The sequence below is a fragment of the Chiloscyllium plagiosum genome, unplaced genomic scaffold (genome assembly GCF_037043375.1).
Source record: "Chiloscyllium plagiosum isolate Xiang-an unplaced genomic scaffold, Cpla_swu_hap1 HiC_scaffold_11, whole genome shotgun sequence".
NCBI classification, from domain to species: Eukaryota; Metazoa; Chordata; class Chondrichthyes; order Orectolobiformes; family Hemiscylliidae; genus Chiloscyllium; species Chiloscyllium plagiosum.
Window position 1 is genome coordinate 66,435,014 of NW_028270149.1, and position 72,089 is coordinate 66,507,102.

At 42.7% G+C, this 72,089-nt stretch overlaps 1 pseudogene; it reads right to left on the reverse strand.

The window, feature by feature from the left end:
- Positions 1-5,216: 5,216 nt before the first annotated feature.
- Positions 5,217-43,210, reverse strand: LOC148148816 (uncharacterized; annotated as a pseudogene).
- Positions 43,211-72,089: the final 28,879 nt, after the last annotated feature.

Below are 72,089 nucleotides of genomic sequence, written 5' to 3' on the forward strand. Positions count from 1 at the left end.
TGGCTGCAGCTTGCTGAATGTTTAGCCTGAGCATCATCCAACTGCTTCTTTACAATAAAGTCCTTATGAGCTCCATGGCCAAAATTCTCCTTGCCTCTTCGTCCACGCAAGTTGGCATCAGCTAATCATCAGCCTCACCACATTATCACGGTGGCTCTCGAAATGGTCAGACACCACTTCAGTGTTTCAAAAACCTCCCTGTGGAGCTCTGGGATATCTATGATTTGTATGCTTCTGTCAGGTCACTTTGCAGGTCTTGAAAGGACTATCCCAACAATCATAGCCCAGCCCTCTGATGTCCCCACAACATGCTGACTTATTCCAGTAATCCCTGCACTGGTGGACTGACCCTGACTCATTCTCTGGGCTGCAAAGAAACAGAGTCCTGGACTCTGGTAGGATTGACTCCCTGGGCTGGAAGCAGCCCAGCTAGTGACTGACTGTGGCATTACCCCCTTATTAGCCATATTCCTCTTACTGGCCAGAATCCCCCTTGTTGAGCAGAGATCCCCTTGACCATGCTAAAGACTGTTCCTCTTAGACATTTGACATGGCTGTTTGGTTGAAGCTCATGAAGTGTGATTGCTATGTAAGCTGCTGGGACATGCCGCAGTTGTGACATGGGGTCAGTTTAGCTTAGATAGTTGCTTTGTGACACAGTGTGATATTAACACCATGGGTTCAATTCCTACGCTAGCTGAGCTTACCATGAACGGTTCTGCTTCTCAACCTTTCCCCTCACCCGAGGTATGGTGACCCTCAGATTAAACCATTTCTAGTCGCCTCTGCCTAATAGAGAGCAGCCCTGTTATCTGGTAAGATTATGGCAACTTAATGATTTTAAAGTTGTGATATTGACGAAGTACTGTGTCACAGAGGGGCCTGTCCACAACCTTCACTGTTCAGTAACCCCCATCCATAACATTCTGCCTGCCTCTCCCTCTGAGCAAAAAAAGCAATGCAAGCCACAGAAGTTGGCAGCCTCCAAGTAATTGCAAAGCAAGTGAACACGACAACGGAAAGCTAAAAGCCGCAAGATGCATCCTGTGCAGATGCATGAGATATGTGTGTGTCCCTCTGTGCAAAGTGACCAGCAGAGGCACAAAGCCTTTTAGGTGTCCTGAGCTACAAAGTGAAGTTCTCAGGGGTTGAAGTGGTGTGTGTGTTGGTGGTGAGGCTGGTGGATTGCCAGTGTTGACTGGGGCATGGATAAAGGGTTGAGGAGGACGATGTTCATGCCACCTGTAGGGACATTGTGATGCAGTCAGAGCAATCAGGTGCCCATAGATGCAAATGGTAAGCTGATGTCACCAAGTAAATACTTAGAATTTCATGTCAGGAATTAGCACTACCTAATCTCTCTGGGAAAGACAGAAGTCAGGGTGAATCACACAACTAATGTGATGCAAATGCACAGAAATAAGGTAGTTGTCTCTCATTAGCAACATTCTGAACTCACAAGCTCAGTCTTAAGTGGAAACTTTGGAATATAATTTCTCAGTATTGCGATCCTGATTTTTTCATTTTCACAGTATATTCCCATCTTTCTCGCCATTGCCAATGCTGATGAAAAGAGTGGAACATTCCACCCTACATTTCTCTATGCCCTTTATAAAACTGTTTCACAACTTAACAGATAGGCAATCATATGACTTATTTTCTGTGATTATAGCAGGTTTCCCGACTTATTAAACTGGCAACGATGAACAAAATTAGTTTCCTCTTCAAACGTAAAGTGGATGGGAAATTCTAAGTTCCTGTCAGTGTACTAGAAGCTTCTTAATTTTGTTTAGATTTCCCTTACAACTTTGTCTTGTATCATTTCTCTAAGTTATTGATCTCCTTCCTTTCCTCTACACTTTCTCTCCCAGTCTATTCTTTCAGTTGAAGGATAGTTTGCCTTCCACAAGCATTTTCTTAAATTAATTCCGAAAGCATGGACATCACTGGCAATTCCAGCATTTAGTGATTGCACACATTGAACCTTGGTCCTCATTAACTCTAGTTAGAAAACTAGAGTGTAACTCTAGTTACACTCAAAGACCTATTCACTGGTCAACTCTTCACTCCTACCTCCAAGCTCAATACTGCCAATCCTTTTAAAAGTTTCAGCTTTATTTCATCATAGGAAGTAGGCGAAGGAACTTCAAGGTTGTTATGTAACAATAGCGAATTTATCAATAACTAATAAACAAGGTGATTTCCTTAAATTCCAGGAGCAGCAATTACTGTTTTATATGCTGTTGCATTGCTTTGGAACTTTGAAAAAAAAAGTCAAGACAACAGCAATTTTAAAAGGGAGAAGAGCAGACAAAGGAAGCACATGGTAAGGTCAGTGCAGGGGAGAGAGAGAGAGAGAAAGAAACCCACATTGCTAACTGACAGAGTTAGCAATTACTGCCTTTGCTGTAGAATTCATGTATCGCTGAACATCCGAGTGTGTCTGGGAAAATTAACGAACAGTGAAGTTCAGAAGAGTTGCCAGAGGAAGTGGTGGAGGCTGGTACAATTTCAACATTTAACAGGCATCTGGATGGGTATATGAATAGGAAGGGTTTGGAGGGATATGTGCCAAGTGCCGGCAGGTGGGATTAGATCGGGTTGGGATATCTGATCGGCATGGACGAGTTGGACCGAAGGGTCTGTTTCCATGCTGTACATTTCCATGACTCTATAACAATTAGTATTTTACCAATTCAAAATTTGAAAATGCAACAAAATAGAACAGAAACAATAGAAAGAGCACAAAAAGCCAAACAACACACGACTAAAATATATTACAAGTGCATCACTGCATAAAATTGTGCTGTGATGCAAACAAGGAAGTTAGTTTGGTATTGCGTTTCTTCAGCTGTTGCTCTGAGATTGCCGGTTGCCACTTTTACAAAGACTTAACGAGTGCTACAACGGTGAAAGTATTTCTGCTCCACACGAATCTCCTCACTCCATATCATCCTCTCGTATTATCCTATTCTCACTCATATCCAGCACTTCCATAAAGTCATCCATGCATTTCACTGTAAAAACTGAAATATCACTTTAAGACCAAACGAAATAAAAACCATTAACTGATAGAGTAGTCAATCATATATTTTTACATTTATCAAAGGTTATACCTACTTATTTAATCAAGAAAATATGCTCATAACTCAACATGTTGAAAATTCCAACAGTTCTGCCATTAGCACTATTTTTCACTCACAGTTAGAAATCAGCAGCAGCCAACACTGAATCTAAAGCAGTGCAGGCCCTGAGCTATGTAGCTAATTAGGATTTCAATGCTCCTCATAAATGATTTTTCCAGAGAGAAGAAACATGTTTGAGACTGACAAGTTCTCCCAAAGCTATATTCTATATCAATTGACACCACAGCGCTAGTTCTTGCACCTAGGCACTGAGCTGATTATTTTAATCAGAGTCATCCTGCTTACTATCCATCAGCACCAAAGCAACCTTTTGGGCATATCAGACAATACCAATGATTACTCAGTGAGCTTGGCATTCCAAGTTCGACAGTTGGAGAGTTCATTTAAAAAAAGCTTGTTGCAGCAACGGTGGCTACTTCTCTCACTTTGCTCAGAGGGTTTTGCTGCAATGCTAATGAACAAAGCCAAATTTCAGAATGCAAACTTATTCCTCCTCAGAGCAAACAGCAACTTACAGCTGTCATCCTGAATTTGTCAGTGCTGAATTGTCTACTGACAGCATAAACACATTATTTTTCAATGCATTTGTGTTGCCACAAAATGTGGCAGACATAACTATCTTTTTTATATTAGTTACTGGGAAGAAAAATCAGAGCATGTTTGCAGCATGGAAAAGGGGTTGTTGAGTCCATTGTGTTGTGCAAGGTCTTAGCAAGAACAATACAGAAGTTCACATCACAGTCCCCTAACTTTGCCTTGCGAATGAGCCTATAATCATGGCAGGAAGCTTGACCCCTCAGTAACTGAGGCACATGTTGTACATTGTTTTTTTGAAAATAACAATAATTTACATTTACGTAGTATCTTTAACATTCTCAAATATTCCAAGATGTTCCGCAGAGGTATTAGGAAAGGTGACCAATCGCTTGTTTAATCGGTAGCTTTTAAAAAGGACAATGGGGTAGAGAGATGGCAATGCTCACAGGCAGAATTCCAGAGCTTCCGACTTAGGCAGCTGAGGGCATGGCTGTTTTGGGGAAACAATTTAAAATGGTCATGTACCAAGATTCGAGAATTGGAGTGGCTTAGCAATCTTGGAAGACTGTAGGGGCTGGAAAAGAGTGCAGGGTTAACATGGGAGTTTGAGTGAATGGAGAAATTTGAAAGCAAGAGTGAACATTTTAAAATGCCAATGTTCATAGACCTGGAGTCAATGTAAGTCATAGAGATATATAGCACTGAAACAGACCCTTTGATCCATCTCACGCCGTTCAGGTATCCTAAATTAATTTAGTTCCATTTGCCAACATTTGGCCCATATCCCTCTAAATCTTTCCTATTCATATACTCATCCAGAATTTTTTGTAATTGTACCAGCCTCTCTCACTTCCTCTGGCAGCTCATTCCGTACACGCATCACCCTCAGCATCAAAATGTTGCCCCTTAGGTCCCTCTTAAATTTTTCACCTCTCATCTTAAACCTGTGCCCTCTAGACTTGGATTTCCCTCCTCTCTGTGTTGGAAGGTACAGACAGCACAGAGACTAACTGCATGAAATATGTGAGGGTTGGAGGATTTTCTATTTTCCCTTTTTTGATTGCCAATGTCCCAAGAACTGCCAAGAATGAAGAAGTGGAAAAATTAAGAGCTCATGCTGATGTGATTTTTTTTTTCTGGAACAGATTAGCAATTAGCCACATTGCAATTAAATCACTGTGATAAAAAGTCATATTTTGTCGTCAAAACTGCTGGGGTTTTCGAGATGTTTTAATTATTCAGCACATTTCAAGAGCTGTGAACATATGTGTCTGAATTAAGTTACTTGTGAAACTGTAACAGTTGAACTGTTAAAGGCACCAAACATGAATATGTACACATTGTGAAACAAAATCACTGAAAATTCAAACTGACTGTTCTTACAACTGGTGAAATGAGTATTGTCACTTATTATACTTCTCAAAGTGCTTTATTGTCATCCTTGCAATTGTCAAAAGTAGGATGGCTAAGAAAGTAATGCATTCCAACAATTAGAGCATCTATTGTCAGAGTTCCATAGTGGATTTTCCAAGTTCAAGCATCTAGCATGTTTGAGAAGTTTAATATTGTTAATAAATTGTGTGAAAGAGCTGGTGGAATAGCAGGCCTGAGCCTGGGGCTCGTCTGCTCCTGTCTGCATTCTTTCTCTCCTTTTGCTTTTCTTCTGTTGCTTTGGCTCTTTTTCTTTTCTTCTTTAAAGCCCGGAGAATGGCGGGAGAATGAGGAGGCTGCCGGTGGCATGCTGTACGTGAGTGGGATGGCAGAGGACCCCGATGACCGGTGGCTGTGTTTGGAGGAGCGTCGGATGGGGACCAGGCGGGATGGAACCCATGCATCCACAGGCCCAAGCTTGAGCTCGGACATGGTGGTCATGATTGTGGTGGCAGCAGAGGCCTGTAACTGAGGCCCCAGAGGCCATTCCAGAGATCCCAGCCGATGCCAAGCAGTGACTTGAGGAGCAGCAGAAGAGGAACAAGAAGAACAAAAGATGAGTTATTTTGCAGTAAAATCTTACATTATATTTAGCATTTCAAGATGGTTTCGGAGCATGGCGATATATTGCATTTAACATGAGAAAAGACACCTACCACTGAACTTTTATACACATATGACAATAAATCTAAGCCTAATCAAGCAAAATATCTTCTGGAGAATGGCATCAACCTTCGAGAGTGTCAGTAGAGTTGAACGCAAAAGAGAGTCAAGGGAACTATTTTCTTAACTTGGTGTTTATTTCAAAATAACAGTTGTGTTTATCAATGAGATAAATATGATGCAAAGGTCTGAAGTAATGTGGCAGCTTTGTACCAATTTTCAGAATTTATTTTCACTAATATGCTCATGAACCTGAGGCAGTCGCAAGAGAATTTCTTTTTTAAAAACTGTGTATATTTGTCATATCTTTTCCAGAAAATTTGAAAAGGACTTTGAAGCATTTGAACAAACAGCACAGAGATGAAACACTACTCTCTTGGACAATGGGAATTACTGTTCCATTTGACATGACGACCCTTGACCTTAAGGCAATACTAACAAGAAGGAAGTTGACATTATAGATACCACGTGTAATGATCGCAACGAGGTCAACCAGGTAGATCTCCATTGAATATGAGTTCCCTGATTGGGGCTGTTAATCTGGTTCAGTTAGGGAGCACTGGTTGACAGATATCAACAGGAATGTCAGATATCTTATTTACTCTGAAAGCTGGCTCTGAGGGAGCTGGATCAGTGTTGAGTACTGTCCATCTGTCAATAAATGGTGACTTGGTGACTGGATACTGACCCTTGTTGAGTTATTTCACATGTGCCAAGATATAAGGAGATGATCACACAGAGGAGAACTGTCAGTATAGAGCTAGAAAGTAAATGTCCACATGAAAATCAAAAGCGGATACATTTAGAGTCGAAAGCTGGACTCAGAGTTGAAAAGCAGGACACTTCATTAGGACACTTATGCATGAAACATTGACTTGTTTCCTGCTCCTCGGATGCTGTCAGACCTGCTGTGATTTTCAATCTAACTCTCCAGCGTCCGTTGTCCTCACTTTCTCCTGGATACAGGTAGACAAAGGCACATGTTGAACTCCAAAAGGAAAGGAAGCAAATCATTCTTTGGAAAAGATCAGTTTTTCTTTTTTTTTCAGAAAAGGAGACAAGAACTCTATGTGAGCTGGCTCAGAAAGATAACTTTTAGATTCTAATAAAAATGAGGTGCTCGCCCAGAAGTAATCAAATTCTAAAACTGTGATGTTATTAATTGTGATGTTATTAACTTTGGAAATCTAGATCATCAGGAATATTATGACCGAATAGAGAAAGAATACATAGAAGTGTAGTTTACTGAAGATAATCGCACTAATTAAACTTGGGGGGGAAGCTTGTATCAATCAGGTCCTATATCTATTCTTGTATCTTTAAAGAACAGCACATTGTAGAAGTGTGCAACTATCTAGCACGTGTTTTTGTGGAGTTTGATGCACATGCTTGTGCTGGCATTAGCTATATCTTTGTTGCGTCAATTGTTTAAAGTGAGACTTAACTTTTTATCTGAAGTTTCATATGCCTGTTAACTCATGTGCGATTCACATCGATTTCAATTTTTTTAGAAGCAAAGTTGTCAAGGAATTGAACCTTGTTTGCAATTTCTTCATTTGGGATGAGGGACTTGTTAGGCCATTCAATAAGTTCGGCTATCTTAGTTCACAGGTTCCTCACGGGAATCACAACAAAATTTGGGGCTCAAATTTAGGATATGAAACCGGACACAGAAACAGGCTGACTAGAAGTTTCCAACATGAAAACAAACAAAGTTTTACATTTGCTTTGTCTATATTGCATGAGGAAATTATCATAAGTGCCTTTGAAGGTCAAGCCTTTATTGAATGAGAAGATCTCATTCTCAGGGATTTGAAACAATTGAAAAAGTGACAAATTGCATGCTGTAGCAGAATATGTGGAGATTAATATAAAATCAGGAGATAAGGGGGAAATGGGATCCTTGAAAAATTGCCTATGCACCTGGGGCTCAAGGAAGAAAGGGCCAGTTCTAGTAGTGATTGAGTGCAACTAGCCAAAATTGAACAAAAATTCACTGTCCAGAGCAAAATTGTGAAAAGAATGCTATTTGCTTTGAACATAATTTGTATACGAGATTTGCCAATTTTTTGTGCTGATAAGAATGCATTTGGCCAAAATACACTGAGATATTCAGCATTACCTGCTAAAAGCTCCAGGGCCAGGATTTAGTCATCATTATAAATCTGACAAAGAAACTGGTTTCGATTTTTATTTGCCAAAGCAAACTGCGCAGAAGCTATGATTCTGATGCATACATTAGGCTGCTAAGATGCTCAATATCTTTGGGTATCTCACTGATGGGAATTTGATTTTTACCCAGAATAGCACGCTGTCAGATCTTAGGAAGGAGACAGGAAGTGATTGGGAAAAGGGGTTGATGGGAGAGGGCAGGAATGCTTGAGATGGGAGTGAGCAGGGATAGGAACAATATTTTGCCTCACAATGATGCACACACCTTTACTTGTCAGGTCTGCATTTAAGCAGATACATTTTTAAAATTAAAAGCCTACCATTTTGGGAGCAGACTCAGGAATCCCATTCACAACTGCTGGTTGGTCACTTGTAGCCTGTGTTTTCCTGAACACGGCTGGCTTGGCACTAACAGTGCAACCTGAATTTGCGAGGCTGACCTCAACTCAGCATCATAGGCCTTGATATTCTGTGGGCTGGCAATCACACTTGGATTACCACATCATTCTTATTTTTTTTCTGTTCGTACTGACTTTTGGGTTTGCAGTTGGGAATTCTGATCCCGGCTCTGTCAAAAATGCAGAGCATGTCTGAAATCCAACAGCAATCCCCTTGCACAACCCCCCACCCCTACCCACACACCCCCACCACACCCCCATGTGCAGGATAGCCCAGGAGAAACAAACAAAACAAACCCAACTTCCCTTCTGCAGCAGTGGTCCTGTTTTCTGAAATGTTCAGTAGCACAGCCAGACGCTTTAGCAGCTGTTGTGAAAGGATAACTATGTAAGACAAGTGTGGGGATAGAGTAAAAGTTGGGTTAAGGGGTTAGGGTGCCAAGGAGGTTAGATGCCAGGATGCCACATGGGTCGTGAACCAGGTGCATGGGGTGCCAGGTAGCTAGAAGCTAGGCAAATAGTTTACCAGCTATGAAAAGTGCTAGGCTGCAAATTAGTAAGAGTGGTGGATAGATAAGGGGCCAGGTAAATGATAGCATCGAATATCATCACAGCTTTTTCCCAGGGTTGAAGTTTCAATTTCAAGGGGCCACAGGTTCAAGGTGAGGGGGGCAATGTTTAAGGCAGATGTGCGAGGGAGGTTTTTCAGAGTGGTAGGAGTCTGGAACACACTGCCAGAAGAGGTGGTGGAAGCAAGCACATTGGCGACACATAAGAGGCATCTGGATGGGGACATGACTAGGGATGGAACACAGGGATATGGACTGAATAAGGGCAGTGGGTTTTTTTTAGATTAGTTAGGGCGTGATGATCAGCACAGACTTGGCAGGCTGAAGGGCCTGTTCCTGTGCTGTATTTCTCTTTTGTTCTTCTTTATCTTGCTACGTCAGTCTCAGTGGGGGGAGGTGGGAATTGGTGACAGATCCTGTGGGGGGAGGGGGATGTCAGGTCTAGCAGCTGGAGGAAGGGATGGTTAGATCTGCCAGGGACAGACAGAGGGTAGGGAGCTGCATCAGTGCATGTTTGAGCTGGTGGGGGGGGGGCAGTTTTCTGGACAGATGAGAAACGTTGGTATCAGATCCAACAGGATTGCAGGCCAGTAGTGAGGGGGTGAGGAACGAGTGTTAAGTGCCAGGAGGGGTTTCAGCCTGGCAGGGGTATGGGGAGGTGCCATGTTTCATGGCTGGGATAGGGAAAGTCTTGATGGGTTCGGCAGGGTGAGGGGTCTCTGGTCAGGCAGATGTATGACTGTCAGAGCTCCACTGCTTGTCAGGCAGTTTGTGGGAGATGAGGTTGGGAGGGACACATGGTGAGTCAGTAGGTTAGCATAATAGCTATCCAGGACTTAGGCTTGGTTTTTAATTGTCTAACGTTTTCTGTGTAACTATTAACTTTAAGGAAGCAGCACGCTCCAAATTCTCCACTTTTAATGGGGTCCTTTAAAATGCTTCCAGATTTAGGGAAATGGTGCATCAGAATCATGAAGTTCTTGGGATTTGTCTGTATCTGGGGTTCCATGTGACCTTGACACACAACTCTAGTCTCTGCTGCTTGAGTGACTATGTGCCCTCGGAATATCCTTGTTTCAGGTGTGATTGCTGCATGCCTTTCACTGTCGTAGAGTCACAGTCCTAGAGTCCTACAGCATGGAAACAGACCCTTCAGTCCAACCAGTCCGTGCCGAATATAATCCCAAACTAAACTAGTCCCATTGCCTGATTCTGGCCTATATCCCTCCAAACCTTTCCTATTCATGTAGTTATCCAAATGTCTTTTAAACATTGTAACTGTGCCCACCTCTGCCACTTCCTTTATCGATATGGTGGACAGGATATGTCTTGTGCTTGTCCCTGACCTCCAAATTAGATGCTTGTGTCCCTACTCTTTTCCTGAAAAATAGCGCAGTTACAATAGAAAAATGTAAAATTATTTTTAAAATTATATCAAACTCTGGATTTTCACTAATGCTTTAAGATAAAATTACCCAACATTGAGCATTTCACTGAAAACTGAAGAGTTTTCTACGCTAAGAGTCTAAAAGGGTCCCTACCATTGAAACAAATCAATGTGTGTTCCTTTATGTTAAGTTGCTAGTCAAGATTTTTCTTCAGACTAGCATTCAACAAAGGACATTGAGCTGAGTACGCCAGTTCGAAGTTAATACCGCTCAGCTGTGTGTTACTGCACCAATGTGTCAGTAAATCAGTGCCCATCAATTCAGCTGCAGTGTTAACTTGAAATGCAATGGGTGGGGTTTCATATATAGAAAACCAATGAAGAGAAACACCCTGGGGCACTGTCCAGGGCAGAAAATAATGACTGTGAACATTATTTTAGTCCAGAGCTATAAATCAACCTCATTCTTCACACGCTAATCTGTTAGGTGAGTTCAAAGAGATAAATGCTTTGATTGATCAACAACTATGTAACAAAAATTCAAATGATCATCTACAATGGTAACGGCAGTGTTTGCCAATCCTTATACTGTAATGTCAATGGTTGTTTTATAGAAAATGAGGTACACTACACAGATGCAACCACTTAGTTAAGGGCCTTTTGGCACTGAAGATTTGAGTGTAGAAAATGCCATTTGAGTAAAATGAGAGGATTAACTCAGTATTACTTAAGCGTTTCAAGTATTATTAAGTGCAGTCATTAACCAGTGATTCCACTGGCTTTGGGGATTGCAATGCAACATATGCTATTGTGCTTACAGAATCAATCAGCATAGCTTGTTAACGGTTTTGTATATCCATTTAAACTGCTGAAACAGTGAAGTGGAGCTCAAGGCATTATTTATTGTGTAACTCTGATATGTGATGGAGGATCCAAGGAAAACAAAAGGCAGGCTGAATGATTAGGTGCTGGAAATGGTTTCTTCTTTCCAGGAAGGTACCGAGACATTGTTTGAGGCAAGAATAGCTCTGTGTTTTACTACCCATGCAGCAGCATGGAAATAGCACAAAAGGACAACACTGCCCCTGAACCCATAGAACCAGGAAGGTTATGAGGAAAACTAAGAAAGCTCCTTATGTGAGACAGCACTGAAGCTATGCGTGAAAACTAGTTGCTTCAAACAGGATTGTCTTATTCTGAGAAACATAACCCTTTTCAACTAAGCTATGCGAGTTGGTCAGATATAGTTTACTGTTTCAGTTCAGTGGCCTTCAGTTCACAGCAATAAACGTTTCAGGGACGTGCTCATGATGTCATCACTATATCATAGCATATGAGCTAATGGTACTTAGCTCTCATTCTCTGTCTTACTGAGCTCTGTTCTCTTGCAGCCTGACGTGCCAAAGGAACCATACTACAGTCCGAATTGAGCCCAGACATGCCAATGCCTGCATGTATAATGTACATACGTAAATACCAAGAGATATCTTAAAAGTTCATTGAATCCTTCAGTCCTCATTTAAGTTATGGGAGCTAGCTAAGTATCATAGCATGATCATCAGCTGTCATGCTACCTCAGATTGCTGTATTGCTGAAAACATGGGAAAGCATAATGAGATAGAGATGCATTAGAAGTCAGACTAGAATAAATTGATTTGGAGATGCCGGTGTTGTGAAACTATCATGGTATTCAAACAGATGAAAGACTCAACAGACAATCAAGGTATTTTTCAATGTATAATTTCAGTTACATCACACTGTACATTTTTGCTATAAATTCTGCGTCTTAGGATTGAGTCCTCCACTACCACCTGATGAATGAGGGACACTCCGAAAGCTAGTGTGCTTCCAATTAAACCTGTTGGACTATAACCTGGTGTTGTGTGATTTTTAACTTAGAATAAATTGATTAGCCCAAGAAAATGGATACATGAATCAAAATGCATTATTCATTTATGCCCCTTGATTGAATGCTGCGAATCAGCCAACATAGTGCTGTCTGCCCGTTATAAAAACTTCTCTGTAACAACATTGCTCCCTGTACTGGCCATTTCCTGCAAGGATTGGCAAAGAGCTCACTGCATTTGGACATTGTCCTACTGAGCACTAGCCTGCTGTTCTAGAGAGAAATGTATTTTGCCTGCAGTGCATTTGAGAGATGTCTGATGATTAAATCTGACAGAAGAAAGTTTGAAGCATGGTTAGATCACTGTATAGAGCAGCCACTTTTTAACGGCTGAAATAGTTTCAGTTAACAATGGTGTTCCCAGTTGTCAATAGCTGATACTGCTTGTTGCCAGCTGACCTTCACTCCAGTCATGAACAGTTCACACTGATTGTCACTAGTCAGCTGTTCCTTCTCTGAGACAGTAGATAACAGTTGGCCTCAGTTGACCCCAAATAATGAATGAAAAACGTAGTGAATCCACCCCACTTCTTCAGTAGGTGCCATGCACATAAAAGTTCATTGCTACTGCCTCCTTCATGCTGACTGGCAATGCAGTCCACACCCTGATGTGAAATTTAAGCTGTGATTGAAGCAGTTGGAATATTTCAGTGAAGACAACCTCACTGAAGCACAGATGTGCCAAACGTTGCTGAAGTACTCTCTGAATCGTAGCCTATGGTTGAGAATCCTCCTTGCCCTTCTTCCTCTTCTAGCAAAATATGCTGCTCGATGTGGCCTCTACTCACTCTCCGAGATTAATTCCAAAAAGGAAGCCTGAATTGTCATCAATAGCTGGAAGAAGCTGACTTGTACAACAGCCTTTAAGTTAGTAAACATAGTCCCAGTAGGCTAGTGAAACTTAAAACAATTACACAAAAGCTCCACAAAATATACAGAACTGCAGTAATGTCTAGCCAAAATAATCCAGCAACTAATCAATAAGCAGTTACTGATCCCCTTAAATAATGCAGTTGAGGGATCTTCCAGGCTGATGAAAGTACCTTCAGCTGTGGGAGGAGTAGTGGGCACAGGGCCAGATGGACGAGCCCAATTTCAATATTAGAGTGTTTTGGGTGATGGAGATTGGCAGGTAAGCTTCTGATAATACAAAGTCTTCTTTAGACTATAAAATGTCAGGTAGCACCGTGTTCTGAAGCCAGACCACGATATGATCTTATATGAGCTCATCGTTTAAAGACTTGTATTAACAACTCTGAATGAGTCAGAACAAACCATTTATAAAAGAATCAATTGGCGCCGGGTTGTTTTAATTAAACTCTTTCAGGTCTGTAATGGAGTTTCACTTTAAACTAAAAGAGGAATCAAAATCCTTTTTTACATTGTCTTGTTTTCCTTTTTGTTTATCTCTGCTTTGTCTAATGCTAATCATGTACCACCATGCACTAACCCAGTCTATACAGAGGAACCTCGGTTATCCGGCAAGATCGATTATCCGAATATCAGATTATCCGGCAAGACTACAAGGTCCCGATGCTCGGCTAAACTCTGTTATCTGGCATTCAATTATCTGGAATTTAATTAACCAAACAAAATACTCCACTCTTGTGTCCTTCGGATAATCGTGGTTCCTCTGTATCTTGTTATTTATTGAGCCCAGAAGCAGTGTAGTATCTGCTAAACCCTCGGTGCCTGTTACTTCAATGCACAGACGAGTTAGGACCCACCATGTGCTCTAGAGAACTTATGCAGGGTAAGGATATTTAGGTAACTACATGTGCAGGACTCCAGAACTTGCATCAGATCCATTGGTTGTGGGATTGCCTAGTTCTCTCCATTGCACACTGTTTCCATTGGTTAATATGGATCTGTTCCTGTGCTATAACTTCACCAATTTGACATCTCACTTTTAAATACCATGGGCACTCCTTTCAGCAGGATCTCTCATACTCCTAATTGAATCAAGCAAAGGTAAGGTAACGGTATTGGGTGTATTTGTTATTGGGAACAGGCATTGCACAGGATTCCTGTCACACAGGTATCCCTCTAGGTAATGACCTCCGATCTACAGTAAATGTTTTAGTCACTGGGATTAACTGCTGTGGTGGCGCCCCTGCTCATTGTCCAGTTCCTAGGTGGGACTTTAAGTCCTTTGCCAGCTTCTCCCTGTCACCAGCATGCTTTTCACAGGCCACTTCTCCATTCTGTAGTTGAATGGCTAGGCTAGTCTCATCCTTCACTCACAGTGCTGAACTGTCACTGGGTTTCAGAACTCCTTGCAATTGCCTTTGGTCTGTGGGTCTGGTTATCATTGCCACCCTGTAGCATGATCACATCTACATTTAGGTGAGTAAGTATTAACAATCTTTGTTGAGCGTAACTATGGACAAGAAATGGTCAGGGAGGGCATATCCTAGAACTCCACAGACTCAGGCCCCAATTCCTGTGATCTGTCACCATGACCATTATGTACATGATCAGCAGATATTCTTAAATATATATTTAACATCTTACTATACAAAGTTTGTGCGAAGATTTGTAGCTCGGGTGCTCGCTGTTGTGGTTCTGTTCGCCGAGCTGGAAGTTTTTGTTGCAAACGTTTCGTCCCCTGGCTAGGCGACATCATCAGTGCTTGGGAGCCTCCTGCGAAGCGCTTCTTTGATGTTTCTTCCGGTGTTTATAGTGGTCTGTCCCTGCCGCTTCCGATTGTCAGTTTCAGCTGTCCGCTGTAGTGGTTGGTATATTGGGTCCAGGTCGATGTGTTTGTTGATGGAGTTTGTGGATGAATGCCATGCCTCTAGGAATTCCCTGGCTGTTCTCTGTCTGGCTTGCCCTATGATAGTAGTGTTGTCCCAGTCAAATTCATGTTGCTTGTTGTCTGCGTGTGTGGCTACTAAGGATAGCTGGTCGTGTCGTTTCGTGGCTAGTTGATGTTCATGTATGCGGATTGTTAGCTGTCTTCCTGTTTGTCCTATATAGTGTTTTGTGCAGTCCTTGCATGGTATTTTGTACACTACATTAGTTTTGCTCATGTTGGGTATCGGGTCCTTCGTTCTGGTGAGTTGTTGTCTGAGCGTGGCTGTTGGTTTGTGTGCTGTTATGAGTCCTAGGGGTCGCAGTAGTCTGGCTGTCAGTTCTGAGATGCTTCGTTTGTGTGTGTTGGGGTGGTTACTTTCATAGTTTAGGACTTGGTCTGTGTGTGTGGCTTTCCTGTATACCCTTGTAGTGAATTCTCCGTTCGGTGTTCTCTGTACCATCACATCACGGGACTCATAGCAGAAGCAGTTATGCAAAGGTTAGAACAAACAGTCCTACCACAAATTCAACCCAAACTCTGGGTCAGATATGTCAATGACACGTTTGTAATCATTAAAAACACGGAAATAGAAAAAACACACCGGATCATCAACGCCACACTCACAGGAATCCGATTCACGAGAGAAGAAGAAAAGGATAGCCAACTCCCATTCCTAGACGTGATGGTACAGAGAACACCGAACGGAGAATTCACTGCAAGGGTATACAGGAAAGCCACACACACAGACCAAGTCCTAAACTATGAAAGTAACCACCCCAACACACACAAACGAAGCTGCATCAGGACACTATTCAAAAGGGCCACAACACACTGCAGTACACCAGAACTGCAAAAAGAAGAAGAGGAACACCTATACAAGGTATTCGCCAAAGACGGATACCCGTGCAATTTCATCAACAGATGGCTAAGAGAAAGACCACGGAATGAGGACATACCACAACCAAAAGGACTAGCCACACTACCATACATCAGGAGCATCTCAGAACTGACTGCCAGACTACTGCGACCCCTAGGACTCATAACGGCACACAAACCAACAGCCACGCTCAGACAACAACTCACCAGAACGAAGGACCCGATACCCAACATGAGCAAAACTAATGTAGTGTACAAAATACCATGCAAGGACTGCACAAAACACTATATAGGACAAACAGGAAGACAGCTAACAATCCGCATACATGAACATCAACTAGCCACGAAACGACACGACCAGCTATCCTTAGTAGCCACACACGCAGACAACAAGCAACATGAATTTGACTGGGACAACACTACTATCATAGGGCAAGCCAGACAGAGAACAGCCAGGGAATTCCTAGAGGCATGGCATTCATCCACAAACTCCATCAACAAACACATCGACCTGGACCCAATATACCAACCACTACAGCGGACAGCTGAAACTGACAATCGGAAGCGGCAGGGACAGACCACTATAAACACCGGAGGAAACATCAAAGAAGTGCTTCGCAGGAGGCTCCCAAGCACTGATGATGTCGCCTAGCCAGGGGACGAAACGTTTGCAACAAAAACTTCCAGCTCGGCGAACAGAACCACAACATCTTACTATACAATTTGCTAAATGAGATTGGTTAAGAATGGATTAAACAATTCAAAACCAAGCAGTCATGAGGTGCTGTGAGAATGACTGTATTTTGCCATGATTTGGACAATAACATCAGAATCAGGCAGCCAACTCAGATTCAGTGAGGACTGTGGGACAGCTTGTTAAGAAGAGGACTAAAAAAATGGTGTCAGTTTGGTGAAGCTACAACACAGGACCACGTGCCTGCAAAACAATGGAAAACAGCATGCAATAGGCAGAGCTAAGCGATCCCATAATTATGCAGATACAGCAGGTATAAGGAAGATAAATGGAATTTTGGCATTTTTTGTTGAAGGACTAGAATATAAAAGTAGGGAGGTGTTGCTGCAATTGTGCAAGGCATTTGTAAACTGCCCCTGAAGTATTGCATCCGATTTTGCTCTTCTTACTTGAGGGGGGATGTAGTGGCATTGGAGGCAGTTCAGAGGAGATTCATTAGATTGATTCAAAAGATGAGGGGTTTACCTTATGAAGAGAGATTGAAAAGTTTGGAATTATACTCACTGGAGGAATGAGACGAGATCTAATGGAGCTTTAAAAGATGCTAAAGTAGAAGTAGAAACAATGTTTCCTCATGTGGAGTAATGTAGAACAAGAGTCATAGTTTTTGGATGGGGGAGCAGACCTAAAACAGAAACAAGGGCAAATTACTTCTTTCAAAGGGCTATGAATCTGTTGGGTTCACTACCTCAGAGTGTGGTGGATGCTGGGACATTGAATAAACTTAATGACGAGACAGATCGTATTTTAATTAGTAATAAGTTGAAAGGTTGTGGGAATGGGCAGGAAAGTGGAGTTGAGGTTAGGATGAGATCATTCATAGAGTCATAGAGTCATAGAGATGTACAGAAGGAAACTCGTCCATGCCGACCAGATATCCCAACTCAATCTAGTCCCACCTGCCAGCACCCAGCCCATATCCCTCCAAACCCTTCCTATTCATATACCCATCCAAATGCCTCTTAAATGTTGCAATTGTACCAGTCTCCACCACATCCTCTGGCAGCTCATTCCATATATGTACCACGCTCTGCGTGAAAACGTTGCCCCTTAGGTCTCTTTTATATCTTTTATATCTTTCCCCTCTCACCCTAAAGCTATGCCCTCTAGTTATGGATTCCCCAACCCCAGGGAAAAGACTTTGCCTATTTATCCTCTCCATAATTTTGTAAACAGCCCCAGCCTGTTCAGCCTCTCCCTGTAGCTCAGATCCTCCAACCCTGGCAACATCCTTGTAAATCTTTTCTGAACCCTTTCAAGTTTCACAACATCTTTCCAATAGGAAGGAGACCAGAATTGCATGTAATATTTCAACAGTGGCCTAACCAATGTCCTGTACAGCCATAACATGACCTCACAACTCCTGTACTCAATACTCTGACCAATAAAGGAAAGCATACCAAACACCTTCTTCACTATCCTATCTACCTGTGACTCCACGTTCAAGGAGCTATGAACCTGCACTCCAAGGTCTCTTTGTTCAGCAACACTCCCTAGGACCTTACCATTAAGTATATAAGTCCTGCTAAGATTTGCTTTCCCAAAATACAGCACCTCACATTTATCTGAATTAAACTCCATCTGCCACTTTTCAGCCCATTGGCCCGTCTGGTCAAGATCCTGTTGTAATCTGAGGTAACCCTCTTCGCTTTCCACTACACCTCCAATTTTGGTGTTATCTGCAAACTTACTAACTGTACCTCTTATGCTCGCATCCAAATCATTTATGTAAATGACAAAACGTAGAGGGCCCAGCACCGATCCTTGTGGCACTCCACTGGTCACAGGCCTCCAGTCTGAAAAACAACCCTCCACCATCACCCTCTGTCTTCTACCTTTGAGCCAGTTGTGTATCCAAATGGCTAGTTCTCCCTGTATTCCATGAGATCTAACCTTGCTAATCAGTTTCCCATGGGGAACCTTGTCGAATGCCTTACTGAAGTCCATATAGATCACATCTACTGCTCTGCCCTCATCAATCTTCTTTGTTACTTCTTCAAAAAACTCAATCAATTTTGTGAGACATCATTTCCCACACACAAAGCCATGATGACTGTCCCGAATCAGTCCTTGCCTTTCCAAATACATGTATATCCTGTCCCTCAGGATTCCCTCCAACAACTTGCCCACCACCGAGGTCAGGCTCACCGGTCTATAGTTCCCTGGCTTGTCTTTACCACCCTTCTTAAACAGTGGCACCACGTTTTCCAAACTCCAGTCTCTGGCACCTCATAAATATCTCAGCGGGAGGCCCAGCAATCACTTCTGTAGCTTCCCACAGAGTTCTCAGGTACACCTGAGCAGGTCCTGGGGATTTATCCACTTTTAACCATTTCAAGACATCCACCACTTCCTCCTCTGTAAGCTGGACATTTTTCAAGATGTCACGAATGTATCAAATGGTGGAGTAGATTTGACAGGCTGAATTGCTTATTCCTGCTCCTGGTTCTATGTCCTTATGATCCTGCAGCCAAGGGATCCAATCAAAGTCCTAGCATTCTGCCATGATTATACCCATGCTCAATAATGGGGGAGCCCATGAAAAATACCTGTGACAAAACTCCAAACTGAGTCCAGAACAAGGGGCCACTGTCCAAGGATCTGTGATAGGCCTTTGAGCTGAGGAGAAATTACTTCACCAAGAGAGTGGTCAGCCTGTGGAATTCTCTGCTGCAGAAAGCAGTTCAGGCTAAAATAGCAAATGCTTTCAGGAAAGAATTGGATATCTTTCTTAGGGTTAAAAGGATCAAAGGGTATCGGGAGAAAGCAGGATAATTAGCTATGGTCATATTGAATGGTGGAGAAGGCTTTCTATGTTTTCTATGTTTCAGTCCTCTGCATCCTTCTCAATCTCTCTGCAGCTTTTGATATAGTTGACCACAAAATTTCCATGAATGTGCAGTTAGGTAGATCATACTTATCAGTTGAACTCTTATCGTAAAACACCAAAAATATCTTGGCTTCTGGGGATCTTGTGGCACAGTGGTAGTGTCCCTACCTCTGAGCTAGGAGGTTTGAGTTCAAGTCCCACCTGCTCGTGTGGTGTGTAATTACATCTCTGGACAGGTTGATTAGAAAAAAATATCGACGCTGCTTTCCCTTCATTTTCCTTCCTGTTACGTCCCACAAAAACCTAACACTGACCACCTCCTTTAATCAATTCTTTTTTGATGAGGTTAACCCGAGTGGTGATGAGGGTAATGCATTTGACGTGGTCAACGTGGACTTTAGCAAGACCTTTGATAAGGTCCCCCATGGCAGCCTGGTGAAGAAAGTAAGTGCCAAGAGATCCAAGACAAACTTGTACCTTGGGTCCAAAACTGGCTGAAAGTCAGGAAGCACGGGTAATGCTGGAAGGATATTCCAGGACTGCAAGTTTGTCCGATGGATTTCCACACGACTTGGTGACAGTGCCCTTACTGATTGAGATATTTGTGAATGACGTGTACTTAAATGTAGGTGATCTGATCAAGAAGTTCACAAATGACCTGAAAAATGTTTGGGTGGTAAATAGTAACAAGTATAGCTGGAAACTGCAGGAGGGTATCAACAAATTGCTCATGTGGATAGAGCAGCAGTAAATGGAATTCAGTTCAGAAAGATAATGCACTTAAGGAAGGCAAAACCAAGGCAAGAGAATACAAATTGAATGTTACAACCGTGGAAAATACATTGGATCTGATGGACCTTGTATGCACAGATCTCATAAGGTAGTAGGGCAGGAGTTAAGTGGTTAAGAAGGCATAGATTTGCCTTGATTAGCTGAGGAATGGAATGCAAGAGCAAGGAGCTCAACCTGGAACTGTGCAAAATGCTGGTTAGGTCCATAACTGGAGTATTGAGTGCTGTTGCAGTCTTTACACTATAGGAAGGATGTAACTACATGACAGAGGGTGCAGAGGAGATTTACCAGGAGCTGCCTTGGATGGAGACTCTGAGCTGGAAAGAAAGATTAAAATGTCTGAAGTTAATTTCCATGGAAGTGTTGGATCTTCCTATAGATATATAATATTTTGAGGGGCATAAATAGGGTGAATAGGAAGGCATTTTTTTCCGTTCGTAGAGGGAACAATAATTAGAGGATATAGATTTAAAGTAAGAAGTAGAAGGTTAAAAGGAGAGTTGAGGAGTCTTTTTTTGCATTCAGAGGGAAGTAGGTATCTAGGACCTACTGCCTGAGAGGCAGATTAGTCAGAACACCTCATAATATTTAAGTTGTGTTTAGATATTCACCTATATACCATTGCTTGCAAAGCTATGGGCCAAATGCTGGAAATCTGGATTTCTGTAATCCGGTCTTTATTAATGGCACAAATATGATGGACTAATGGCCTCCTTCTGTGCTGTAAACATCAATGAGTTTCCTATTTGTTGCGTACATGTTGCCCCTCAGCAATATAATCTGAACGCATAGCATTAGTTTCCACAGCAAAACAGAAAGTGCTGGATAAACTCAGCAAGGCTTGGCAGCATCTATGGGGAGGGAAATAGAATTAACATCCCTCTGTTTGTTATGAATCTTCTTCGAAACTGCTACCGATCCTGCCGAGTTTCTCCAGCGCTTTCACTGCTCAGTTCAGATCTCTAGCATCCGTAGTAATTTGTTTTTATAATGGTTTCCACATGTTCATTGCTGATACACAACTTGACTTTGCCATCACATTTCTCCACTATCCCACTGTTGCACAGCTTGTCTGATATCAAGTACAGAAATTTTCTTGTGTTGAATTCTACTACAACGTGTGACTCAATGTCAAATGTTGCAAGGGAATGCTTGTAAAGTGCTTTGGGGGAGTTTACTTATCAAAATGCAACAACATGAATTGAAGCAGTTGCAACAGTGCATCCAACAAAGCTGTTCCTGTTCAGCCGTAACAATGGCATCTACCTGACAAAGTTAAAAATTGCTCAGATATGACCTGCCCCCTGCCAATTACTTCACCATCAGTCTACTCTCCATCATCAGCAAGATGGTGAAAGGAATTGTCAACAGGGCTGTCAAGCAGAACATACTCACAAAGAAGCTGTTTGGGTTTCACCAAAATGATACAGATTGGATTGTAGCCTCGGCCTAACATGAGCCAGACAGCTGAATTCCAATCATGAGGTTAGAGTGACAAATAAAAACAGAAATTGGTGGAGAAATACAATATCAATGAAGAGAAAGTAGCATCAAGGTTTCAAATCCAGTCATCTCTCCTCAGCATCTGCATAGAGCAGCCCACCAGGATGATCAGAGCCATATTGGCTCCGGCATGTGTGCATCTGGCTGTTTCCCTGGAGAGATTGGCAAATGCCATGTAAAGCCTGATTCAGCACACTGAGTGTCTGGTGGATATGCACATGGACCTGCACTCCGTCTCTAATGACCATAGTGTGTAGCATCAATGGCAAGGTGAGAGGGGATGAGCAACACCGACTTCACTCCCTTTGATTAGATTAGATTCCCTACAGTGTGGAAACAGGCCCTTCGGCCCAACAAGTCCACACCGACCCTTCGAAAGGTAACCCATCCAGACCCATTTCCCTCTGACTAATGCACCTAATACTGTGGGCAATTTAGCATGGCCAATCCACCTGACCTGCACATCTTTGGACTATGGGAAGAAACCCATGCAGTCACGGGAAAAATGTGCAAACTCCACACAGACAGTCTGCCTGAGGCTGGAATCGAACCTGGGACCCTGGTGCTGTGAGGCAGCAGTGCTACCACTGAGCCACTGTGCCGCCCCCATGTGATGCTGAAGCCTGCAGGTACCTAAGTCAAGGAGAGTGGCCAGCATCTGGCCAGGACACACTAACTTAACTCAGGTCCTCCAAATGCTCCAGTGAAAGCTGGTCAGGTCCTCCAGAGCAAAGGATGCACCCTCAGCAGGCTATCACACCTCAGCTGTGGAAGCAAAGACTGCAGTTAGATGTAAGGGAGGGAAAGAAAAAGAGTGCACAGAGTGTACAGAAGTAGCATTGGTAACACATTATTATAAATTATGTAGCACTTTTTAAAAATATATACACACTTGCACTCTTAAAGTGCATATTTCAGTTTCATTTCTGCTGTTGGCCCTGGTTTGAAAGATGACCAGCACCAACAGACATCCCAATGATGGAAGAAATTGTAATGGCCAAATATTGCTCATCTTTGACAAGCGACTGACTCCTTGACTACAGCTGGCATCGCACCATTGATATTGATGACTCAGCCCAGTCATTATACTTTAACATGGATTACACTGAACTTAAAATCAATGTGCAGGGATTGTGCTAGATTCTGAGATGCACATGTCATTTCACACTTACACAGACACCCAGTGTGTGAGGGTATGAAGTCAGTGATGATTTCAAACACCTCTAGGAGGCTTGCTGTTTTTTTTTACCTATCGGTATTTCAGGTGAGGGCACTGCCACTGAAGGCTGGGAGATGTATGATGAGAAGTTCATTCTCCATTATTGTGCAGCTTTTTTCTGCAGACCTCCGCGCTCTCTCGAGTTAAATGGTTTATAACAGAATACTCAAGGATTTCATGGCTATATAATGGAAGGGCGAAAAGGACGTGGCTCAGGTTTCCATTCAACCTTGTTATCTTTCATGAGAGACTTCAGTGCAAAACTGTCAGCTTCAGGTGTTGACTGAAGCCTTATAAACTACCTTACCTTAGCACCATGTAATGTTAGTGCTCTGGCTCATTGGCAGCTGCTTTTTCACTGACAGTCAGTAAGTCAGAGCATCCGAAGATACCATGCATATATTCCTATGAATCAGTAAACATTTATTCAGCAACAGAAAAATTGAAGGATTGCAGAGATAACCAGGTTCACAAACCAGAAGCTGCTTGCTCTCTAACCAGCTGAGAGTTACATAGTGCAAGTCCAAACCCATTTCATTCATCCTAGCAACAGGTTTAAATTAGCTGCCTCTGGCTTCTCATGCTCAATGATGCATTAATCTATCATTCTCTCGCGAATGTCCCTCGTGGTCTATGCCTTAGTCATTTGTGTTACTTTCTGTTGGATCTATGACAAGCAGCCCCTGGTCAGTCCAAAGTGTGGATCAAGTCATTGTTGCACTCCTTGAACTTTTTTGTTGATAAATGTTTTTGTTTACTGATCCATATTACTGTATGTACAATATCTTCAACTGATCCCACCCTAAGGTATCTGCACTATCTTCTCACCATTCAACAGAAAACAGCAGTCAGTGAGAAAGGCCAGTTATACTAGAAGACATGAGGTTACGTGGATTTCAAGGCTTCAGTCAGCAAATGATATTTCAAGGATAGTCCTCAAGATATGCAACAGGTTGGGAGCAAAGCTGAGGCATTTGCTTTTACTCTCCGATCATAGGATTATTGTCAACGTTTCAGAGTTTATGTAGATGACTAAAATGTTATGAAACGCTAGAGCCTCTTGTTGAACAGCATTTAACCTGAAGGAGGAAACATCACGTATAGCTTTTCTCAACAGGCCACTGGACTTCCCATTGTGCACCCAGTGTTGAATGGCAGTGCACTTACTGAAAAAGCTGAGAGAGAGTGTGACCTTCTGCCTCCAAAGGTGTGTTGAATCATCTCTGTTTCAATGATCCCATTCAGAAGATGCGTGATGTACGCCGAGCAAACCCTAGCACAATACCTGTACATTTCTATTGGCCTCAGTGTAATTTATATTATCATGCAATATTTTAACTGTAGTCAACAAGATAACAGTTGAAGAATTCATAACATCTGAGGCTATCTTCATTCAAGGATTCAAATGTTCATCAGAGATGAACAATATTGATTACAACGTTGTTCATCCTTGGAATACCTGAAGACGCCATATTTATCTCAAATTAGTATGACTTCATCACAGTTGACAGCTACAAAAAGACTGGAGCAGACAGTTTAAGACTAAGTCAAAATAAAAATGTAAAATTACTTCCAATGCAGAGTCATCCATGCCACTTCTGTGCCCTTTGTGTTTTTCCGCCTACTGTCTGGAAGTGACGTGCAGCTGGATTGGAGGGAATCTGCTCTGTAATTAACCCCATTGGAAGACCTCTCAGGGTAAACCCAAGGTGCTTCTGTCTAGAGTGTCCAAGCCCGCTGTGTGTGTCCTGGCTAGACACACTCGCCCTTTTCAGTTTGGTCTTTTGCCAGCATTGGTATCACTGATAGGGATACGTGGAGCAGCTGAGCTCCTCTGGAATGCGCTGACAGGAATCTCTTGGGGTCATACATGGGGTAGCACTTACCCTTGTGGAACACAAAAGATTATTCAACAGCTTTCGACAAAGCTAAGCGCTTCCTTTAATCCCGTTGACTACGCCGGCCTGTCCCATTCTGTCTCTCTGGGCTGGCTCTGTCTAGTGGCTTGGCCTTCTTTGGCAAGCAGGAGGGAAAAGCGTTGCCTTATTTTGAATCACCTCATCCAGCAAACCACCCAGTGTCTGTCAATAAAGTGATTAGCTAATCGGCCTTTTCGGATCATGTGCTTCATGTCTCTGATCTTCATGTCCACATCCTTCCAGCTCTTTGCTGAACACGAAGGGTTGGCCTGTCACATTAATCATTCAGTTTATCAACCACTCATTAGAAGCAGCAGCCTACAGCAACTGGTGATATAGAATAACTCGCTATCTTTTGGGTTTTGCTTACTTCACAATCTGGAAATTTTCTGTCTGTGTATTATTGACACACACTCTGTTTACCTGCTTAGGAGCCAGAGAACTGTTACATGCCGATGATTCCTGGTCTCCAGAATTGGTCATTTGCCTCACAGCGCCAGAGACACAGGTTCAATTCTAACGTTGGCCGACTGCCTGTGTGGAGTTTGCACATTCTCCCCTTGTCTGCATAGGTTTCATCCAGGTGATCCGGTTTCCTCCCACAGTCCAAAAATGTGCAGGTTAGGTCAATTGGCCAGGAGAGTAACTCCTCTCCTTCCTCAGAAGGCTACAGAAATTCAGCATATTCACAATGACTATTATCAATTTGTAGTGATGCACCCTACAAAGCATCCTATCCATGTGCATCACAGCTTGTCATGGCAACTGCTCTGCACAAGACCACAACAAAATACAGAGTGTTGTGAATGCAGCCTAGTCCAACACACAAACCAGCCTTCCATCCATTGACTCTGTCATTATTTCCCGTTACCTGGGGAAAGCTACCAACATAACCAAAGGCCTCTCCCACCCCAGTTATACTCTCTTTTTCACCATCTACTATCAAAAATTTGAAAACATGTCACCACAAATCCAAGAACAGCTTCTTCCCTCTCTCTTGTCAGACGTATGAACTGACCTCTCATTTATTAGACCTTTGATCTTTCTCAGCACTATCTCTGCAGCTGTAACACTATTTTCTGTAATCCATTCTGCTTTCCTGATGTACTTCAGTAAGGTATGATTTGTCTGGATAGCACACAAAACAATACTTTTCACTGTATCCCAGTACACATGACAATAATAGATCCAAACAAATCAAAATTAAGGTAGGAAATTTCCCCAGCAAGCATACCATCAAGAAAACACATGTTTTCGCCTGATTATTTTTAACTTTACAAAAAATGACTATACTTCAATTAGTATTAAGTCATAAGACCATATGACATTGGAATAGAAGTAGGGTATTCAGCCATCTGCCATTCCAAGAGATCAAGACTAGATAAAAAAAACTGCAGATGTTGGAATCCAAGGTAGATAAACAGGAGGCTGGAAGAACACAGCAAGCCAGGTAGCATCAGGTGGTAGAGAAGTCAATGTTTCAAGTGTAAACCTTCTTCAGGACCGGGCGTGGGTGTAAGGGGGGCTGCAGATAAAAGGGGGTGCAGAGTTTTTGGTGGGGAGCAGTGTGAGGTGGTAAGTTAGGGAGAGGTGACTACGGGTACAGGGTATGACCTGATTGTCGATGGAGGAATGAGTCCAGTTTGTAGCTAGAAGGAAGGGTTGGTCAGAGGAATGGAAGGGAGAGGGAGGGGCTGGGTAGGGAGTCGGGTGATGGGAAGGGAGGTTATTTGAAGTTAAAGAACTTGCTGTTGAGTCTTCTGGGCTTAAGTCTGTCCATGTGGAAGATGACGTGTTGTTCCTCCAATTTTCAGTCTGATTCGCTAAGCCAATGGAGGATGCCAAGGATGATCATGTTGAAAAGGGAGTGGGAAGGGGAATTAAAATTGGTGGTGACTGGGAGGTCAGGTCTGACCTTACGTGCCCGACTGAAATGCTCAGCGAAATGTGCCCTGACTTTCTGTTTGGTCTCACCGTTGTAGAGGAGACCACATCAGGGACATCAGGGATACAGTCAACTAGGTTGGAGGAGAGGCAGGTGAGTGAGCCTCTGTCTCACCTGGAAGGACTGTTTGGGGCCCTGGATGGAGGTGAAGCATTGGTGTACTGGCAGGTCTTTCTTTTATGGTTGCAGGGGCAAGTACCTAGGGGTTTGGGGAGGTTGAATCAAGGATTGGAGACAGCAATGGTCCTTGCAGAAGGCAGAGAGGGGGTGGCGAGAGGAAAAGGTTGGAAAAGATCATGGCTGATTTGATAATCTTCAATTCCACTTCCCTGTCTTTTCCTCATAGCCTTTGATTCTCTCACTGATTAGAAAACTGTCTTTTTCATCCTTCAATATACTTAAATGCCCCACTCTCAATGGCCCTCTGTGGTAAAGAACTTCACAACCTCTGAGAGAAGAAGTTCAACATAGAACATAGAACATAGAAAAATACAGCGCAGTACAGGCCCTTTGGCCCTCGATGTTGCGCCGATCCAAGCCCACCTAACCTACACTAGCCCACTATCCTCCATATGCCTATCCAATGCCCTTTTAAATGCCCATAAAGAGGGAGAGTCCACCACTGCTACTGGCAGGGCATTCCATGAACTCACGACTCGCTGAGTAAAGAATCTACCCTAACATCTGTCCTATACCTACCACCCCTTAATTTAAAGCTATGCCCCCTCGTAATAGCTGACTCCATATGTGGATAAAGGTTCTCATGGTCAATCCTATCTAAACCCCTAATCATCTTGTACAGCTCTATCAAGTCACCCCTAAACCTTCTTTTCTCGAATGAAAACAGCCCCAAGTGCCTCAGCCTTTCCTCATACGATCTTCCTACCATACCAGGCAACATCCTGGTAAACCTCCTCTGCACCCGTTCCAGTGCCTCCACATCCTTCCTATAGTATGGCGACCAAAACTGCAAAACTGCCCCCCGTAAACACTCACACACTCCCCCCCGTAAACACACACACACTCCCCCTGTAAACACACACACACACACTCCCCCCCGTAAACACACACACACAATCCCTCCCCCGTAAACACACACACACACACACACTCCCCCCCCCCGTAAACACAAACTTGATCTTTGTCATAAATGGGCATTTTTATTTGGAGGTTATGCACAGTGGTCCTAGACTCTATCGCACAAGGGGAGTCAACCCTTTGGCATCTACCTTGTCAAGTCTCCTAAGAATGTGATGTGTTTCAGTAAGGTTGCCTCTCATTCTTCTCCATCCCAATAAGTACAAGACTAATATTTCAACCTCGCCTCAGAAGGCAGTGCTTACATACCTGGTGTTGATCAGTCTTTGTTAAAAAAATCATTCATGGGATGAGGGCAACGTTGGCTCAGCAGCATTTATTTCCCATCCCGAATTGCCCAGAGGGCAGTTAAGAATCAACCATATTGCTGTGGGTCTGGAGTCACATGTAGGTCAGACCGGGTAAGGATGGCTGTTCTTTTCCCTAAAGGACAGAAGTGAACCAGATGGGCTTTTCTGACAACCATTTCATGGTCATCATTAGATTTTAATTCCAGATATTTATAGAACATAGAGCATAGAACATAGAACATTACAGCGCAGTACAGCCCTTTGACCCTCAATGTTGTGCCAACCTGTGGAACCAATCTGAAGCCCATCTATCCTACACTGTTCCATTCTCACCCATATGCCCATCCAATGACCATTTAAATGCCCTTAAAGTTGGCGAGTCTACTACTGTTGCAGGCAGTGCATTCCACACCCCTACTACTCTCTGAGTAAAGAAATTACATCTGACATCTGTCCTATATCTCTCACCCCTCAATTTAAAGCCATGTGCCCTCGTGCTAGCCCTCACCATCCGAGGAAAAAGGCAATAATTCATTATTACTCTCCACCCTATCTAACTCTCTGATTACTTTATATGTCTCAATTAAGTCACCTGTCAACCTTCTTCACTCTAACGATAACAGCCTCACATCCTTCAGCCTTTCTTCATAAGACCTCCCCTCCATACCAGGCAACATCCTAGTAAATCTCCTCTGAACCCTTTCCAAAGCTTCCACATCCTTCCTATAATGCAGTGACCAGAACTATACACAATACTCCAAATGTGGCCTCACCAGAGTTTTGTACAGCTGCAACATGATCTCTTGGTTCTGAAATTCAATCCATCTCCTAATAAAAGCTAACACACCATATGCCTTCTTAACAACCTTGTCAACCTGGGTAGCAACTTTCATGGATCTATACACATGGACACTGAGATCTCTCTCTACCAAGAGTGTTACCATTATCCCAGTACTCTGCATCCCTGTTATTCCTTCCAAAGTGAATTACCTCACACTTTCCAAGCTAAACTCCATTTGCCACCTCTCAGCCAAGCTCTGCAGCTTATCTATGTCTCTCTGTAACCCACAACATCCTTCGTCACTATCCACAACTCTACGACCTTAGTGTCATCCACAAGCTTACTAACCCATCCTTCTATGCCCTCATCCAGGTCATTCACATAAATGACAAACAATAGTGTACCCAAAACAGATCTCTGTGGTACCCCACTAGTAACTGAACTCCAGGATGAATATTTCCCACCAGCCACCACCTTCTGTCTTTTCTCAGCCAGCCAATTTCTGATCCAATCCATTAAATCGCCTTCAATCATGCCTCCATGTTTTGTACAATAGACTACCACTGAGAACTTTATCAAACATTGTACTGAAATGAGGAAGCTTATTGAATTCAAATTACACATCTGCCATGGTAGGATTGGAATCTGGGTTCCCCAACTGTTATTTGGGTTACTGGATTAACAGTTCAGTGATAATACCACTAGGCCATCACCTCCCCTATCTTCACTTTTCTTAAAAATCACTTGCAGACATCTGGTGGTCATCAAAGTCACTATGCAAGTACAAACCTTTTATTTAATCCGAGCAACAGTAATGACATTTTTATTCTGTGGAGTTTACTGCTTCTTGAGTCTTTCAACCACTATATCAAACCAGAAGGTGGTTGTTGGGTGACAGAGGATTTCTTTTTTAAACCTGTCAGTGATTCAACTCCTCATTACAACTGGATACTACACAGCTCTTATACAATGAGAGCAAAGACACCATGAAAAACATCCTCATGAAAAACATAGTGGGTTGCTGCATCAGCACTTCTGCTGTCTCAACCATTTTGGAAGAACTCTCCAATATTCACAGGAGCAGTGGGCCCGTTTTACACTAGTTCTATCATCTAAAACCTGGTCAGCATGAGGGCAACTCTCTTGCTTGCTATATGGTGAGTGAGGAAGAAATGATAAGGGAAAGATGAAGCAGAAAGGAGTTGACAACAAGCAGATCCCTGTTCCTATCAACTTCCAAGATCTGGTCAGCAAGTTCTTATTTCAGTCAACATAATAACAAATCTCCATTGTACAGCATTCCAAAAACTTACCATTCATCTGTTCTGAATGATACAGCTTCAGCATATTTAACTTCTTTCCAGTTAATACTATTTCCAGGATGAGCCCAAATCCAAATGGATCAATATTTCACAGTATTCCAAAAATTATAATTTATCCCCTTAAAAGTAATCTACACAATTAAAAGATCTTTACTTTCAAAACAAAATGATCACAGATTCACCAAATATTTAAAACTAATTACCAATTTTTCTCATTGCTAGCACTTCCACATCAGTCATCAATGAGTCATCAATAGATTTCTTTTTGAGCTTTTGTCAATTGGATCATATGGGCATAACTCTGAAGTAAGGTGTTTATCCGTATTTTACATTGAGTTGAAAGTACATTTCAAAATATTCCCAAATGCAACATTCATCAAAGGCACTAATCTTATGTGAACTTGGTCTCCCTACTGAGAAATACAGCAACATAGCAACCTGTTTTTTTGTTATCTGTAGTTTTACAAACAGTCACGAGTTAATCGTGCTTTGTGATTCCCATGCCTGATTACCGGTGTTATCCAGTTGTCCTCCCACTGTTTTAGACAATAAATTATTGTTACAACAGCGACAGGGTCAAGTAGCACATAGGTTTGTTGCAATTATCTGTTGAATACTGAAATGAAGTAAAAGAAAGGCCTTTAACCAAGTTTAAAATCATGATATTTGCAGAAATTAAAATATATAAAAACAGAAAATAGTGACAGTATGGAACCCATGACCACTTAAATTGAGAAATGATGCATTTGTTGAAAATGTGGAGGAAGAAATAAAATGATTTGTCACATGGTTGAGATGTGGATAGGAGGAGTTTAATACAAATCATAAACAACATAAATCCTTTGCAATCAATGGCTGATTCTATGTTGTAAAATTCTAATGCATGCTAGCAGGTTTCTAGTGTAATTCTTCACTGTGAATGAGAGTAATAAGTTCATGTAATGAGAGAATTTTATTTAGTTGTTCATGTGATATGTGTTGCCGGTTAGGTGATCGCTTAACACCCTTTCCAAACTGACCTAGACAAGGTGACAATAAGTTGCTTTCTTAAATTAATGCAGTCCTGGGGTGTAGTGACACACAAAGTGTTGGTAGGAAGGGGATTCTACTATTTTGCTCCAGCAGCAGTAAAGGAAGGGCAATTTACACCCAAGGTAGAATGGTGTGTAGCATGAATGGGAGTATACAAGGGTGGTTCCCACACATCCATTTCTCTTAGTCTTCTTGGCTGGTAGAGGTTGTGTCTTTGGGTGGCATTACCTGAGGAGCCTTGATGAATTATTGCAGCTCACTCTGTGTCATGGCAAAGGGAGTGAATGGTAAGCTGATATTTGGGACACCAATCAAGCAAGCTGATTTATCCTGGATATGTCAAACTTCCTAACTGCTGTTAGAGCTGCGCTCATTCAAGTAAGTGGCAATGTTCCACCATACTCTTGACTTGTGCTTTGTAGAAATTGAACAGGCACTGGGTAAACAGAAGTAGAATTACTTGCTGTGGAATTCCTGGTGTCTTACCTGATTTTGTGGTCAAGTTATTTATGTGCCTAATCCAGTTCATATTCAGGTCAATGGCAATCGCCAGGATGTTGCTAATGGGTGATTCAGTGATGGAATGCCATTGAACATCAAAAGCAATAAGGGGATGATTCACTTTTGTTGGCAATGGTCATTGCCTGGCACTTTTGAGTTATGAATATTACTTGCCATGTAAATCTTTTCTGAACCTTTTCCAATTTCACAACATCCTTTCTACAGGAGGGAGACCAGAGTTGCACACCGTATTCCAAAAATGGCCTAACCAATGTCTTGTACAGCTGCAATGTGACTTTCCAACTCCTATACTCAATGCTTTGACCAATAAACACTTTCTTTACTATCCTATTTACCTTCAAGTTAACTTTCAAGGAACTGTGAGCCTGCTCTCCAAGGCCTCTTTGTTCAGCAACACCTCCCAGGATCTTATCATTAAGTGTATAGATCCTGCCCTGTTTTGCATTTCCAAAATGCAGCACCTTATATTTATCCAAATTAAATTCCATCTGCCACTCCTGAGCCCATTGGCCCATCTGATCAAGATCCCATTGTACTCTGAGGTAAAGTTCTTCAATCAGTTAAATGCAGTCTTGAGGTTCAGGAAATTCTTACCTCCCCTGAATAAGTCAGTTTTTTGGGCCATGTTTGGACCATCTTCCTGATGAGGTCAGGAGCCAAGTGGCTCTGGTGGAATCCAAACTGAGTGCCAGTGAGCACATTATTCCATTGTAAGTACGGCTTGATAACACATTGGTGATGACCCCATCTGCCATTTTGCTGATGATGGAAAATAAACTGAAAAAGTTTATACTGACTTGCAATTGGCTGGTTTGGATTTGTCCTGCTTTTATTGTGCATATGACATACTTGGGAAATTTTACACATTGTTGAGTAGATGCTATACTCTAACAGCTTGGCTCATGGAGGGAACTTGTTCTGGGATACAAATCTTAATCATTATTGCTGGAATACTGTCCTGACACGTAGCCTTGCAGTGTTCAGTGCCTTTGTCTATTTCTTAGCATCACATAGAATGAACTGAATTAGTTGAAGACTCATCTGGTATGTGATGCTGGAGGACCATTGGAGGAAATGGAAATGAATCATTTACTCAATATTCCTGACTGAAGCTGGATGCAAATCCTTCAATCTTGTATTTTCCTTGTTGAAGGTTGGGATATTTGTGGTCCCACTTTTTCCTGTTAAATGTTTAATTATCCATCAACATTTATAAATGAATATGACAGGACAGTAAAGCTTAGAACTGATTGGTTGTTTGTGAGATAATTTAGCTCTGTGCATCGCATGTTGCTTCTCCTATTCAGCATTCAAGTAATCCAGTGTTGGAGCTCCACCAGGTTGACATCCTGATTTTTAGCTATGCCTGGTTGTTCCTGAAATGATGTTTTGCATTCTTCATTGAACCAGAGTTGATCTTCCAGCTTGTTGGAAGTAATTGAGAGAGAAATATACCAGATAATGAGACATCTGGTATGAAATATACCAGATAATGTGGCTGAATATTAGTGTGTTGCAGGTGCCTCACAGCACCTCATTAATGCCCAGTTTGAGTTGCTAGCTCTGATTAGATTTGGTCCCATTTAGCACAGTGGTAGTGCCACACAACACGATTAATTCATTCTCCCAGTTCCTCCACCACTATCACATTTGTTCTGATGATGTCAACTTTGACAAAGGAGCCTCTGAAATGTCCATCTTCTTCCTCAACTGAGGATTCCCCAGCATCCTAGTTGACCGGGCCCTCAGCCGGGGCCAACCCATTTCCCACACTTCAGCCCTTGCCCCTTCCCTTCCCTACTGCAACAGTGATCGAGGGTCGTCATTGTCCTTACCTACCATCCCACCAAACAGAGGAACAGAAGCCACTAGCCAGAGGATCATTAGCTGTCATTTCCACCACTTCCAGCACGATGCCACTATCAGACACATCTTCCCCTCCCTTCCCTTGTCCACCTTCCACAGAGATTGTTCCTCCAGGACACCCTTGTCCACTCTTTCTTCACTCCCAACACCCTGCCTCATGGCACTTTCCATTACAACCGCAAAACATTTAACACTTGCCCATTTATTTTTTCATTCCTCAGTATCCAAGGGCCCAAACGCATCTTACAGGTGAAGCAAATGCTTTACCTACACGTCACACAATCTAGTCACCTGCATTCGCTGCTCACAGTGTGGTCTCCTCTACACTTGGGAAACAAAGCAAAGACTGGGTGATCGCTTCGTGGAACACCTACTTTCTGTCCGCAAAAAAGACCCTGAGCTTTCAGTTGCCTGCTACTTCAATACACCACTGTGTTCCCTGGCTGACATCTCTGTCTCAGGCTCGCTGCAATGCTCCACCAAAGCTCAGCACAAGCTGGAAGAACAGCACCTCATTTTCCACTTGTGGATCCTGCAGCTTTCTGGACTCAATATCAAGCTCCATAACTTTAGGGCCTGAGCTCTCCCATGTCCTTATCCTAACCCCCACACATCAGACCTTGTTAACACACAGATGGAAATGTGTTGCTGGAAAAGCGCAGCAGGTCAGGCAGCATCTAGGGAACAGGAGAATCGACGTTTCGGGCATTAGCCCTTCTTCAGGAATGAGGAAAGTTGGTCCAGCAGGCTAAGATAAAAGATAGGGAGGAGGGACTTGGGGGAGGGGCGTCGGAAATGTGATAGGTGGAAAGAGGTCAAGGTGAGGGTGATAGGTCAGACTGGGGTGGGGGCGGAGAGGTCGGGAAGAAGATTGCAGGTTAGGAAGGCGGTGCTGAATTCAATGGATTTGACTGAGACAAGGTGGGGGGAGGGGAAATGAGGAAACTGGCGAAATCCGAGTTCATCCCTTGTGGTTGGAGGGTTCCTAGTCGGAAGATGAGGCGCTCTTCCTCCAACCGTCGTTTTGTTGTGGTCTAGCGATGGAGGAGTCCAAAGACCTGCATATCCTTGGTGGAGTGGGAGGGGGAATTGAAATGTTGAGCTACAGGGTGGTTGGGTTGGTTGGTCCGGGTGTCCCAGAGGTGTTCTCTGAAACGCTCCGCAAGTAGGCGGCCTGTCTCCCCAATATAGAGGAGGCCACATCGGGTGCAAAGGATGCAATAGATGATATGTGTGGAGGTACAGGTGAATCTGTGGCGGATATGGAAGTTTCCTTTGGGGCCTTGGAGGGAGGTGAGGGGGGAGGTGTGGGCGCAAGTCTTGCACCTCCTGCGGTTGCAGGGGAAGGTGCCGGGAGTGGAGGTTGGGTTGGTGGGGGGGTGTGGATCTGACGAGGGAGTCACGGAGGGAGTGGTCTTTACGGAATGCTGATAGGAGAGGGGAGGGAAATATATCCTTGGTGGTGGGGTCCGTTTGGAGGTGGCGGAAATGACGGCGGATGATGCACTGTACATGGAGGTTAGTGGGGTGGTAGGTGAGGACCAGTGGGGTTCTGTCCTGGTGGCGGTTGGAGGGGCGGGGTTCAAGGGCAGAGGATCGGGAAGTGGAAGAGATGCGGTGGAGGGCATCGTCGACCACGTCGGGGGGGAAATTGCGGTCCTTGAAGAAGGAGGCCATCTGGGATGTGCGTTTTTGGAACTGGTCCTCCTGGGAGCAGATGCGGCGGAGTCGAAGGAATTGGGAGAATGGGATGGCGTTTTTACAGAGGGCAGGATGGGAGGAGGTGTAGTCCAGGTAGCTGTGGGAGTCGGTCGGTTTGTAGTAGATGTCCGTGTTGATTCGGTCGCCTGAGATAGAAATAGAAAGGTCGAGGAAGGGGAGGGAGGAATCTGAGACTGTCCAGGTGAATTTGAGGTCGGGGTGGAAGGTGTTGGTGAAGTGGATGAACTGTTCAACCTCCTCGTGGGAGCATGGATTGTTCCACATATCCTACGAAGAGGCAGGCATAGCTGGGGCCCATGCGGGTGCCCATGGCTACTCCTTTCGTTTGGAGGAAGTGGGAGGATTGGAAAGAGAAGTTGTTCAGGGTGAGGACCAGTTCAGTCAGTCGAAGGAGGGTGTCAGTGGAAGGGTACTGGTCGGTACGGCGGGAAAGAAAGAAGCAGAGGGCTTTGAGTCCTTCGTGATGGGGGATGGAGGTGTACAGGGACTGGATGTCCATGGTGAAAATAAGGCGTTGGGGACCGGGGAAGCGAAAATCATGGAGCAGGTGGAGGGCATGGGTGGTGTCCCGAATGTAGGTGGGGAGTTCTTGGACTAAGGGGGACAGGACGGTGTCAAGGTATGCGGAACACACAGTCTGCTATTACACACAACCCAATGTTAGCCACTAACAATGTCGAATAATAGCTATTCCCTTTTAGCCAGATCATTATCCACTCCTTTGTCTGTTCAACTGCTCTAACTCCTTTGACTCTGTCCCCACCTATTGATTACTCCTTAACCGCTCCCCCCACCTTATCTTCTGCATATAAACCAACATTTTCTTAGCTACCAACAGTTCTGAGGAAGGGTCACTGACCTGAAATATTAACTTTGATTTCTCTCCACAGAAGTTCAAGGCATGCTGAGGTTTTCCAGCAATTTCTATTTTTGTTTATGATGAAGTCTATGATCAATGTGAGAACTAGGCTTCCTCTCAAGAAGGAATGTCGCTTCTGCTGATATTGTTATGGATGGGTGTGTCATCGACAGGAGGTCGGTGAGGATGTGGTCAAGTAGATGTCTTATGTTATTTTTTCCCACACTGTCTGATGCAGGTCCTTGGGAGTCAACAAGCTTGGTCAGCAGTGGTGCTATTGTGCCACTCTCAATGGGGGACATTGATGTCCCACAACCAGAGCACATGGTGTATCCTTATCAGTCATGTGTTTTCTACAAGTAGTGTGCAACATGATGGAAGGCTAAGGGGGAAGGGAGCAGTTCTTAGAAATCAGAAGGTTTCCTTGTCTGTGTATGACCTGATATCATTCAACTTCATGGGGCCTGGAGTCACACTGGAGGACTCCCTGACTATAACATAGCTAAAGGTACCATTGCAGTATGCCTCAACATATTGTTATTAAATAGCATGGAGGAATTAAATAATGTAGTGGCAAAGATGAATGAAGTAAACAGATAAGAACAAATTGTTATGTTTGTGTATAGATGAAGAGGTAAATAGAAATAATAGAGGCTGACAAAGGAGCCATTAAGGTGACTGAACCAAACGATTTCAGCAAAATGTGGAGTGTTATGGTTTTACTGATTTGATTATGAGTAAATTAGAACCAATCAGGATTTATAGGTAGCAGATAATGTTGGTGGGAGAAATGCATACTAGATACCAAGCTTTTATACCAAAGCTCTGTTCACAATCCTTATGGCTTTATGTTAAAGACATTTGAAAGGGTAATTGATCTGTGCAGCCACCTTTTGAAACATACAATTTATCACTGCATGTTATGCAACATATAAAATGACCATCGATAGATACAATCTTTACTTAAAGGGATGACCTTTTGAGATCCCATCATTCAAGCTGTTCCCTGTTAGACAACTCGAGTCTCCATAAACAAGCTAAACCAGAGACAGCCAATTGTATTACACTTGTGGTGATTGTTACATAGTTTGAAAGTTTAGACACTAATTGGTTATTCTTTTTTTTCTCTGCGAATAACTAATCAATCCCTCTGGGAGAAGCAGGCAAGCTATTAAATGTGAATAGCTGACTATGAAAACGCCTATTTAATCTTCCTCATTACACTGGCTAAAATCATTCACTTAAAACTTGTTTTTATGTTGTGAGATTAACTTAGTTAAACATGTCAAAATACTTTGTAGAAATGTTACCAGACTGAATTTGACACTGAGTGCTTAAGGAAATATTGGAATAACTGACCTAAAACTTTGTCAAAAAGATATGTTTAAAGAATATTTTTAAGACTGCTCAATTTAGGGGAGAGTTTATGATGTGTGTTTCATATTTCATGGCTAGGCAGCTGAGATCTGACCACCAGTGGAAGAGCAACTAAATTGGAAAGACACTGACGACAGAGATGGAAAAATTCTAAGTTCCAGGAGGTTACAGAGATAATGAGGGATGGGTCATTGGTGGGGGATGGGGTGTGGAATTTGAATCAAAAGGATATTATGCTGCTAGAATTGGAGCTAATGTATGTTAGTGGATAAAGGGTGATGGCTGATTGGAATCAAGTGCAATTTCAGTATGCAAGAAGCAGGTCTTTTTTAACAAACTAAAGTTTACAAAGGTAGAAAAATGATTGGCCACTGAGGAAAGTTTTGACTGTTCTTTGTATCTTCAATCGAACACTTGTTTTGGACTTTTTTTTGCCAACAGGTATTCATTATTCTGTCATTCTCACCTCCTATGACACATCCTTTGTTTAATTACTTGTACCATTCCCACTGCCACTGGCTGTGCCCCACTAACTCTACCACTACTTAACAGCTTCCATTTCCTGATCCATTGTAGACCTTCCATTTTGTTCTTTTTCCATTCTTCTTCGTATGTTCTGCTTAATAGTTCTGGACCTAATAGTTGAAAATGTCCCTGGCTTTGAATGTACGGACAAGGAGCAACAATAGGCTACTCAGCCCTGTGAGTCAGCATCATCATTCAATAAAATCATGGCTGATTTGATTTTAATCTCAACTCTATATTCTTGAGTATCCCCGATAATCTTTCATTCCCTTGGTAATCAAGAGTCCATCCACTTCTGTTTTATCAATATTTAAAGATATAAAGAAAAGAATTTCAAAGACACTCATCCATCTGAGAGGAAAAACAAATTCTTCATCTGTTTTAAAAGGTAACCTCTTATCTTAAATTATGATCCCTAGTTTTGGATTCTCTCACAAGAAGAAACATGCTTTCAACATCCACCTGGTCAAATCCCAAGTCAGTCAATTTTTTAAATGCCAAAGGGTATAGGCCTCGCCTATCTAGTCTTTCCTGAAAAGGTTATTTACACATTTCAGGTGTTAGACTATTAAACCTTCTCTGAACTGCTCCCTTCCATGAGGACTCAAAGTGATCAAGGCTGTTTTCCCTGGAGCATCAAAGGCTGAGGGACAACCTTATAGAGATTTATAAAATAATGAGGGTCATGGATAGGGTAAATAGTCAAGGTCTTTTCCCAGAGTAGGGGAGTCCAGAACTAGAGGATATCGGTTTAAGGTGAGAGGGGGCAAATTTAAAAGGCAAATTCTTTCTCCCAAAGTGGTGTGTGCATGGAATGAGCTACTAGAGGAGGTGGCAGAGGTGAGTATAGCTACAATATTTAAAAGATATCTGAATGACTATATGAATAGGAAGACTTTAGAAGGACATGGGCCAAGTGCTGGTAAAAAGGACTCGATCAGTTTGGGATATCTATTGGCATGGATGAGTTGGATTAAACTGTCTGTTTCCATGCTGTATAACTCTATGACTCTTCAACCCAAGTGGACTGGTAGCAGCAACTTAAGGATAAAGCTGTGTCATTGCAATGAGAGGCTTTTATGGAGGAAATGGCAAGAGTACGCAGCATTCATGTTCCCATAAAGACAAGGGACATGAAGGGTAGGGTTAAGAAAGAAACAGATATGGCAAATGCTGAAGGCTCAGTATGGTAGAGTTCGTGGTGGAGCATAAAGTGTTAGGGGATCTTTAAAAGAAAATTAGGAAAGCTAAAAGAATGCATGAGAAAGCATTGGTAGGTAGTATAAAGAAAAAAAAAGTGAGCTTAAAAGAAATAAACATTTAAAGAGCAATTGAATGACCCATGACATGGGCACAGTCCCACAGATATATGTCAATCTTTACATGAAAAGAGATGACCCAGGTTATCAGGATGGAGATCTGCTAATTATTAGAAGAAATTAACGTAGATTAAGGGGATGTACTTGTGCGGTAAGCAGCCTTTAAAAAGTGGACACATTTGTAGACCCAGATGGAATCTAACCCAGGCTTTTCAAGATGGAAAGAGAGAAGATATCAAGTGGCCTGGCATTAATTTTCAAATTCTCTCTGGCCACAGGTGAGGTGCCAGGTGACTGGAGGACTGCTATTCCATTGTTAAAAATATGGGGATAGACCAGGAAATTACAGCCACCCAGACTAACCTTGCTGGTGGGGAAGTTACTAGAATTGTGAAGAACACAGGCATCAGCACTTGGATAGACATGGATTAAATGGGGGTAATAAGCATAGATTTGCTAAGGGAAGATTGTGTTTGACAAACTTCATCAAAGCACTTGAGGAAGCAACCAGGAGGGTTGGTGAATTTGATGCATTTGATGTGGTTTACATGGACTTCAGCAGACAAAGTGGCATGTTGGATCCAAATTTTGCTTGGAGGCAGGAGGCAAAAAGTGATCATAGAGGGCTACATCTGTGGCTGGAACTGTGTTCCAATGGGATTTGGCATGGCATGATGCTGGACCCCTTACTGTTTCTGGTATACATTCATGACTTGGACCTAAATGTAGGCGGTGTTATCATGAAGTTTGCAGATCATTCAAAAATCATCAGATAATAAATAGGAGGATAGCTATAAATTGCAGGAGGATATCAACAGACTGATACACTGGACAGAACAATGGCACATAACCTTCAACTGAGAAAACAGAAGTGATGCATTTGAAAGGGTTAACAAGGAAAGGAATTACACTTCAGATGGCAATGTAAGATCAGAGGAACCTTGGTGTGCATGTCCAAAATTTCTTGAAGGTAGCAGGGCAGGAAGTTAAGATGGTTAAGAAGCCATATAGGACATTTGCCTTTTTTAGTTGAAGTATACTGTACAAGGGCAGGGATTTTATTCTGGAATTGTATAAAATGCTGGTTAAACTTGGAATACTGCATGTAGTTTTGATCAGCACATTATAGGAAGCATATGATTGCACTAGGGATGGTGCAGATAATATTTCCCCGAATTATGCCTGAACTGGCAGGTCTGAAGCTACGAGGAAAGAATAAAAAGGCTGGGATTGTTGTCCTTAGAGTGCTGAAGGTTGTGAGGGGACCTGATAGAAATGTTTGAAATTATAAGGGAATGATAAGGATAAAAAGGTCAATTCAGGATCAAAGGGTGAGATTTCAAACAACACAGGAGCAGGTAGTGAGCTGATGCAGGAGGGATTCTCATAAGTTATCATCACTCTCTCCTCAACCTGAGGAGAATGACCAAATGAGCAGTACATCTCACAAATCCATGGTGCGTGGATGTAAATGGTGATCATTAACTAGTATATTATAGAAAGATGAATGGAAACAGGGAGGTCAAAAAGGTGTTGGTCAAAGAGGGGCAGCAACACAAAAGGGAACATGAGGATTGGTAAATCAATGTTACACTCAAGCAATGACTGGAGATCACTCTCAAAGACACAAAGTTGAAAACTTGTCACCTTCGCATCAAGCTCAATGCACAATAAGTTGAAAAAATAACTACCACCATACGCGGAGTAGGTGAACAAAGTTACTGCTTTTCTCTCTGGCGGTGGAGTACTCTGTTGCTGTGGTTCTGTTCGCCGAGCTGGAAGTTTTTGTTGCAAACGTTTCGTCCCCTGTCTAGGTGACATCCTCAGTGCTTGGGAGCCTCCTGTGAAGCGCTTCTGTGGTGTTTCCTCCGGCATTTATAGTGGCCTGTCCCTGCCGCTTCCGGTTGTCAGTTTCAGCTGTCCACTGTAGTGGCCGGTATATTGGGTCCAGGTCTATGTGTTTGTTGATGGAGTTTGTGGATGAGTGCTGAAAATGTGTTGCTGGAAAAGCGCAGCAGGTCAGGCAGCAGGTCATCCAGGGAACAGGAGAATCGACGTTTCGGGCATAAGCCCTTCTTCAGGAATGAGGAAAGTTTGTCCAGCAGGCTAAGATAAAAGGTAGGGAGGAGGGACTTGGGGGAGGGGCGTCGGAAATGTGATAGGTGGAAAGAGGTCAAGGTGAGGGTGATAGGTCAGACTGGGGTTGGGGCGGAGAGGTCGGGAAGAAGATTGCAGGTTAGGAAGGCGGTGCTGAATTCAATGGATTTGACTGAGACAAGGTGGGGGGAGGGGAAATGAGGAAACTGGCGAAATCCGAGTTCATCCCTTGTGGTTGGAGGGTTCCTAGGCGGAAGATGAGGCGCTCTTCCTCCAACCGTCGTTTTGTTGTGGTCTAGCGATGGAGGAGTCCAAAGACCTGCATATCCTTGGTGGAGTGGGAGGGGGAATTGAAATGTTGAGCTACAGGGTGGTTGGGTTGGTTGGTCCGGGTGTCCCAGAGATGTTCTCTGAAACGCTCCGCAAGTAGCCGGCCTGTCTCCCCAATATAGAGGAGGCCACATCGGGTGCAGAGGATGCAATAGATGATGTGTGTGGAGGTGCAGGTGAATCTGTGGCGGATATGGAAGTTTCCTTTGGGGCCTTGGAGGGAGGTGAGGGGGGAGGTGTGGGCGCAAGTCTTGCACCTCCTGCGGTTGCAGGGGAAGGTGCCGGGAGTGGAGGTTGGGTTGGTGGGGGGTGTGGATCTGACGAGGGAGTCACGGAGGGAGTGGTCTTTACGGAATGCTGATAGGAGAGGGGAGGGAAATATATCCTTGGTGGTGGGGTCCGTTTGGAGGTGGCGGAAATGACGGCGGATGATGCACTGTACATGGAGGTTAGTGGGGTGGTAGGTGAGGACCAGTGGGGTTCTGTCCTGGTGGCGGTTGGAGGGGCGGGGTTCAAGGGCAGAGGATCGGGAAGTGGAAGAGATGCGGTGGAGGGCATCGTCGACCACGTCGGGGGGGAAATTGCGGTCCTTGAAGAAGGAGGCCATCTGGGATGTGCGTTTTTGGAACTGGTCCTCCTGGGAGCAGATGCGGCGGAGTCGAAGGAATTGGGAGAATGGGATGGCGTTTTTACAGGGAGCAGGATGGGAGGAGGTGTAGTCCAGGTAGCTGTGGGAGTCGGTCTGTTTGTAGTAGATGTCCGTGTTGATTCAGTCACCTGAGATAGAAATAGAAAGGTCGAGGAAGGGGAGGGAGGAATCTGAGACTCTCCAGGTGAATTTGAGGTCGGGTTGGAAGGTGTTGGTGAAGTGTATGAACTGTTCAACCTCCTCGTGGGAGCACGAGGCGGCGCCGATACAGTCATCGATGTAGCGGAGGAAAAGGTGGGGGGGTGGGGCCAGTGTAGTTGCGGAAGATGGACTGTTCCACATATCCTACGAAGAGGCAGGCATAGCTGGGGCCCATGCGGGTGCCCATGGCTACTCCTTTCGTTTGGAGGAAGTGGGAGGATTGGAAAGAGAAGTTGTTCAGGGTGAGGACCAGTTCAGTTAGTTGAAGGAGGGTGTCAGTGGAAGGGTACTGGTCGGTACGGCAGGAAAGAAAGAAGTGGAGGGCTTTGAGTCCTTCGTGATGGGGGATGGAGGTGTACAGGGACTGGATGTCCATGGTGAAAATAAGGCGTTGGGGACCGGGGAAGCGAAAATCATGGAGCAGGTGGAGGGCATTGGTGGTGTCCCGAACGTAGGTGGGGAGTTCTTGGACTAAGGGGGACAGGACGGTGTCAAGGTATGCGGAGATGAGTTCGGTGGGGCAGGAGCAGGCGGAGACAATGGGTCGGCCGGGGCAGTCAGGTTTGTGGATTTTGGGCAGGAGGTAGAAACGGGCGGTGCGGGGTTGTGGGACTATGAGGTTGGAGGCGGTGGATGGGAGATCCACCGAGGTGATGAGGTTATGGACGGTCTGGGAGATGATGGTTTGGTGGTGGGGGGTGGGGTCATGGTCAAGGGGGCAGTAGGAGGAGGTATCTGCGAGCTGGCGTTTGGCCTCAGCGGTGTAGAGGTCGGTGCGCCAAACTACTACCGCGCCTCCCGTGTCTGCTGGTTTGATAGTGAGGTTGGGGTTGCAACGGAGGGAGTGGAGGGCTGCGCGTTCCGAGGGTGAGAGATTGGAGTGGGTGAGAGGAGTGGGGGAGTTCAGGTGGCGGTTAATATTGCGGCGGCAGTTGGCTATGAAGAGGTCGAGGGCAGGTAGGAGGCCAGCACGGGGTGTCCAGGTGGATGGGGTGTGTTGGAGGCGGGAGAAGGGGTCGTCAGAGGGTGGGCGAGAGTCTTGGTTAAAGAAGTAGGCACGGAGGCGAAGGCGGCGGAAGAATTGTTCGAGATCGTGTTGAACTCATTAGTCCGAGAGCGTAGGGGAATGAAGGTGAGGCCTCTGCTGAGGACTGATCTTTCATCCTCAGAGAGGGGCAGGTCTGGAGGGATAGTGAAAACACGGCAGTGCTGGGAGCCAGGACCTGGTGTGGGGCTGGAGCTGGGTGTGGGGGCGGGGTTAGGTCTGGGGCGGGGACGGGGATTGGCTTGGGGGCGATGTTGGGCATGGTGATGGCGATAGGCGAAGGGGCGGTGTTAGACGTGGTGACGGAAATAGGCGTGGGGGCGGGGTTAGGCATGCAGTCGGAGATCGGCGAAGGGGCAGGGTTAGGCGTGGTGACGGAACTCGGCGGGGGGCGGGGTTAGGCGTGGAGATCGGCGTGGGGGCGGAGACACATGCGGCGTTGTGGGCGTGTAGGTTAGTGACGTCAGTGGGGACGGAAGTGGCTGCGGCGACCACAGAGACAGTGTTATTCCCCATAGCCGCGCAGATTGCGAATCTGCCGGCGATTGTCTTCATGGCGATCACGGAGGCGGTTGTCTGGGCGGCGATCGCGGAGGTGGTTGTTTGGGCGGCGATCGCGGTGGCTGCGAGGTCGGTGGGGGCGGAAGTGACGTCATCGTCGTCATCGGCAGCAGCTATTGCCGTGGGCGATGTAGTGGCCGCGTGTGTAATGGCGCCGGACTGATTTCGGAGGCCGATGGAAGATTCTGGAACACCCACCCCACCAATCTCCATGTACAGCGCATCATCCGCCGTCATTTCCGCCACCTCCAAATGGACCCCACCACCAAGGATATATTTCCCTCCCCTCCCCTATCTGCATTCCGTAAAGATCACTCCCTCCGTGACTCCCTCGTCAGATCCACACCCCCCACCAACCCAACCTCCACTCCCGGCACCTTCCCCTGCAACCGCAGGAGGTGCAAGACTTGCGCCCACACCTCCCCCCTCACCTCCCTCCAAGGCCCCAAAGGAAACTTCCATATCCGCCACAGATTCACCTGCACCTCCACACACATCATCTATTGCATCCTCTGCACCCGATGTGGCCTCCTCTATATTGGGGAGACAGGCCGGCTACTTGCGGAGCGTTTCAGAGAACACCTCTGGGACACCCGGACCAACCAACCCAACCACCCTGTGGCTCAACATTTCAATTCCCCCTCCCACTCCACCAAGGATATGCAGGTCTTTGGACTCCTCCATCGCCAGACCACAACAAAACGACGGTTGGAGGAAGAGCGCCTCATCTTCCACCTAGGAACCCTCCAACCACAAGGGATGAACTCGGATTTCACCAGTTTCCTCATTTCCCCTCCCCCCACCTTGTCTCAGTCAAATCCATTGAATTCAGGACCGCCTTCCTAACCTGCAATCTTCTTCCCGACCTCTCCGCCCCCACCCCAGTCTGACCTATCACCTTCACCTTGACCTCTTTCCACCTATCACATTTCCGACACCCATCCCCCAAGTCCCTCCTCCCTACCTTTTATCTTAGCCTGCTGGACAAACTTTCCTCATTCCTGAAGAAGGGCTTATGCCCGAAACGTCGATTCTCCTGTTCCTTGGATGCTGCCTGACCTGCTGCGCTTTTCCAGCAACACATTTTCAGCTCTGATCTCCAGCATCTGCAGACCTCACTTTCTCCTTTGTGGATGAGTGCCAAGCTTCTAGGAATTCCCTGGCTGTTCTTTGTTTCGCTTGCCCTGTGAGGATGTCACCTAGACAGGGGACGAAACGTTTGCAACAAAAACTTCCAGCTCGGCGAACAGAACCACAGCAACGAGCACCCGAGCTACAAATCTTCTCACAAACTTTGAAGTAATCTGTTAGTAGAATTATATAAATCATGCATTCATTGATTACATCATGCCATCTATTTGTTATCAAATCCAATGACGGCTTTTTTTGGCAATGACTGACATTTAAAACTTTTACCTCAAGAAGTTATGACTATTGCATACTGTGCATCAGTTGGACACTGTCATGTCAGATACACAAAGCTATGCAGATGCAAAGGTAAAAGTCTCAACATTTCCAAGCAATTGTAAGTTTGCTCGCTGAGCTGGTAGGTTTGTTCTGAGCCATTTCGTCACCATGCTAGGTAACGTCATCAGTGAGCATCTGGTGAAACGCTGGTGTTCTGTCCAATTTACTATTTATGTGTCTTGGTCTGTTACAGTGGGTGATATCAATTTTCTCAGAGGTTGGTAAATGGGGTCCAAATCAATGTGTTTGTTAACTGAGTTCCAGTTTGAATGCTAGGCCTCTAGGAATTCCCGTGTGTGTCTCCATTTAACTTGGCCTGGGACGGATGTGTTGCACCAGTCGACATGGTGTCTTTCTTTGTCTGTATGTAAGGATACTCGTGATAGCTGGTCATGTCTTTTGATGACTAATTGGTATTCATGTATCCTGGTGGTGAACTTTCTGCCTGTCTGTCCGATGTTTGTTGCAAGCCGTGCAGGGTATTTTGTCAATGACATTCGTTTTGTTGGCGTTTGTACAGGGTCCTTTGATGGAGAACTGCAGACCAGCATTCACAGGAAAGCAACATGCACAGACCAGATACTTAACTGCAGGAGCAATCACCCCAACACCCACAAACAGAGCTGCATCAGGACATTATTTAAATGGGCCGCAACACACCGCAGCACCCAGGAACTATGAGCAATAGAAGAAAAATACTTATATAGCGTATTCAAGAAGAAAGGGACCCGATGAACACAGTCCATCGATTCCTAAACAACAAACCCAAACAAACAGACACAACATGCCCAGAAACTCTAGCCACATGACCATACATCAAAGATATCTCAGTGATGACTATCAGACGACTCCAATCCCTTGGCATCTTGGTAGCCCATAAACCTACCAACACACTTAAACAGCGACTGATGAACCCTTCTCCCCTGCACTAGCTCTTCAGCTACTCATTCATCTGCTCTATCCTCCTATTCCTACCCTCATTAGCTCGTAGCACCAGAAGTAATTCAGATATTACTACCCTCGAGAGCCTCCTTTTTAAATTCCTGACAAACTTTATTTATTCTCCCTTCAGAATATCTTCCTTTTACCTTCCTATGTCAGTAGTCCCCATGTGGACAATGACCTCCTGCTGATCCCTCTACCCTTTGAGAACATTCTGCTCCCTCTCTGACATATCCTTGATCGTGGCACCAGGGCGGCAACACACCATTCTGATTTCTTGCTGTCGGCTGTAGAAACATCTGTCTGTGCCTCTGACTAGAGAGTTCCCTATCCCAAGCAATCGCTTGGAGCATAACATACCCTTCGTTACATTAGAGCCAGTCTCGGTACCAGACGTTTGGCTGTTCATACTATGACTTTTGGTAAAATTCAGCCCTAAGTTTATTTCATGCCGTTTGTGTTGTAGCTGATTTGATTCCCACACAAAAGCTATGTAACTGAATGAGTGCAGGGATATTCAATTGTTCTCCAATGTTCATTATCTTCTCAGAGATTATGATAGGTAAAGGAGGTTTCATTGCAAATGAGGAAGCTTTGTCATGAATGGATATGTCCATTAACATTTAGGAGACATTTTTAGAACTGATGAAGAAGCAAAAGGCGAGGACTAATGGAAGATAAGTCCAAAAAAGTAAAGACCTGATCAACTGCCGATCCATAACATGAATAATTCAAAACACATCCCTTTTCTGTTCGAATAATTGGAACAAACATTTAATTCAAACTCCTGATATTTTACAGTCGTCTCTGACAGGTCTTTCAAGATTTTGAATGTAGACATAATTGCTTTGCTAAGGCTTTTTTTCTGTGATATTTTCAATTAGTGACAGTGAATGAATTAATTGCATCACCCTGACCTATTGTTTGATTAGCTTTCATACCTACATTTCAAATGAATAATCACTTTTGATAACAGAAACAAGTCCAGTGCTTCACACTGATGACATCGTCTATGATTGAAATAAATACGTTTGGTGTAACTTTAAAATAAAGGTCAATATGAGAGCAACAGGGAAAGAATGCATGGAGATTAAGTCAGTTATATTTTTGAAACAGGCAACATTGGAATGATGGGCAAGTGGCTTTGTTCAGTTTTATATAATTATTAGTGTGCGTGTATAAGGTATGGAAACTGATGCTGAAATTGCTAGTACATGCAAGTTTTGAGAAGATTTGTGAATGCACGGTTACAAAGGCCCAACAATGTCTCTTCTTCCTCAGGCAGCTGAGGAAATTTGGCATGACGGTGAATACCCTTGTCAACTTTTACAGGTGCACCATCAAAAGCATTCTGTCTGGATATGTCACTACGTGATATGGCAACTGTACCATTCAAGATCAGAGACGATTACAGAGTGGTGAACTCGGCCCGGACAATCACAAAGAACAACATCCCATTTTTAGAATCCATCTACCAGGCCAGCTGTCAAGGAAAGGCCGCCAGCATTCTCAAAGATCCATCCCATCCTGGCAATGTTTTTCTATAACCTCTACCATTGGGGAGAAGGTACAGAAGCCTGAACACACGTACCAGCTGGTTTTGTAACAGTTTCTACCCTACTGTTGTTAGAATACTGAATGGGCTCATAAACTCAGCATTCGTCTGCACCTGTGTTTCTGTTTTTGCCGCTGTTTACCTATTATTTACTTATCTGTGCTACTTAATGCTGTGATCTGTCTGTATTACTCACAAGACAAAGCTTTTCACTGTGCCTCAGTACACGTGACAATAAATTCAATTCAATTCAATTCAATTATGGGAAATCATGTCTCACAAACTTGAGTGACTTTTTTGAACAAGTAACAAAAAGGATTCATGAGGGCAGAGCAGTGGATGTGATCTATATGGACTTCAGTAAGGCGTTCAACATGCTTGCTCATGGTTGACTGGTTAGCATTTTAGAGAGAACTGGATATAGAACTGGCTCAAAGGTAGATGATAGAGAATGGTGGTGGAGTGTTGCCTTTCAGATTGGAGGCCTGTGACCAGTGCAGTGCCACAAGAGTCAGTGCTGGGTTCACTGCTTTTCATCATTTACATAAATGATTTAGATGTGAACATCAGAGGTAGGGTTAGTAAGTTTGCAGATGACACCAAAATTGTAGGCGGAGTGGATAACGAAGAAGATTACTTCAGAGTACAATGGGATCTTGATCAGATAGGGCAATGGGCTGAGGAGTGGCAAATGGAGTTTAATTTAGATAAATGTGAGGTGCTGCATTTTGAAAAGGCAAATCAGAACAGGATGTATACATCATGGTAAGGTCCTGGGGAGTGTTCCTAAACAAAGAGACCTTGGAATGCAGGTTCATACTTCCTTGAAAGTGGAGTCTAAGGTAGATAGGATATTGAAGAAGGTGTTTGGAATGCTTTTTTTTGTTGGTCAGAGCATTGAGTATAGGAGTTGGGAGATCGTGTTGCAGCTGTACAGGACATTGGTTAGGCCACTTTTGAAATATTATGTACAATTCTGGTCTTCCTCTTATAGGAAGGATGTTATGGAACTTGAATGGTTCAGAAAAGATTTACAAGGATGTTGCCAGGGTTGGAAGATTTGAGCTACAGGGAGAGGCTGAATAGGTTGGGGCTGTTTTCCCTGGAGAGTTGGAGGCTGAGGGGTGACCTTATAGAGGTTTATAAAATCATGAGGGGCATGGATAGAATAAATAAACAAGGTCTTTTCCTGAGGGTGGGAGAGTCAAGACCTAGAGGGTGCAGGTTTAGGATGAGAGGGAAAAGATTTAAAGTAACCTAAGGGGCAACATTTTCATGCAAAGAACAGTGCCTGTATGAAGTGAGCTAGGAGAAGAAGTGGTGGAGACTGGTACAATTACAAATTTAAAAGGCATCTGGATGAGCATGTGAATAGGAAGGGTTTAGAGGGATATGGGCCAAGTGCTGGCAAATGGATTAGATTAATTTTGGATATCTGGTTGGCATAGAATTGGACCAAAGGGTCTGTTTCTGAACTGCACATCTCTATGACTCTCTAGCTATAAGTGGCAATACAATGAGTTCCATACAGGATTATTTCATATTATTTTCTGCTGCTCACTTCATGAAGTGTGCATCACCCTTCCATTGTGACATTCTGGCCTTTCCTTGAATTGACTAACTACAAGATACTCACCAGTGTCAAGGCATTCTGACATTCACCCCAGCAGTGAACAATGTCAAAAACTGTCTGAATTAGTGCCCAAGTCAGTGGAGTGTCCCTGGTCTGGAGGAACAGGCAGCAATGCTGCAAGATGTTTATTGCCCATCTGCACTTCACAGGATGAGTGTCACGATGTTCTCTCTGTTGCCTCACACTCACTGTATACTCTGCCATTGCACCAAATTCCTGCCAAGGTCTGTAGCCCACTGCTCTCAATAGTGCATGCAACATCTTCATTTGATGACTCATATCCACCCTATGCCCCCCAAATTATTAAATCTTCCTTCCCTCCGTGCTTCCTACTCTTTCACTTGGGACACTTCAACACCCTTCCTAACTAAGGAACAGGTCTGTGATTAACCAAAATACTCTGGGACTGTGAGCTGCTGACAAATATGATACACTGTTTGGCTATCTGTCTGCATTAAAAGTCAAGGCACATAGAGTCGCTGAGAGCATATAAAGAGGTGCAAAGTGAATGTGCGCTAAGAAAGTAAGGTAAGAGCCTTGAGATGCACCAAGTTCTGAAGCATAAGTTTGGAGCCAGTCCCTGCATGCTAAAGGATCTCACAGTAGTATTGCAATGTAAGGTGCTGGTGAGCTCCAAACTGATAAGGAGGTGCTAAAACATTGGAAGTGAGCATCAAATAAGCGCTGATGATATGGTCCAATACACGCCTCCATGGTCAGAGGGTGCAGGCAGTAGCTGTTGATGAAGCATATTGAGGAATGGTAGCCAAGGTGAATACCCAGAGAAGACACCAGTGAGCATTCAATAAGCCACACAGATTTTTACAGCAGGAAATATTGCTATCTGGTCTCTCTCTAGTATGTACATGAGGCACGAGTGGGTAATAATAAGATGTAAATAAATGCATATCGGCTCTCCGCACTCACTAATGACATTCCTGTCTTCCACTAAACATTATGTGGAAAATTGGACTTTCTGGTCAGGGCTTCAAGATTCTCATTTTCCTGATCTCAATATACTGACTTACCATTGTCCATGTCATTCAGGGGCTGGGAGGATACCACCCATTTTTTCTTCATCTGTGAAGGACAGAAGGAAAAAGGCCATTAGTGTCTTGTGAATGAACCATGATGGTCCCACTTTCTCACCCTTGCTCCTTTCATGAGATGTGGTGACCCTCAGGTTAAACTATGACCCAGTTGTTTCTCTCAAAAGAGAGAACAGCCCTATAGTCCCCTGGGGCTATGGAATCTTCACCTTCATCTTACACATTCTGGGAGGATGAAGAGTGCAAGGAACTTTATGCATTGTAATAAATTCAATAATTAACCATTCTAAAACATTGTTATGGTTCTTTTAACTTACTCCCTGATAAAGTTGGTTCATTGAATGAACTGTTAGCCTGAATCCTCAACCAGCTGTGAGTTAAAGCATCATCAGACTGTATTCAGCATTATTAACTGTTGACTGGGTCCTAAATAAAGCGTCAATACTTCTTCGCTGCCACATGTATTTCAAAGTAAATTACAGCAGAGCAATTCCCCTGAGTTAATCAGCTGCAATATACTGAATTCTACATTTAAGAGTTAGAGCAAAGATGCTTGGGTCCTGAGGTATAAATACAAAAGTAAACCTACAATTTTCGTAACAATTGCTTAATAAGATGATAATATAATGATTGTGATGAGGTCAGCCTGGTGGTCATCTTAAAATAGAAAATCCTTGATTGGGGCTGTTAATCTGGTCCAATCAGGGAGCCCTGGCTGATACAAAAGGGACTTGAGCACCTGACTCTGTAAGAGACGGTAGCATAGAGTACAATAGGTGAGTGGGGGAGGAGATGAAGGTGATAGGTCAGGGAGGAGAGGGTGGAGTGGATAGGTGGAAAAGGAGCTAGGCAGGTCGGACAAGTCCGGACATGTCAAGGGGACAGTGCGGAGCTGGAAGTTTGAAACTAGGATGAGGTGGGGGAAGGGGGAAAGTGCCAGGATGGGAGGGTGGGTCATAGGGGGGTGTGGACCTGACCAGGTAGTCAAGGAGGGAACAGTCTTTGCGGAAGGCGGAAAGGGGTGGGGAGGAAAATATATCCCTGGTGGTGGGGTCTTTTTGGAGGTGGCGGAAATGTCGGTGGATGATTTGGTTTATGCGGAGGTTTGTAGGGTGGAAGGTGAGGATATGGAGGACATGGAGGTCCTGGGCCTCCTTCACCGCTGCTTCCTCACCACCAGACGCCTGGAGGAAGAATTCCTCATCTTCCGCCTCGGAACACTTCAACCCCAGGGCATTAATGTGGACTTCAACAGCTTCCTCATTTCCCCTTCCCACACCTCATCCTAGTTTCAAACTTCCAGCTCCGCACTGACCCCTTGACCTGTCCAGACTTGTCCGACCTACCTAGCTCCTTTTCCACCTATCCACTCCACCCTCTCCTCCCTGACCTATCACCTTCATCTCCTCCCCCACTCACCTATTGTACTCTATGCTACTTTCTCCCCACGCCACCCTCCTCTAGCTTATCTCTCCACACTTCAGGCTCTCTGCCTTTATTCCTGATGAAGGGCTTTTGCCCGAAACATCGATTTTGCTGCTCGTCGGATGCTGCCTGAATTGCTGTGCTCTTCCAGCACCACTGATCCAGAATCTGGTTTCCAGCATCTGCAGTCATTGTTTTTACCTCTGTAAGAGATGGTGCTATTGTCAAAGGCTGTGCAATATGTAAATAAAGGGTGATTGGTAATGGGAGACCAGCCTTTGTGAAATTATTTCAGATAAGAATTAATCCTAGATTACATTATAGTAATGGTTGCAATTTTATAAAGAATGGAATAATTAATATTGTCAAATCACACAGAAATAATCGTTGTATAAAAACTCCATGTGGAAAGATACACATTAGTAAATCTACCACTAAATAAGTGTTCAGGCATAAATCTAGTTAAAAATAAATGTGAAGGATCCAAATTAAAAATGTGTGTAGGATTTATATACCATTATTATACTAACATTAAACTCACAACCAAAGTTAAAACTGTAGTTTATTTTATGTCTTCTAGCAATTTAATTATTTTGGTTTGTCAATTGAATCTTGGATCATTATTCTCATTTAATTATTCCATGCTCTATAATATTGAAAAATTACAAAATGTAATCCAGGGTTATAGTTAAACTAAAATATTGTTGAAAAAAGTTATGAAATTTAAGTGCAATTTTGTTGTTCACCAGTTTAAATATTCATTAAAGAACAGGTTTCAAAAATGATCAGTGGTCAGATCAAATTTTTTAAAAGCCTGCTACCCAGATTTAGTAATCATCATTTGTTTCACGAATCATCAAAGAATGTGCTTTTGAGCACACTGGGATGAGTTTACCATGTGTTAAATCATATTCACCAAATGCATTGTAATTGCTTCACATAGAAACTCAAAGAAACCTCAGCAAAATAGTGGATAAGTAAAATGACACTTCTGATATTGATCCAGGCAGCTGGGAGATACAGCTTATTGCAGACCGCTGCGGAGAAGAGTAAAAGGAAGAAGAACCTTATCAAATAGATTATTTTTGCCTCAAGAAAGTCTCACCAAAATGATCCTCTAAAGCCAAAGAACAGAGAAAATGTTGCTTTCTTGTGTTATTTGGCTCCAGTTAACAAATAATATCCTCATCAGCAAACAAGGAGCCTGCTTCAATTTACTTTGACTTTTGGTCAAAATCCTCTGTGTACTCAATCGATCCTACATACGTTCAGACATACATTTTCTCTATTAAACAATAAGAGAATAAGCATTAATAACACATCTTCTATAGTAAACTAAAAGCAAAATAGTACATCTGCTGGTGATCTAAGATAAAAATAGCAGTGTAAGAGGAGAGAGAAACAGTTAATATTTAAGGTCTAATATGAATTAATCAGAACTGAAGACAGAAGTGGAAAAATGATAGGTTTTCTACTGTTGCAAAAGCTGGAGAGAAGCAAGTAGGACCGAAGGTAAGCTCAGGAAGAAGTTAGAGTGTTTTTTTCACCTTTATTCATTCCAAAGAAAAGTCACATCAGACTCAAAACTGAACTCTTTCTCTCTCTTTGGAAATATGCCAATCTATATTCACAGGATTTGATAAACTTAGCAATCTGTGTAACAGAAAATACAGTTTGCAATTCCTGCAGTAAACAACAATTGATATTTTGAAACAGCTCATTTCCTCACTCTATATAGACGCTACCTGGCCTGACTACAGATATATGTCAAAATCTTCTCGAAAAACATCCTGAAATGAACAAGACAGATTGATAACTAATGTCAAATAAAGGACCTGGGACAAAGCAGAATTAAATAACCGTCTGCTAAATTTAAAGAAGCTGTCAATCAAGTGAGATTTGAACAATTTCCACAAGTTGTCTGCCTGCACTTAAAATTAACAGGCACATCAAACTTCATACACAATATTGTGACTTTCATATGCTTTTTCTAGTTGTATTATCAGTCTTTTAATAAGAATGCCTTGCTGCTATGGGAATTGCTTTCCAGTGAAAATCTGTACTCTAGTATTGTCAGAATAAAACTGCTTCACATATAGGAATATCCCAAATACAGTTTGGCATCTAGACACTTGATATTGGACAAATGATTGAAATTATTTGCCAATTATTTTGTCCACAGACGTTTTAACTTTAAATCAGCACCAGCTTTTACTTTAGTACTGAGATATTAATGTGCCACCTTAGCTGGAACTCAGCAAAAGATTACAAACTACGAAGCAAGAGTAGTTATTACCTTTTCAGCCTGTTGAGATAAATAAGAATGTCAATTCGGTTTCCTGCACTACTTGCAGTCTGGAAACCTTGAGATCAAACTACATTTTCAATACTAATATTTTGTTTTCATACACTACCTTTAATGTGGTAAGATGTCCCAAACTGCTTCACAGGTGCAGTATCATGCCAAATTTAAAACTAACCCACCAATGGAGCTAATAGCACAAGCAACCAAAAAACATTATCAATGGTTTAGGTTTTAAGGAGTATCTTTAAGGAGTAAAAGGAAGGACTGTCTGGATTATCTCGAGCTTGCAACCAAAGCAGCTGTTTACAATGCCATCAATGTTGAAACAATTAAAATTGGGGACAGTAGAATTGATTAAGCACAGATCTCTCAGGACGTTGTAGGTTTGGAGGAGGTAAGAGAGACATGAAGTACTGAGAAGTACTATAAGATACAGACTTGTAAAAACTTGAAAAAAAGAAAATCTTGAAACAAAAGCATTGCTCAGCAAGGAGCCAAAAAAAATGATCAAATACAAGGGGCATTGTTTGGTGAGTGGAATTCTGTATTAATTAATCTGGGGCCTGTGTGGTTTTGAATGACATTAATTTCATATAAAGTAAAACATGAAGCACAAGTTATGTCAGCTGATGTTAGCATGGTGGAAATAGGTAGTCTTATCTATGACATATACATGGGCTGCATCTTACATGTTTCTGGCTAAGTATCAGTACTATCACAGTTTCATGGAGAGATGTTTTTCTGCGAGTCCTAATGGGTTTTCTCAATTTATCTTACCAAACTCAACTCAGCTACCTCCTCCCCTCCTATGGTATCCCCTTGTCTAATTCTAGCCCCATTCTGACAATCATCACATCCAAAACTCTGTCGTTTGCATAGCCCTGAATTGAACCACATCCTTGGTGTTGGCACCATTCTTCAAAGGCTATGTCCAAGACAACTGCCTTTGAGTGGAACTGCACTGCATTATTCCTGACATTTGTCCCTGTTATGACAGAGAAAGAAAATTGGGACTCTACTTTGAAGGTTGGAAGCTGGATGTTTTGATGTGGTTGTGGCAACTGACAAGATTTGCTGATAATGAGGTCATTAACAAGCAATAATCCCTGCTAATAATTAACATGCTACTGACGAGCAATAATTTCACACAATTTATCTAAAGGATACACCGAGTTTTTTTTTTCTGATACTGAGATGGGTCTCACTGAACTTTCGTAATTCTGCCATATTATCTGCTACTGCCCATGTCATTCAGGTCTCTCTAAGATTCCATCCAGAATATCAGAATCTCATCAAGTATGAGACCAAGGCTGCAAACTGTTGAGTAAACCTTCAAACAATTGCCAGAGAGAGAAATGCATTAGTGGTTAGAACTCAATCAATGATTAGGCTTTAGTTTGAGGACATGTCTATTTATCTGCTCTTGGATGTCGGTTAGTTCAGCAGTACGATAATTTAGAAAGAGGATGGGAGCTGAGAGAAATGGTGGTGACATAGAACCCGGTGTCATTGGTATGCATTGAAACTGACCATGTGTTTTTAGATGTGTGTAGCATGTAGATGGGAAATAGGAGGAGGATATTGTGTATGTCGTTTAATCTTAGGATAAAAGCAAGGGTGAAGGATCTTGATAAAAGCAAGGGTGAAGAAAGGAGGTTAGATTTCTGGAAACAATGAGTCAGTTTCAATATAAAGTTCCAATAAGCTTAATAACACCAGTGAGTTCATTTTCTTTGTATCATATCATGTCTACTCTTAACAAACCCAAAATGTATTTGACCTTTCTCAAAGGACTCTAAAACTACCCAAAAAGTTACCTTTAAAATGGTGCTATAAAATGGTCTCTCTCCAGTGGACACCAGTAAGCTTTTACCTTCTCCTGAAAAGCATAAAGTGCACAAGCCATGTTTTTGCAATCCATCCAATGCAAATTGGATTTAGAAAGTAGTATTGCACTTTGGCATGTGAAGTTGCCTCTATGAATCACTGTGTTCCCCCTACAATGTATGCTTTTACTTTTTTTGTCGACGTGATCAATTGTCGTGTTCATTGTATTCTCATTCTATCCATATTTGAAAAGTTGTTGGGAAAACTGGAACTCATCTTAAAAGTCAAGAGTAGAATTAGTCATAACTTAAAATTGTCTTTTCAATCATTATCTGTGCCTTCAAGTGTCCCTGAAATGGAAAGAAAACAATAAATACATTTGTTTTATAATGTTACAGCTGGCTGCAATTACCATAAATATTGAGGCTTCTCTGATAATGTTGCATATTGACCTGACTGGTAGACATATTTAAGAGCAGCACGCTGTAGAATGATTTTTTTTAAAAAGTTACCCAACATGGAAAAATCCTGGGAGGGATGCTAAACAAAAACTGTAGTTACAAATTCAATATTATAGTGATTTTTCATCCAATTTGCACATCAATTTTCAAGATTGGATACAGTAGTGGGAGTATATTTGTCAAACTTCAATTTCTCATTATGCTTCAGAATTTGTTTAGATATAAAAGGTATAATTTATATAATTAAGTTTTGTTTGTCATGATAGTGTTACAATCTTAGAATTTGAGCTATGCCAGGCAGGAGCAGATTGGTTTTGAAGAGCAGTTGATGAGATGAGAAAGGAAAGCAGTTTCAGTTTTACAGACAGTAAACAGCAAACTTAAGTTAGCATTGCTTCAAACCTTTCATGTGCACATAAAGATAAATGCTTACCTGAAACTGACCGCAGACTTTACAAAATGAAAATTGGTGATGGTACATTTCCTGTAGACTAATTGGGATGAATACATTAGCAGCAGCATTAAAATAATTCATCAATCAAAATTAAGACAGCAAAGTAATTTATCAATATATTAACATGCTTTCAATTCTGTTTTGGTCTTTGTTGAACACTGCAATTGATTTGGCCTTGAATCTTGCATAGTTGTTTCTTCAAAATAAATGAGAAAATCTGAGAGATGTATACATTAGAAGTAGATAGAATCACGAGGAAGCTATCTTTAGATACAACAGATACAATTTTTATTTAGGTTGTCTTACTGTTCCTTGTAGGCTATGAAAGTACCTTTATTCCTCTCCATCAGTTGGATGTATCCTCATTTTAAATTGAGAGTCATGTAAGCCACTCAAATATTAAAATGTGACTGACTTGTGAAGGATTGTGCCAGTTGCCATCCTTGCATTATTGATGGAGGGTACTAGGACATTGCCTTTTCCATCGTTTCTTTGTTGGTTGAAAAATGTTTTCTATTTAACGTAGTTTATTTGCTTAACCTCTCTTCCTGGCTCCCAACATTATCCAATGCCATTAACAGTGCTCTTTCCTTCCCCTTTATTCTTAGAAGCTACTAAGATCACTCCTCTCTGTAAAAAATGAACATCCATCATAACCCTCATTCCTACAAACTACTTCGCAATTTCAAAAAGGTCTGAAATGAATTTAAATCTCCTGACATTCCGTAATCCTACATTTAGAAATTGAACACAGATGTGACCCCATTTTTATATTTTTTAATCAATCTATCCAGTGATGTTATTGCACACCTCTGGAGTAGGCAGGACATTGAACCTGAGTGCCCTGGCCCAGATTTAGGGACACTATAATTGTGCTACATCACCAGCTGCGATTTCAAGTGGGTCAGGAAAAGCAATGGTCCCAACCTGATATGGACCTGAAGAAAGATTGTATTTGGTATTTAAAAGCTTGCTCCACTTTGAATTTTTCCAGTCAACATTATTTTCACGGAAAAGTGTGGGTTCCTGAATACTATGGAAACAATAGCAGATAACTAATTTTTATACTTTGGGGAAAGCGTGCTGTGGCATTGCCAACCCTTATGTGGGTGAGTTTATAAGGCATTCCTCAATTCAACTTGCATAATATCATTACGTTCAAAGAGTTATGTATATTTTCAATGTAGTGATTAATTGTGGAACAATGTTTCAAAGACCAGGATCAGATCAATTGGGTACTTTATCCAGCAAATAGAATTGTCTTCTGCTTTCTATAATGTAGAATCGCATTTGAAAATGGGTAGGGGGCACAGTTATTAATTTTTTATTATTAATCTAATGTTTTGACATCCGTTGCCATGGCTGGAGGATTTGAGCTATTGGAGTGGCTGAATAGGCTCAGGCTGTTTTCTCTGGAGCATTGAAGGCTGAGGGATGGCCTTATAGAAGTTTATAAAATCATGAGGTGCATAGATAGGGTAAATAGATAAGTTCCTTTCTCTGGGGTAGGGGAGTCCAGAACTAGAGGGCATAGGTTTAGGGTAGAAGGGAAAGATATAAAAGAGACCTAAGGGGAAACTTTTTCACGCAGAGGGTGGTACGTGTGTGGAATGAGCTGCCAGAGGAAGTGGTGGAGGCTGGTACAATTGCAACATTTAAAAGACATCTGGATGGGTTTATGAATAGGAAGGATTTGGAGGGATATGGGCATTGTGCTGGAAAATGGGACTAGATTAATTTAGGATATCTGGTCAGCATGGATGATTTGGTCCGAGGGCCTGTTTCCCTGCTGTGACTATGACTCAATGACTCTTTGAGGAACTGTATAATAATATTCATAAGTTATTGAAGTACTCAGATTTATTTTTAAAAAGCCATTCAAATAGTGCTTTAAAATGGAAACACATACAATCTCATAAACTGTTAATCAAGTACAAGCAAGAGAAGTCCCATTGATGAAAAGTTAATTTCACTTCACATTTCCTCATCTTGTCAAATTAAAGAGACTTTCAAAACCTCTTTAAAGAAAGGTTGCATTGTTGGAAGTACATAAAACTGCCAATCAAACAAGTCAAGCGTCCTCTTCAAGTTGTGTAAAAAATTACCCCTTGTCCAAAATTTTAATATATTTGTCAGATAAGGAACACCACTAAACATTTATAATAAGGCCATCACACATCTGCATCCACAAAAGCAGACTGAACAGATGGTCAGATATCATTCTGAATGCTTGACATAGCTCCAAGAGATGTAATCAGGCCTGTAATTTCTTAAACTGGACTTGCACAGAGTGTATTTGCTTAGCAGTTTTATAAGAATGTAATTTTTTTTTCCCATAGAGATTTTTGAGTGGCAGGGCCAGAGTTTTCATCAAGATAGACAGTATCCCCACCTGAGCTAAAATAATGCCAGATCCCTGCTTACTGGAGTCCCAAATCTAAACACAACACCTACTGTTTTCAATGGACAGTTTAAGGTACAAGTGAAGTATTTATGAAGTTTAATCATTGCAGCCTACTAATGAACAGCAAGATGACATAAAAAGCAATATGAAATTATGTGAAATGATAATAAACAGATTTGATCTTCTCAGAACTGAAAACTAAAAATGATTTACCACTTAGATTTCAAGCTCCATATGTGAATAATATATTGTAAAGTTTTGTTATACAACGTGAACAGCTGTTCACAGATTTGCATTCAGAAACAAACCATTGCCATTTTCATAATACAACAATCTTTTTTTTAGTCTGGCACCTTATGCACTGGCACTCTTGATAAACCGGCAAAAATTGTATACCCCTCTTGCTTATCTCTCCACTCTTCAGGCTCACTGCCGTTATTCCTGATGAAGGGCTTTTGCCCGAAACATCGATTTCGAAGCTCCTTGGATGCTGCCTGAACTGCTGTGCTCTTCCAGCACCACTAATCCAGAATCTGGTTTCCAGCATCTGCAGTCATTGCTTTTACCTCAAATACAGCAAAGCTTAGCGTATTGTTCTGTCCTGTTATTATAGTTTTTTCCATTAATTTGCCTCAATGTAAATGGACTTGTTGTTTAGTCAAATGGCTACATGAAATATCAAAGTTGGTTCAATTTTGAGTCAATTTCTCCACAAATGCCACGATCTACCAGTTTGGGGTGTGAGTGAGAAGGCTCTCTGCCAATAAGTTGTATTTATGACAAAGTTGCATTTTTATTTTAGTGAATTATGCTGGAAATAAAGTATAGCAGTGATGTGTATACTCCCAGCATTATGTTTTTATTGGTCAGTGTGTGTTTTTACATTGATTATGTGAACCTCTTGATGATCCGAAATATTTGATCAACTAGCACACTCTTGGTCTCATGGGTACAGGATAATAAAAAAGTTCATGTTATTTCTATTGCTAAACATAAAAAATTCTTCCTGACCCCATGGGCGTAAAAGTTTGGGACCCTTAAAAATGGAGTGGGGATCATTGCAAAATTAATGGTATTCGACGTAACAGGTAATATACATTTCAGTTTATGATGTCAACTCATTTCAGTGATTGCTTGAATGCTAGCTGCACTGCTGATTGGTTTCATACATCAGTCGGGGTCCTATACTTTTGATTAATAAGCACCATTTAAAAATAGCCTGCACTGCTTGAAGCCATCCTGCATCTCAAATAGCAGGTGCATCACAGCTCAAGCAGATATAGTCAGTTGTACAGGAGGTGAATATGTCCCAGAAAATATTATTAGCACAAAATGAGAGAGAGAAAGAGAGAGAGAAAGAGAAGATTCCAACATTTCTAGATGCTGTATTGAAGAATTTAATGGAAGTGAAAAATAAGAGAGATGTCCTATATTTAGAGGAGACTGGGAGTCCCTTCTTGGAAGGCACTGTCTGCAGATAACCACAAAAGTCATGTAGGTGTCAAGCTCCAAAACCAGGGTACATTTCAAAGACAGAGTGTGTGGTCAAGGTCAATGAATACATCTGCAAATATAATATCCTACCAATATACCAGAAGCCCATCACTTCATAGCAACAATCTGAATCAAATCAGGATTCATCCTTGTGGGATAAAGGGTTAATTATACTTTTAAACTAAGAACAGTTACTCAGCATGTTTGAAAGGGGCTCCCTCACATTCAGTTATTTTTAATAAGGCTTCTTATATTCACTTGCACGAGTGTAGGTCTAATCCTGGGGCAATGCCTAATATCATATTACAACTAGCACTGCTGCAAATCTCACAGCTTGTGTACACTGTTCACAATCCATCACAGAAACATGGCACCAAACTCACCGGCATACTTTCGTCTCTCCTGAAGAAAATGCTGCTGGAGCCACTAGGATTTGATCAGAGCGGACAGGATGTGTCCAGTGACAGGCCTGAAACCATCCATGTGATGATATTCTCACATCTTTGCAGATCCCAGTTGGCATCTTCAACCGTCAGATTTACAAGAATCAAAGCATTATAGAATCCCTACAGTGTGGGAGCAAGCCTTTTAGCCCAACAGGTCCACACTGACCTTCCGAAGAGTAACCCAACCACACCCATACCCCCATCCTTTTATCCTATATTTACCCCTGACTTACGCACCTAACCTTCAGATCCCTGAACACTATGGCCTATTCACTTAACATGCACATCTCTGCGGAATTTTCGGACTGATGGTTGCACGCCCCAGAGTTTGAGAGGATTTTTCTCTGTTCCTCAGCCCCTTGAAATGAGATTGGCTTTAAACCAATGTCTCCTGTCTGACTCAGCCATGACCATCATTCCTAATAGTACGACTGAGGTTGCAGAGGTAGCAGCCTCCTGACTGGTTCAGAAGAATCAGGAGATACTACCTTGAATTTGGCACAATCGACTAATAAGGAGAGTCCTATAATATATTTTTATAGAGGTTGGAGTCTGCCTTTTGCAGTAAAACTCAAGCTATTGTTACTCATTGAGTTTCAGGTTAAAATGAGTTGCTCCCTAGGAAGATACAATCTTCTGTTGAAAGCAACTCTCTTGTTCCTTTTTTCCATTAGCTTTGCTTGTTTTCCAAATCTGACTGTATTCCAAGGGGAATGTCTACTCCTACACCCATGTCTGGGAGTAACTGGTTTGTGGAGAAGCCTTGATATCAGTGCAAGTCTCCTTTCACACCTCCCATCCCTCTCCGTGCAGACTTTTACAACATCAAACAAATAAACATTTGTAGAACTAAAGCAGCAGCTGGAAGGAATAAACCAGCAATTAACATGGGATTCAGGGTTTCCCAGATTGGGGGTCATGACCCCAAGTGAGATCACGAGTCAAATTTTGGGGCCACAGGTCTGAAGCAGTAATGGCTGAGACGTAACTCTGAGCAAGTGAAAGTTGTTACCATTTTTCAATCTGTGTGTGTTTCTTAAATGACAATCTTAAGGCGTGGCTCCTCCAGTAGGCTTTGCAATTTTTTTAAAAGGAACTGAATCTTCATATCTCTCTCATTGTCCCATACTCATTCTTACATGGAAACCAACCCCAACTCACTTACAAAAGCTGTCTCAAGACCACTTTGTAATTCTTGCTGACAGCCCAAAGTAATTTTGTGATGGCAATCTAGTGGGTAAACGTTTGGGAATGCCTGATGTTGGCAATTTAGAATTCTGTTGAATTGTGTTGGCGTGGATTTCTTCCCAAGGCAGAACCATGGGAAGTCCATTTACATTGAGGCAAATTAATGGAAAAAGCTATAATAACAGGACAGAACAATAGGCCAAGCTTTGCTGTATTTGAGGTATACAATTTTTGCCTGTTCAGGTGTACAATATTGGGAAACAATGTCTGTTGAAATGCTGAGCAACAAAATAACAGTGTCACTGTCACCTCAGTGTTATGTGCTAAAAGACTATACCTGCTTTACCTGCATATTTCTGGAAGCCATTAATGTGTACGTTAATGCCTTCATCAATATACCAGTTGCACAGTTCACCCCACCTACGTGCTGGCAAGGTTGTTTTGAAGATCTGGACACAAAACATGGACAGAAATATTATAATTTCTCACCTTATTTCCTTGAAATGCTAATTTACAGTCCTTCCCCTTATCTCTGAAATTATGTTTTTTAATGTGTTTTTGTTTGCTTTCCCCTTTCACCAATCTTCATTGAAAATGAAACTGAAATAAGAAACTCTTCCTTCTGAGGTGAGTGTGCGGTCATTGCACATTCCACTTGCTACGGATTCAAAATGCCAGGAGCTGACCTCCCTGTGTGTACTGCTAGCCCGAATATTCAATGGCAGGACAATTAACTGGTCATCGCTCACATATAACACCAGTCACTCGTACTGACAAGCCATCGGGACTCAAGTGAGAACCTCAATTTTCACGCAATAATCATATATTTTGTGATGAATGTGCCGACAGATACTGACACTACTGATAACATCAATTTAAAAGTGTTTTTCAGAATGTTCACTGCGGATTTTTACATCAAATTGCAACGCTTAGTCATCAGAGATAGAACAATCACCCGACAGTGTCAAGTGATTAGACAGGCCTGTAATCACTATCATTACGCATCCTTCCATCACACATTCATGTAACCATTTTAATGCAATAAAACAGATGTACTGGTTGCATAGGGCTGTATGCAGTCTAGTTACTTTCTCTGGGATGTACTAATCAGCCTCCTCAGGCTGAATGCCTTGTATGATTTGTGTGTAAGTAAGGTGTTAAATTATATTTCTACAGAAGGGTATTCAAAATGATTTGGCAAGAAAATCAATGGAATAACAGGAGTGATCTAGGTTTAGTTTGCACTGGAAAGGGCTTCGGGAATGGAATGAAAGATGAGGTCAGAATTTATTTTTAAGAAAAGATATTTGTTGTTTCAGAAAGCTCCGCGAATCATATTGAAACTATGCATTTTATTTTCACATTTTAAAAGCAATGAATGAATTAAATAGCTTTTATTGCCAAACCTTTAGCTTTAATGGGGGTGTGAGGAGGAGAGGGGAGGAATGAGAGCAAAATACAGCAGTTATTTCATCAAGTGCAAAAATGCAATACAATAAATTGTTGTTGATCTCCTTGAATATTGCTATTAAAAGAGTTTAATAAAGCCCATCTAAATGCCTGCTTCAGCCTTGAAATCTTTTCAGGAGTGAAGTAGTGCATACATCCCACAATCAAACAAAAAGCAAATCTGATTTTCTTTGCCTACCTCAAACATCACTCACGTGGTTGTAAATCAGGTTTTTCCTGCTTTATCTATGTAACTTCAATGAAAGAGACCCAGAAACTCTGGTTGAATTTTCCCAGCCCCTGAATAATGTGGTCAATGATGAGTCCTGTGAGAAAATATTGTGAGATTAGAAAAAGAGGTTCTCAGTGCTTCGAAAATAAAGTCCACCCGAGGTTTGAAGAGCAAGAATGAGAGTTTTACCATTGAACGGTAAGGGATCAATTCCCCAATTAACATTTCATTAATACCTAATCTCACCTTATTCAGATGCAGTTTCCCATTCTGCTACATTGTGGAGAGAAACCCGATCATGACAACTGTGTCATGCAAGTCTCCAACTTGCGGCTTACTCCACCAGCCCTCCATCTTGGACAGGAGTTCCAAACATCTCTGGGCATGCTCCAAAGGCAGATTCTACCTGCAAGTCCCATCGCAGAAGTTAGCAGTGGACATGCACCAGCCTTATCAAATCATCATGACATATTTCCAACATATTTGGAATACAGTTCACCATTTACAGACTGCAAAATGGAGCACTTTGTATTATCATACAGCTACTAGGTCACTTTGCATGCACTTATCTTATGCATTGAAACAGCATGTATCTCAGGGTTCGTCACTTCCTGTCATAGAGCTTACTTAACACCTACTTGGATGCTCACAACATCTCTGCGTCATCTTACTTTGCCTTTTGTGCTTTTTAACCTCTTATAGAACTTAGAGGCTCACAGTCCTTCGGCAAAGTATAACCTGCATTGCGTTCCAACATTATCTGAAATACATACGTGTGATCAAAATAGCTGCAACCGCACACACAGGGGCTGGCATTAGCATTCTGTTTTCTGTGTGAGCACTACTTGTAGCAATGTGAGGTCTTTCAAGTGGCAATTCCATTAATTAGGTGCTTACACAGTGCACTTTTTTAATCGCCCTACAGTGCATGTGAAAATGATGCAGTGACCAACTGTGTAGTGTTATGCAATTGAAGGCATGTACTGTATTTTTAAAAGAGAGTGAATGCTGTTTTGCACTGAGAGTACACAAGTGCCTATCATATGACTAACTAGCAGTCTCAGAGTGTACTGGAAAGTTGAAAATATGTAACATTTGGCTGTGAAATAGATACCTGAATTTGTTACTGTTTTGACAACAATTCAAATCTAACCAATCAGTATAAATTATACCCCAGGATACTAAAGCCCAATCTAGTTTGAATTTATTGTTTTGCCAACATCGAACCAATGAGACAATCTGATATGAGGGGTATAAAAAGGCAGTCAGTTTGAAAATCAGATAGAGTAACTGCCATTGACAGAGTAATTGCCATTGAGATAGACCCAAACTCTCTCTATCAAAGGTACCTTTTCATATTAAAAAAATTCACAGTAAAATAAAGTAGATCTTCAGTTGGGAGAAGGGTGAAGCCGATGATGACAGCCACTGTATGGTTTTGAAATTAAGTTGATGCAATTTTAATAAGTGTATTTATTGGAACGGTATATTATTATCAAGTTGAAGACAGGCAATATGCAGTAAAGAGAAAGGGGGGCTTAGAGTTGTGAATAGTTGTTGTTTAATGTTCACTTTTAGACTTAAGGAATAAATTGATATTATTTTCTTTAAATTGTGGAATGTGGCATTTCTCTGTTGCTCATATATTAACAGACTACACGGCGAGGTGAGTTTTTCTGAGTGTTTGGTTTAACTGTGTCGTAACTGTAGGATACAAATACTAGTTCCAAGCAGTCTTGACCAGATCATTGGTTATTACAAACTGATCACAGTCATCTCCGTGAAAACAGAAGTAATCAAACATGACCATAAGTATGTCATCTGCAGGCCACAATTCACAAAGACAATGCAAGGTCTTTCAGGTTCTGGAAGGGCTTAGTGCTGGCCAAGTGGGAATAGATTAGGTTAGGATACCTGATTGGCATAGATGAGTTGGACCGAAGAGTCTGTTTCTGTGCGTCTCAATGACTCTATGATTCTAAGTGCAGAGAGCTGATTTCCTCTCACATGGAGCTGTAAGTATTTATAAGCATCCTTTATGTGCAATGCTGTGTGAATTAAAAGAGCTTAGCATGACAACAATTCCCTGATTGTCTCCTGGTCAGATAATCAGCCTATGTGTAAACAATATGGTGGCAAACTCTAAAAAGTCAACATTCTCTCTCTCCTTGCAGAGAAGTAACAAAGAATTGAATTATCACTAGCCTTTCTTGGTGATGTGGGCCTGGATACAGAGGGACAAGGTCTCAGTGGTCCCACTGTCACAACCATTTGGGAAAGTACACTGATGTACAAGTCGCACTGTTCCAGGAGCTGTCACAAAAGTTAAAAAATTAATCATTTTTCTCAAAATCCCCAATGTACCTGCCTTACAATCTCCAGATTAATAGCATACACTGACTAAAACTGAACTAGCTCAGCTGAGTGCATATTGGAAGGAAGCTGTAAAGGTCCCAGGTTCAAGCCTGGGCTTTGGCAGCAAATGAATTTGATTTAAAGATTCCTTTGGTGCGGTGGTAGTGTATGTACCTCTGAGCCAGGGGACCTGATTTCAAATGTGTTGCAGAGATGTGTCATGCCTTCTATGAAAAAATTCATGAGGAAATATCTAGAATACACTGATTATGTTTCTTAATGAGAAACTGCTATTTATTTCAAATAAAGCAGTTTAACCACAGGCAAACAAAACATAAATAATCAACTTAGAGCTCTTTATCTTAAACTCTACGCAGTCATAAACACCTACATACAGACACATTTTGCCCTTCCATATTAAAACACCAGCCTCATTCCTGAAGAAAGGCTTATGCCCAAAACGTCGATTCTCCTGCTCCTCGGATGCTGCCTGGCCTGCTGTGTTTTTCCAGCACCACATTTTTGAACTCTGGTCTCCAGATCTGCAGCCCTCACTTTCTCCAAACAATGGGCCTCTTGAAGATGAGTCATAGAGCCATCCAGCATGGAAACAGCCCTTTTGGTCCAACTCACTGTGCTGACCAGACGTCCCAATCCAATCTGGTCCCATTTGCCCCATAGCCCTATAAACCCTTCCTATTCTTATACCTATCCAGACATCTTTTAGATGCTGTAATTGTATCTGCCTTGATCACTTCCTCTGGCAGCTCATTCCATACATGCACCATCTTCTGTGTGAAGAAGTTATTCTTCTGGCTTTTTAATCTTTTCCCTTTCACCTTAAACCTATCTCCTTCAGTTTTGGACTCGCCCACCCCAGAAAAAAGTACCTTGGCTATTCAGCCTCTCCATGCCACTCATGATTTTATGAACCTCAATAAGATCTCACCTCAGTTTCTGATACTCTAGGAAAAAAGTCCCAATCTATTTACCTTCTCCCTATAGCTCAAACCCTCCAGTCCCAGCAACATCCTTGTAAATCGTTTCTGCACCCTCTCAAGTTAAGCAACATTCTTCCTTTAGAAAGACGACCAGAATTGTATGCCTCATAGGATGTTGTATGACCAGAAAAGTGGCCTCACCAATGTCCTGTATAACAGCAACATGAAATCCCAACTCCTGTACTCAATGTTCTGACCAATCAAAGCAAGTGTGCCAAATGCCTTCTTCACTATCCTGTCTACTAGCGACTCCACTTTCAAGGAACTATGCACCTATACCCTTAGGTCTCATTGTTTAGCAACACTGCACAGGGCCCTACTATTTGCTGTATAAACCTTGCCCTGGTTTGCCTTACCAAAATGCAACACTTCATGTTTATCAAAATTAAACTCCATCTGCCACACCAAAATTGGAGGTGTAGTGGATAGTGAAGAAGGTTACTTCAGATTACAACAGGATCTTGATCAGATGGGCCAATGGGCTGAGAAGTGGCAGATGGAGTTTAATTCAGATAAATGCGAGGTGCTGCATTTTGGGAAAGCAAATCTTAGCAGGACTTACACACTTAATGGTAAAGTCCTAGGGAGTGTTGCTGAACAAAGAGACCTTGGTGTGTAGGTTTATAGCCCCTTGAAAGTGGAGTTGCAGGTAGATTGGATAGTGAAGAAGGCTTTTGGTATGCTTTCCTTTATTGGTCAGAGTATTGAGTACAGGAGTTGGAAGTCATGATTTGGAGATGCTGGTGTTGGACTGGGGTGTACAAAGTTAAAAATCACACAACACCAGGTTATAATCCAACAGGTTTAATTGGAAGCACTAGCTTTCGGAGCGACGCTCCTTCATCAGATGATTGTGGAGGGCTCGATCGTAACACAGAATTTATAGCAAAAATATGCAGTGTGCTGTGACTGAAAGTATATATTGAAAAATTGATTGTCTGTTAAGCCTTTCATCTGTTAGAATACAGTGATAGTTTCACTTCTTTCATGTGTAAATCACAAAACCCTTTTTTTAAAAGTTGCATTCTCGGGTTAGCTGTTAACAATGGTGATAGCTAGACAATATGTTGAAGGTGTTAGCCCCCTGTGTTCTCTGTCGATGACATGATGTTTAGATTGATTCTAATCTGAGATAACAGAGTTTTACATAAATTCATGCAGTTTTTGAGCTCAGAGTTCTACATGAATGTATGCAGTTTTTGAGCAAAGTGCAATGTAACTCTGCAAATTCACCCCACAAAATATATGTGTGCATGTGGGTCTTTGTCTGTCTGTGTGTGTGTGTCTGTCTGTCTGGGGTGGGGGTTGTGAGTGTGAGAAAGTGTGTGTGTGTGTGTTTGTGTGTGTGTGTGCACGTGTGTGTGGTGTGTGTGTGTAGTGAGTGCAGAGTGTCTTAAGTCTGTGAGGGAGTGCATGTGTGAGTGTGGGAGTGTGTGTGTCGAGAAGGGTGTGTGTAGATGTCTGTGTGCACGTCTGTGTGTATCTGTGTCCATGTGTATGTGAGAGTGTGTGTGTGTAGGAATATCTGCGCGTGTGTGTAGTGCAATGGTGATCACCTGTAATGTGACATGAACCCAAGGTCCCGGTTGAGGCCTTCCCTATGGGTACCAAACTTAGCTATCAGCCTCTGCTCGGCCACTTTCCTCTGCTGCCTGTCCCGAAGTCCACCTTGGAGGATGGTCACCCGAAGGTCCGAGGTCGAATGTCCTGAACCACTGAAGTGTTCCCCATCTGGGAGGGAACACTCCTGTCTGTTGATTGTTGTGCGGTGCCCATTCATCCGTTGTCGTAGCCTTTGCTCGGTTTCCCCAATGTACCATGCCTGAGTCACATGAGTACCTAGGGAACAGGAGATTCGACGTTTCGGGCACAGGCCCTTCTTCAGGAATGACTGACTCCAGCATCTGCAGACCTCACTTTCTCCTCACATGAGTACCTGCCATGTACAAGGTGGGAGGTGTTCCCATGCGTAATGGTGGTATCTATGTCCACAATCTGACACGTCTTGCAGCATCCACCGTGACAGGGTTGTATGGAGTTGTCCTAAGAGCCGGGCAGTTTGCTACGAACAATGATCTGTTTGAGGTTTGGCGGTTGTTTAAAGGCAAGTAGTGGAGGTGTGGGGAAGGTCTTGGTGAGGTGCTCATCCTCATTGATAATGTGTTGCAGGTCATGAAGAACATGGCGTAATTTTTCAGCCCCTTGGAAGTACTGAACAACGAAGAGTATCCTGTCAGTTGCAGCCTGTGTCTGTCTCCTGAGGAGGTCATTACGGTTCCTTGCTGTGGCACGTGGGAACTGGCGGTCGATGAGTTGAGCATTGTACCCCATTCTTGTGAGGGCATCCTTGAGTACTTCCAGGTGTCCGTCACGTTCCTCCTCATCTGAGCAGATCCAGTATATACGTAGGGCTTGTCCATAGGGAATGGCTGTTTTAATATGTTTTGGGTGGAAGCTGGAGAAGTGTAGCATTGTGAGGTTGTCTGTGGGTTTGCGGTAGAGTATGGTGCTGAGGTGTCCATCCTTGATGGAGACGCACGTGTCCAAGAATGAGACAGACAGTCGAGAGTAGTCCATGGTGAGTTTGATGGTGGGATGAAACTTGTTGATGTCACTGTGTAGTTTTATCAGTGACTCCTCGCCATCGGTCCAGAGGAAGAAAATGTCATCAATGTACCTGGTGTACAATATTGGTTGGAGATCCTGCATAGAGAAGAAATCTTGTTCGAACCTGTGCATAAAAATGTTGGCATATTGGGGTGCAAATTTGGTCCCCATGGCTATTCCGTGTGTCTGGATGAAGAATTGGTTGTCAAAGGTGAAGACGTTATGATCGAGGATAAAGCGGATGAGTTGTAGGATGGTGTTTTGAGACTGGCAGTTGTTGGTGTTGAGTACTGAGGCTGTTGCCGCGATGCCATCATTGTGGGGGATGCTGGTGTAGAGTGCGGAAACGTCCATTGTGATGAGGAATGTTCCTGGTTCGACTGGTCCATGGGTGCTGAGTTTCTGTAAGAAATCCGTAGTGTCGCGACAGAAGCTGGAGATCCCCTGTATAATAGGTTTCAAGATGCCTTCCACATAGCCAGAGAGATTCTCACATAGGGTCCCATTGCCCGACACGATGGGACGTCCCGGTGTGTTGGCTTTGTGTACCTTTGGAAGGCAGTAGAAGTCGCCTTCAGGAGAAGTACGTGGGTTGAGGGCGCGTAGGGAACTCTGAAGGATTGGATCCAAAGTTCTGATCAGTGTGTTTAATTCTTGGGTGTGTTCTTTGGTTGGATCAGCTGGTAGTTGCCTGTAGTGTTCCTGGTTGTTCAGTTGTCGGTACACTTCCTTGCAGTAATCTGTTCTATTCTGAATGACAATGGCTCATTGGAAGGTCATATTACGGCTTTACAGGACATTGGTTAGGCCATTGTTGGAATATTGCATGCAATTCTGGTCTCCTTCCTATTGGAAAGATATTGTGAAACTTGAAAGGGTTCAGAAAAGATTTACAAGGATGTTGCCAGGGTTGGAGAATTTGAGCTATAGGGAGAGGCTGAACAGGCTGGGGCTGTTTTCCCTGGAGCATCAGAGGCTGAGAGGTGACCTTATAGATGTTTATGAAATTATGAGGGGTATGGTTAGGATATCCATACTACCCTAGGGAAAAGTCTTTTCCCTGTGTTGGGGGAGTCCAGAACTAGAGGACATAGGTTTAGGGTGAGAGGGGAAAGATATTAAAGGGACCTAAGAGGCAACTTTTTCACGCAGAGGGTGGTATGTGTATGGAATGAGCTGCCAGAGAAAATGGTGGACGTTGGTACAATTGCAACATTTAAAAGGCATTTGGATGGGTATATGAATAGGAAGGGTTTGGAGGGATATGGGCCGGGTGCTGGCAGGGGGACTAGATTGGGTTGGGATATCTGGTTGGCATGGACAGGTTGGACTGAAGGGTCTGTTTCCATGCTGTA